At 38.9% G+C, this 72089-nt stretch overlaps 1 protein-coding gene across 1 annotated transcript; it reads left to right on the top strand.

Moving 5' to 3' along the window:
- The first annotated feature begins 38635 nt into the window (after positions 1-38635).
- Positions 38636-64828, top strand: LOC141440034 (protein fem-1 homolog CG6966). Its single transcript, XM_074104492.1, has 11 exons — positions 38636-38812; positions 43046-43261; positions 50921-51083; positions 54834-55034; positions 56067-56285; positions 57329-57521; positions 58213-58379; positions 58791-59009; positions 59719-59984; positions 60548-60739; positions 61197-64828. Exons 2-11 carry the CDS (start codon positions 43145-43147, stop codon positions 61443-61445), a joined length of 1986 nt encoding a protein of 661 aa, XP_073960593.1. The 5' UTR covers positions 38636-38812; positions 43046-43144; the 3' UTR covers positions 61446-64828.
- Positions 64829-72089: the final 7261 nt, after the last annotated feature.

Raw genomic sequence — 72089 nt, 5'->3', positions numbered from 1 at the left:
ACTAGACTAGCATAATTAGCTTAAAGAAGGAAAGAAAGAAATTTATTCACAACACAATAATAAACAACACTACACAAGACACAACAATATTATTAAGTAGGATACTATAGATAGGTTGTAAGATAGTATGTGTCATTGCGGTTGTGAATCGGACACTGGCTCAGCATAATGCGCGTGATTTTCAGCCAGCACCGTCGGTGACCCTCTGACCGCTATAAAAATATACTACACACTATTAACTACATATAAAACTACATGAAAACATTAAGTTAGTACATAAACATAATTATTAAGCGATTGCTCTCTTGTCCTTTCCAACGCTCGTTCAAGTGCCTATCGCTATCTGTGTGTTCCTAGTGTGATAGCAAGAATAGTTTGAAATCTGGTAATCTTGACCTGATAGCGCAGCAAGGTCGGACGGAACTCCTTCAGTAAAACGACGATCGTGTTTCCTTTCGTACCTATTACAATAATAATAATAAATTCATTTATTTCAGGCAACTTGGGCCATCCAATAAGTACCTTACAGACTAACATACATATTTATAATTAAAAACATTTAAAACTAATTTGGTGACAAAACGGCGTGACCCCGTTGAGTCACCGTCCCCGACGTCGCATTCAACTGTCGTCTTTCGGCGAGAAGGCAGCACTCGCGATGGTCCCCATCAGCAGCCGCGGCACGCGCACCACAAACGAGCTGAAGTGAACGTAGTGACGCGACTGCAGCTGGAACACCCTCAGCGTGTATTCGCTTTCTATTATATTTGTTCATTTTTTGCAGAAGCTCTAGACTGGCCTAGACAAGTGGTTTTACTTATTACTTTTATTTTACTGGAAAGAGATGAATAAAATAAGTTTCTGTGCACATACCCCTCATGTCCGATTTGTAGGGTTCCGTACCCGAAGGGTGCCAACAAAACCCTATTACTGAGACTCCGCTGTCTGTCTGTCTGTCCGTCCGTCTGTCACAGGGCTCTATCTCTTGAGCCGTAAAAGCTAGACACTTGAAATTTTCACAGATTATGTATTACTGTGGCCGCTATAATAACAAATACTAAAAACAGAATAAAATAAATATTTAAGGGGGCTCCCATACAACAAACGTGATTTATTTGTTTTTGCTCAATATTAATAACGGCAACAGGTAGACGCTTGAAATGTTCACAGAATATTTCATTGCATAATCACTTTAAAAATAAATAATTAAATAAAAATAAAATCTATATTGTAGGGAGGGCTCCCATCCACTCCTATACACCACTTTTTTTTTCTTTTTTTTTTGCCTTTTTTTGCTCATGTCTAATGTTGTATAGATAATGGTACGGAACCCTTCGTGCGCGAGTCCGACTCGCACTTGGCCGGTTTTTAAGTCATTCTTGTCCGATCATCCCAGCACCTCCACCTGGGTCCAGCAACTTGGCTTTCTTTTTGTTTTACCTACCTACATCTTGCGGGTAGAAGGTGTCAATTACATAACCCTTTTAGTGGCATACTAACCTAGATTTACTGACGTGGGTATATTTAACCGTAACTGTTGTATTGTAAAAAATACGCATTCGCGCGGTTTAGTTTAATTGAAACGTGTTATCTAGACACGCGGCAGCATGTCAACTTGTCAAGCCAAGTTCAAGTTAACAGAACTGGCGAGCAGCTCCGTGTGTAATTTTACCCGAACCATTTGGAGCCTATAACTATTTCATATAAACGTGTCAAATTTGGCTCATTTATTGAGACTTGTGAGATACATATGTTCTCCATTTATATATTTCATAAACATCGTCATTTTTGTCACTGACTCACCAATAGATCAAAATACTAACCCAGTTCCAGATGAAAGTTCAAATTTGGCATCCAGATAGGTAGTTGAGTAACTATAACGGAAATAAATAAATATTTTTTTATCATTTTATTATAATTTTTAAATTTAATTATTCCTGTTCAAAAAGTAATGATATCCCATCACAACATAAATGTGAAATGGGAGCCAAGTTCAATATTATGATATATGCCTTTATTGTTGACTTTAACGACAACAGAAGTGAGATCTAAATGGGTGCCAAGTGCCAAGGTGCCAAGTTCAATGGCCAGTCCTGAAATTATTTTATAACAACTTAAAATATCATTTCTTCTTATAAAGGAAGCGTATGTTGTCTTATCATTATCACTATTATCAGGCTTACTTTGATCGACCTCGATCCGATTTAGTTTACTGTCATATCTTTAGTCATGGTTTTTTTTCTAAGCTGTCTTGACTCGAGCGACTCTCGGGTTTAAGAAGATAGTATTGTGCAAACGTCTCTATTAAAAACTGAGAAACTTCTTTTTTTGAAGTCGGCTAAAAATGTATTTGTAACCTTAGTAATCCATACTATATAATATTATAAATGTGAAAGTGTGTGTGTTTGTATGTTTGTCCGTCTTTCACGTCGAAACGGAGCGACGGATCGACGTGATTTTTGGCATAGAGATAGTTTATGGGCCTGAGAGTGACATAGGCTACTTTTTATCCGTATTATATATGCGAAAGTAACTCCGTTTGTCTGTCAACCTGTTACGTCTTCACGCTTTAGATGAGAAGGAGCAATTTAGATGAAATTTGGTATGGAGTTTGTTGAATGTTGCTGTTGCCCGCGACTTCAGCTGCGCAGAATTCTCATATCACAGGAATCCGAGAATCGGTCATCCGTGTGCAAAATTTCATCTTAATCTGTGCATCCGTTTGAGTTATTGAACCACAAACAAGCCAAAAATCTTTTCACAAAAGGTTTCCAGGGACTAATATCGTGATCTTTATTAATATTCGTATAAGTTCTGCTATGGTATACCTTGTCGCTAAATATGGTATATCGTTATAAGAACCTCTCGACCTTTAAATGCTAGTTGCTCTATTATGAGTTCGGTATCCTCCGCTAGACTAGACACTCGACAAGTTCGTATGTCACACAGTAGAACCCTGTCGTAGGGAGCCTCTGTTGCCTTTAACAAGTTTTTTTATAAGTGTCACATGAACTTGTCAAGATCGATTTGGGCGGCGTTTTTCTCTACATAATATCTAGTTACTACCATATTGTGTAGAAGATTGCTATATCTCTGTTGTTCAGTGGCTAATTTTAAGAGAACGTATTTGAGTAAACGAAAAGTGATCTAATTTTGTTAAAGTTGGCAATCCCTTTTATATCAATCCAATTCATGTTAGTCTAATTAGCGCAATGCATAACTCTTTAAATCTCGGAATGTAAATAAATCTCCTAAAGTATTAATTACAAATTAGATTAGATAATATTTGCTATATGACATGTAATTATGTACATAAATTATTTTCGGTACTAGGAAATATTAAGTATGTAAGTTTTAGAACTCAGTCAAGGTAGCTTGGAAATTTCCATTACGAATGTTGTTTTTTTAACACATCAGTCACTAAATTCCATTTTGTATGAATGTTTGATGGTAAGCAATGACTGCTGTCTACAGAAGATGCCAGCACCAGCTGCACCAAAGGACAAATTGTTTAACGCAATCAGGATTGTGGTTGCACTTTCTGTCGAACAGCGCATGATTATGATAGAAAGACTATCGCGGTTATTACTAATTTTATGTATTAAATTCGGGTTTTGTTCCGCATACCATTATTTAAAATTTATGACGGTGGAAGCATTCTACACTTCCACTGAACGTAGATATAGTTTAGATATAGTTAGTGTTTAGTATTGTAACTAAGGGACCCCATACATCCCTGTATTATTATTATTATTTTTTTTTTTTCTTTAATTGTATAATATAGTTTTTAAGTATTTTATTTGTAATTATATTATTATGAAAAAATGACTTTCTGCCAAGTTTCTTGCGGCGCATTCTTCTTGGCAATGATGGTCTTTCCGAAAGCGCTGGTAGTTTAAAAAAAATGACGTGTAAACGTGCCCATTGCGGCCTATTTACTGAATAAATCATTTGAATTTTGAATTTGAATACCTTGATTTTAGAGAAGCGCAATATTTCAGCACAGTTGCAGTTGTTGTTCTCCTGATCATGGCGCATGCAACTGTGCCGAAATATCGAGCTTCTCTAAAATCAAGGTATGCGGAACAAAACCCGAATTTAAATCATAAAATGATAGAAAGCAATGATAAATGCGTTCACGGGCATCCATCCGCGTGTTGAATAAATGTAGCCTCTGTATAGTTAGTGGCCGTACACGTGAAGCTAGAAATAGAAGATGCCAGCAGCAATAGATAGAGATTCAAACAGAGCAACTAATTGATCCTGACGTGAGATTGGGCAGCAGCGCTCTCTATTATACGTTTACGGACTCCAACACTGCAGTGTGGAAGGTATGGGGAAACCACCACACTATTTTCCCAAGAAAGTCATGAAGGTTCACTGCTGATTGTCCCCGCGACCACTCCGTCAAGACTGAAGCGACTTATACTCCATTTATTTTAACATTTGAAACTTAACGGTAAAATTTGCACACGTTTCTAAAAGAAACAACGAATCTATTTAAAATTATGTTAACTTCTTTCGTAAAAACATAATAATTACCGCTAATAAATGTGTATGTAGGTATTTTTAGTCCATTTGTGTTCGAAATACCGAGAAACGTGTGTTACAATTTGACCGTTAATTCAAACCTTAAAATAAACTAAGTATAGAAGAAGAATAACATTCAAAGTAAAAAAAGAAGAAAGGAATAGGCTCTTATTTAAAATTGTTTGATAGAGTGCAAGTGTAGAAGAGAGAATTGATCAGGAAAAACCAGTTGTGGGAAAAACATTCCCTATGTGATCTGGCAACTACAACAAACACAACTTTTAAGAACATACGATGGTAGATTAGATCTCCTTAGTTTAAGGTATAATAAAAATATCTTCAAGATCAAGAGTTGGCCAAAAGTAGAGACGAGTGAAAGAAAGAAGGGGAGGCTTTTGCTCAACAGTTGGACGCAATACAAGCTAAATTAATAATAAAAATATATATCTTCTGTATAATGTTTACAGGAAATCGGAAATCTAAGTTTCTAGGTCAACTGGAACTCATTATCTGCTGTTACATTTTTCTCGCTTTATCGCCATCGCTCGTTTGCAAATACAGGTTGAAGAGATTGACCTTAATGTGTTACGGTACAATAAAATTGTTATCGTTGAGACTGTTTATAACAATCTTTAATTTTGCTAATCGTGATTTACTGTCCATGAAGTAAAAAGAGGAACTGGAGTATTATTATTTATATTAGCTTTAAAATACCTACCGTTCATCCATCAATTATTCATCCAAGATCAACAACTTTAAATCAAGTTAACAGTCTATCTTCGAGAAAAGCTTTCAACGCTACGTTTTCAAGTGCGGTCACCACCACCACTCTTCCTTTTCGTTTCGTTTACATTTGGTATTAGTTATATGTATAAGACAACTTTCGTGTCCAAATTATTTGATTTAACTAACTCATTAAGATGTTTACTTGTAAGATTAATTGCTGCATAGACCACTTGTAAATGTTTACATTGTTAAATCATTACTAAACCATAAAGCTACCGTTCGTCACGAAACGCCCCCTATAAACTTTGTCGATTACGACGGTTTGTCAATCGATAACGCAATAGTTGCTGGTTCTTATATCAGCCGATTAAAGGGCTCCGTTATATTTGCCAGCTCAAGTAAAAAAGTAGCTATCATGATTTTACCACCGAATTTGTTGATGTTGAAGCTACTTTTGTACTTTGTCGTTTTACAGCAACGTACTTAACACCATACAAATTTGACAAATGTGCTAATACGACAAAGTAAAAAATGATCCGCTACTTTTGATGCTGACTGTACTTCGTACTTTTGCTGTTGTTTTTGATATCGTGAATGTCCGCAATGGTTTTATCAGTTCTATATTTAATGCATTTGACCACTTAATGTTTATTATGGATAAACACGATAGTATCGAGAGCTCGAGAACTACATATGATACCTACTACCTACCCGTACATAAGTTAATATCACATGTCAATATTTGCTATAGAATTCTCTTCAGGTATAACTGGATAGGACAGCGACTTCAGGGACCTATTTCATTGCATTTCGTGTCATCTTTCTGAAACACTAGACTGAATTGATACCTCGTATTTTTTTCTGCGAGTAAACTATTTTTACCATAGTTATGCTTTCTCGAAATCCTTGAATAGAATTCAAGGATCAAGATGTAGAATTAGAGAAAGGGCGAGATTACTTGTGCAAGGTCCGCCCGGATTGCTACCACCATGCTGCTCGCTAAGCCTGCCGTGAAGCAGCAGTGCTTGCACTGTTGTGTTTCGGCGTGGAGAGTAAGACAGCCGGTGAAATTAACACTTCAGGTATCCCATCTTAGGCCTCTAGGTTGGCATCTGCTATACCCCTGGTGTTGCAGATGTTTATGGGCGGCATTTGCTCGTTTGCCATCCAGTCGAATAAAAAAAACATACTACTTTTTCTCTCTAGCCTAGCTGATCTCATAGTGAAAGACGACCGTAACTAACTTTTAATTTTGACTCAGAAACTTCTGAAATTTAATTTGTGTATTACTTCTGTTGCAGGTAAGTTTCCGATCTGTTAAAGCCCTTACAATCTAAATGCGTCTCTATCAAGGTAAGTGCGCCTGTAATTATAGATCGATTGTTGATATTCTAATCTAACGCGATAAAAACTAACCGGTTGTACTTTACACCAGTAATTACTGAAAATTGCTACTCATCTTAACGATGTTATTCGTCGTAATCTGTATGATTATCGTTGATCAAATTTATAGTAAGCACTTGTTTTTGATGTTAATAAATCTAATAAAGTTATTGAACCGAGTTGGATCGTTTCAATCTCAATCTTGGTCACTGCGAAACTGAAAAATAATAAATACTTATATGAATAGCAAACTTACAACCCTACACGTGTTGAGTTTGCCGGTCAAGAAGACTAGTCTAAGGATTATTTTTATCTGGCACCGTAATGTTTTGTATTGTCAAACAATACTACTTAATTACTGACAACTCGATGTGTCCGCTACATCTATCAATCAATCGATCCCGTACAATCGCGTGCGCGTAATTAAACTTTCCTCATTTGTGAGCCAAATCAATTCGAGTTATTTCAAACAAAGCGATCTGTTGTGATCGAATTCTCTTGAATCATGTTCATGACTGACTTCAAGGATTGCTTTTGTGTCACACACACCAGCTCACATGTATCTATGTATGTACGGAGAAAAAGATTGAAGTACATATTATCATTTATAGAACCTTTAAGCATTAGACGATGTACGTAGTATATTATTTTCTAAAACAAAACAGGATTTAGACGCGATAAAATTTAAGATTGGTTTTTTGGAATCTTTTTGTATTTTTTATTTCAATTCCAAATTTTTACTTTTACGGTCATCCCGTAAAACCTAAATTGAAAATACAAACTGAAATATAGATGCACAGAAAAACCAGAAAAACAAAAAAATAAAATCGCGATAAAATTTGACATTAATGAACTGTAAAATTTTAACAAGTGATATTTTCTTCATGTTTCCGTAATAAGAAAGGCTTTTTTTTTGTGATAAACTGGTTAATTCTTCCTAGCCTCATACCTCTCTAACTGCCTCTGTATAAAGTGCTAGAATGCCATAAGATCTCAAGTTAACAGTAAATAACAAAACTTCCTAATGGCTCGTTTTAACAGGACAAGTGCCTGCCACTATCTTTCTAAAAATCTCGTGCGAGATTCACGCGACTGGTCAGGAGGTCATCGAGCTTTGTGGGCCACGGAAGCGCCGGCGGCCGCGCGTGCCATGACCGAATCGGGACATACATCCAACCTCCAACATTGACACCGCTTTATAAAGAAACTGAACGGTCGATATATGAATTCAATTTATTAACGATCGCTGCAATTAATAGGGGAACAAGCAGCCGGCATGTTGTCGCCTTGTTGCCTTTAATATCTTATTGATGTCCAACTACCTTTTAATTTTATGGGGGAGCAGGTAGCGGCGAATTAAGTCCGCTTCAGGGCGAGTACATTAATCGATTTGACTTGGTTGAAGGTTGAATGTAATGACTTGGTGATGACATTCGTCTTACTTAAGTAATAAGGATCGTATGGCTTCTTGTAGTAGTCTTGCAAACTTTGTAGATGTTGATGAGAATCGCTTAATAATCTTAAAGGCCATAATCAATGCGGATGCACGCTACAAACTCCATTAGACACCAGACGAAGATTTATAACATACAAAGCCACACGCTTCTATTTCCTGAAATGCTTGAATCACATACGAGTTACGACTCAGGGTCACTCACGGACACCGTAATTGGATTTGCCTTAAATGGTAAAGCCGTGACGTCTTGTTAGCCGTGTGAACTCCTTAGACGTCAGCAGTTTTCTCTTTTATATCATTCATCACTATTGGTTTTTCGTATTTACTATGATTGATTGCACCATTGTTCATTTCAGCAGATTACCAAGTATCGCTAATATTTATATGCGTATGTTAAGTCACTTGTTGGAAATATATGACAAACACCTATGATTCTGACTCACATTATTATCAGATATCGCTGTCATAATTACTATTCCTTTGTTTCAATCTAGATATTTCTGTTTTGTTTTATCCATTGTAAGAATTTAAGCGCACAATTGCATGCGTATTAATAGAGCTGATCTAAACTACGCCTTGTCCATCCTGTATTACGTTCGCATCTCTGTCTTATTTGAAAATTATGTACTATGTTTTAAAATGTTACTTTCCTGCTTGATCTAAAAAGATTCTTATTCTTTGAGAGATTTTAGGTGAGAACTTGAACCGCGCAAAGCGTCCCAATCGATTATCTTCGCTTCTAGCCTTCTAGGTACTTGCGTTGCTCCGCTGGCTGGTGAAAGTTATTAAAACGGTTATATCTAACTATCAATACGTAACGTCGAAGGGTTAAATTTAATACAAACACAGCGACCAGCAGCAGGTTTTTTAGATGTTTTGATTAACACCGACATTTGATTCTGAGATTAGGTTGTTTACTCAGGTGCTAATGTTTTGAGTAGTTTAACAAGTGCACAAAACCATAATTCATAACGAAAGCATAGTCAGCTCAATTTTTTTGAATAACTAGCTGTTGTCCGCGGCTTCGCCCCCGTTGTATTTTTTCGTATTTTCTTCCATAAAAACCTTCTCCTGACAATAACGAACGTACAAAAAAATAATTAGCGAAATCGAACCACTCGTTCCCGAGTTTTGTGCTTAGCAACACGATTCATTTTTATTTAAGTATATAGATTTTATTATGGTTGTAAAATGAAATCTTATAAAACGCAAAAAAAAAAATCCAATGGCGGGTCTCAGGATATAAGAAATCAACTTATTTGTTCAATATATTTTCATGTTTGTTTCTTGCCTCGTGAGCAAGCTTAATTCAAATTATTCCGTGAGTGTGTTCATTTATTTTCATTGTATCGACTGCGAGTAGATTTATAGACTTGTTGATAGTTTTACTAGTATTTAGATAGGTAGGTAGTACATTAAGTTTTGTTAATATAAATTTATATTTGTATTTATACCTTTACGGTCGTGTTTCCTTTATCATCATTGGCATCATTTGACAAATTTGCATGTTAATTAGTCCTTTGCCATTTGAAGCAATGACGTTCGGCAGCAAAAAAATGTTTTGGTAAATATGTTTTTCTTAGAGTGTTATCCTTGTTTACGGTTGTTTTGTTATCATACAGAAAAAAAAACGTATGTAATTTGATGCAATACTTTTTGTTCCTGCGTCTGTTTACAGTCTGTTTGAATTGGAATACTTCTCAAAATATCTTCAATGCATGCGTCACGCTTGTATCTCGTTGTATCATGTGACAATGGTCTTATATCGTTAACCGAAGGCCGTCGACAATGGTCTTCCGTCTGCCAGAAAAGGTCAAGATGATATTTCGTCCTATTCTCACGGACGATTAATTGAGGTTAATTATTATCCTTATAGGTAGCTTATTTTTGTTATTGTTACTCATTACATTCATGGAACAGTATCATCAGATCAGCGATAATCTAGATTATTATTTTGGACTTTAATGTTAATAATTTGTGAGTCACTTTAAGCAAAATAAACTTAAAACAATTACTTTACTCGCGAAAGTAAAGTCTGAATCAATAAATTATTCTTGTAAATTTATTCATGCACTAAGATTGACGCGGTTGCTGTAAATTTTTAGCACTGCGGGGAAATTTGAGGTTGGTCATGTGGGGTTTGAGTCAACGGTAAGATTAACGCACTGTTTAGTAAATCCACTTTTTCATATTTTACTAGGAGTCGTGACCAGGTAAAAACAACACGGCATCAAACTTGGAGAAAGATATGGAACCCAGAAGTGATGGTATAGTGAAGGATAATAGAACGGGCGACACGACAACACAAAGGTTATTCGTTAATGCGTCTCTCTCGTATCGTTAAGAATAGTAATAGACCCATTAATGGCGATAAGGAGAATCATATTTTATAAATAAGGCGAAATAAAAACATTAAAAGCTGCGTAGGCGAGTACGAAGCAGATGTGCAAACAATAATAAACAGATTTTCTGACACTGGAGGCACAAATAAATTTCATCTCATCGAAATAATATTCTACTTATCTATGTTCGCAAGCACTGCGGGGAAGGAGATAGGGATCGCGAGACAGTTGAAATGTCGTGACCTTAGTTGGATGGAACCACTGGCACTTGCGCGTCAATGAACTAAACATTACTAGGCAACATTGTCTGTAACATAGATATGGAATATAGTAATTGATGGACATTGCATGAGAAAGGGCGATATAATACGCGTGTGTTACGGCGAGATAGACGAGACCATTTTTCTTACTTCGTCAACTATGTTTTAGTCAAGTTGTTTATTCTCCTCGTTCTATTTTAGTCACTTGTTCTTCGTCATTTTTGGTAATCAATCACTGTCATCTCCGGTGTTATTTGGGCTACTTCTGTATTCATTCTTTATTTACTATCTCATATTTTCTTTGGCTGATCCCTATCAATATTACTGTCATCATTATCTCCAACTTGTATATATTTATTTCATACCTCTTATGGCTGATTGCTATCTGATTCTGTTCTCAAATAGGTTCTTAGTGATTCTAGTTTTGTGATCGCATCTCTTGATTACATTACCAAGTTATTTTATTGATTGACTTTAGTCATATAGCCTAGAAAAGTTCTCGACTGGAGACCACGGATCGGCAAGCGCAGCGTAGGACGTCCACCAACGAGATGGACGGATGACCTAGTTAAAGTCGCGGGTTCACGGTGGATGCGAGCCGCTTCCAACCGCGGCAACTGGAGGGCTATGGGGGAGGCCTGTGTCCATCAGTGGATTTCCTACGGCTGATATGATGATGATGAATAAGGGGATGTCCCCCAGGTGTTTTAACTTATCAAGCATTTTCCTTGTTTTAAGCGGAATCCATCCTAAAACTCTAACGCGGATTAATAGAATTAGTAAATCTGGTCCACTTGACATTTTATAAACACGCTGCAGCCGGAATTAGACGTCGGTCGTTCGTGCGGAGGTCGAATGTGCCGTCCATCCACACTTTAAAGTATTACGCGCTGTTTACGATAAGGCAGAGGCATTAGATCCTGATTTGTTGGATTCTTGTTTCGTCGGATTCCTGGGTCACTGTTCAAATGGTTTGTTGTTTTATTTTTTTATTTGGTTAGTCTGCTTTTTGTACTGGCATGGCAGTTAGTTATATACAAATTACAAATATGCGTTTGCACACATTCTTTTAGACAAAGATACAGTGAGATAAAAGAAGATATTGACTAGTTACAATTAAATAGTATCATCGCTTACAGCAATCTGTACCAGGTCTTTTTCTAAATTCTTACGTTCCAGCCGGGTCTAGACGTCTACTTACTATCATTAATACTCGTATCGTAAGAAGGTATTATTATACTATTATAAGCACATACTATACCAGTCATTTTTTTCTCAGGCCTATTCGACCCACATTTTTAGTACCGTTTCCCGTTAGAAACGCGATATCAAACTCTACCGCCAACATAATAAAAGCTATAGTAAGTAAGTGGAACTACTCGGTGTTTTTTTCCTTAGTGTTTAAATAAAAACTTCACATGACTAAGCATATTATGAGACCTGTTATGATTGATCTGTAGTCAGTTACCATGTTTGGTGGTAATTAGAATTTATAATGCCTGATTTGTGACGTCAGCATTAGTGATATGCATTGGGACGAGGAGACAAAGGCTAATCGGTTCTGACCATTCTTTTCCCCTTTTTCTCTTGTGTTGGGTGTGTCTCGCTCAAGGCTCAGCGGCGGCGGTAGATACGGTCCGTCAAAAACTTTGTCTTTCACGTCATTGCGTCTAGTCTAGAGTAGCGATTGCTCGTTCACTGAATGGATCGTTTACAACTATTACAACCGTAAAAAATGTACTAGTTTTGTCTTCGTTTATTTAGTAGTCACCAGCAATTAATATTTGCCATAACGGAGTGCACAAAAATATCCAACACGTTCTACCGGCCCTGGAAATAGAGTCGAACATATCAAGTATTTATGCACGCTTTCTTGTGTTGATGCTCGTTTACTGTACACGAGTACGTAATAGAGTCACAGGATGGTTCGCTCCCGTTCCAATAACCGTTCGGTTTCTTGTTGCTAGCTCGTTCACACTCAAACTAGTACATTCAAAGATCTGATCTTTTAACGATCTGTTAACTTTACATCAAAATGGAAGATGTTTTTGGATAGCCCCAAGCCATAATCTCAAACAGCAGGAAATCATATTACTCCCTTTCCCATGCAAAGTGAATAGTCGAAAAACACCTTTTGCTGTCTTTAGTCTTTTGTTTATTTTTCAGGATTAATGTTTCTATTTTCTATCAGTAAAATTAAATAGTACATATGCGATGTTTAAACCCCTGATTTTTATCAACTGTTAAACTGGTATAGTTCTTGATAATTCCCATGGGGATTTGGTAAAATCCCGGAGTTTGAATGCAACTGCCGGATCAAACGGTTCACGCGTGAATACTCGTTACGAAACTTACCCGTTCCTTTTGTTACTCTAAGAGCGCCGCACAATGAAGCCTATAAAACAAAGTTCATCCAAAGCATTAGAGAGCCCTTGCTGACCTTGGATCGTTTGAACTCAAGGGCCATCAGAGATTACACGTAGTTCAAGGGTAAGAGTTACCTACAGCCTATTAGTAGGATTAAGTCGAAAAGGGACAAATCCAATGACGCTGGTTCAATAAGATTATAGGTTAAGGTTTCTTCACTATTTTATCTTTGGCGATCGCTGATGCAACGGCGCCGCAACATCAGCAGCGTCTTTCGAACGTCAGCGTCTTAATACTACTTAACAAGACTAGTCACCATTTCTAAAATCTGACACTCAGGACAAGAATCATCAACAGTTTTTTAAACCGACGAAAAAAAACTGACGAGGTTCTTAAGTGGACGCGTATATATTTTTTTATGTTTGACCACGCATTACTTTTTTCAGAGTAGTCCGATTATGATAATTCTTCTTTTATTGGAAAGGTGTTGCAGGTGTCTATGGGCGGTGGTGATCCCTTACCATCAGGAGACCCACTTGCTCGTTTGCCATCCAGTCAATTTAAAAAAAAGGGTATGTACATATACCCCCAAGGTGGTCCCATATAAATTTGGAAAAAAAACCAACCCTAAGTGTAGGAAAACAGGGGATGATTGATTGTTCACTCACTGATTGTAATGTATGACCACGCATAACTTTTTACATAGAGATTCCGAATTTTTTAATTATTTTTTTATTGGATAGGGTATACCTCTAACTTGGTCCTATATGGGGATGGCTGGCTACTTGACTGGTTACTGCTGATTTACGAGTATGTTCTTCGAAACCGGTCCAAGCTATAGACATTAATACACATGAAACTTGACTTTGAAAACTACATTAAAAAGCTTGGTTAGGCGCGGTAACAACTTCTATTCCCAACTGGATTGCCTAAATGTTTTACGTGACAGTGACGACAATTATGGAAAAGACTGTACAAACGGCGAGATGTTTCATTTAAAAACATAGCTAACCCACACGTTTCTCACAGACTGAAGGTTGACTAACTAAGACGTACCTCTACATACTCGTACATACCACTTTTAGACATGGGGAAAAGCGTTACATTTTGATATCAGTGACTGACGATCCCGTTCCAAAAAAGTCACAGTGAAAAGTCATCGTGACTTTGTCACGCCTGTTACTCGTGTCACTGCATGATATTTGTGACACGTCACGGTCCTGTAATGAACGTTTTTTTGTCACACTGGTATTTCAACGTGACTATGTCACGCGTGTTACTCATATCACCATATGATATTGTGGCGGTGCTATTATTGCTGTATTTTTGTTTTTGTCACACCGTTAATCCAAAATAACCTTCGCACTTTTACAGGCTTAGGACTGTCACAGCACTCCACAGCGTCGTGATTTGAGTAACAGAGACTGCGCTAGGCGCTAGGAACAGTAGGAACGTATGTGATTTTGTAACGTTGTTCTTTTGTGAAAAGTCACAGTGACACCTTTTGACGGCGAGTCAGGGTGACTTGTCACCGTGACGTTATTTATCCCCCATGTCTAACAACTTTTGCATGCATCCACTAAACTGTTTAGTCGATGCAAAAGTTGAGTGTACCTAACCTATGCGTTAGTCCGGTCTAGCAAATAACCCCTAAGAGCTACCACCACGGACCAGCACGACTATCTTGACTTTGTGGTCGGTCTATGTAAAACTTTTCACGAAATCGCTTTTGGTTTGTATTGGAAAAGGGCGCATTCTGGCGTTAATCTTATTTGACCAAATGGCAAGTGCCGACCCCACGTTCCACTAGCATTTTCATCCTTCGCTCATTTTTCAATCGATTGTTCACCAAAAAAATATCCAATGCCTTTTTTTGCCAGCAAAATTCAATGATAATGCGATAATGCGGCTTGCCGTGGCATTATGCTGAGTGGGGACCTATTTAGCGTCATGTATGTCTTTGTTTGTTCTATGTTTGTTCCTATGTTTGTTTTTTATGGCGTTAAATAAATGTATTTTCTTTCTTTCACCATATAGCGTAGCCTCAATATACCGAGTCACGAAGTTATGATACGATTTCCGCTACACAGCTGTTCTAGTTTTTACAGACATTAATGACATTGTCATAAGAACCACGCACGGCACGCGTCATCGTGAATGACTCTACCTATACGAGTCTACTGTCTTCTATTGGAGTAGGTAGATGAGATAGCTTCTCAGGCCCTCTTTACATTATTCCATTACATCTTTCTACTTGATGGGTGACATTGTGACATGATTGACACTGCGGACACTGCGGTGCCTGTTCGATCTTTTGCTTCTGGAATTATATTACTGGAATAATGTAAACATGGCCTCAAGGATTGATCTAATTAGTGGTTTATCGAGTCCTTTTATTTCTTATCATTAAGCATCATCTCATGAAACTATTGAAGTATTATCAAGTTACTACAAGACAGGTGCCACGCCGACTTTCCTTCCTCCCTCAACGACTTCTAGTTCTTTTAGGTTTTTTATATCCTTGATCAAGTAGCACGTCTACATATACATGCTTCTACGTGAGGACCACAATTGAACGTATGTATGACCAGCGCGGCAGCGCAATATTATATCAGTTTGTTGCTGCGTCCTCTTTCCTTCCAGGCTATTAAGAAAAGGACACGTAACAACAAAAGAAATCAAATACACGATCATAGTACGAGTATTATCAAATTGTTATCTGTTTTGTATAAATATTTACGTTCTCCGAGATATATGTTGACTCAGTAACTAATAAATACCGCATAAACGTATTAACTGCCACGGTATGTTAATTCAAGGAAGAAAATCAAAACAGGGTTTTCCCAGTAAGAATAACTACATAAAATAACCATATGAGGTTCCGCAATTTTGCGTTTGCCGTCAACAATAATTAACTCTTGTGGTCTCTCCACACTCGCGCGCGATTAACGCCCGAAGCCGCGATGAATATGCGAATCGAATCCACGCTTATGATGGATCGCGGATTTCATGCATGCGTGTTAATCTAATTGCATTACATATTCGCGCCTTATAATTTCAACTAGCTGTTGCTCGCAAATTCGTCTTCGAAGAATTGGTTTATCGCGCTCCCGCGGGAATTATACAATTTTTTGGGATAAAAACTATCCTACGTACGTCCTTCTCAGGGTCTCAAACTATCTCTAGTCTATAACAAATTCAATTTTTGACGATATAGCGATGAAGCGGTTTGCTTCATCTTTCATAATGCGAACTGCTATACCTTCCGCCGCCTATATAACTTTGCCTAAAAGTTCATTGCACGACTAGTACTACAAAAACTATAAAGGTATAATTCCAATAATTGAATAGGCACTATATCGTTAAGCGATTCGAACACAATCCGGGAGTAAAGACGTCGCATAAAAAATGTATCTCAAAAATGCGTCAAAACTGAGTATTAAGTAATGAACTTTTAGGCAGATTTATATGGCGCGTGGTATAAGGAATGGAATTCGCTCCCGTCGTCGTCTGTATTTCCTTCCGGATAAATACAATCTAGGGCTCTTCAAGGCTAGAGTGAATAGGCTGTTACTGAACCAGTGAGATACAACTTTGGCCTCATCTGCACTTAACATCAGGTGAGATAGGGGCCAATGACGGTCAGTTTTATTTAAAAAAAAATTGCACGATGGACAGTTTTCCTTTATGATTGGTTTTTTGGAGTCTTTTTGTATTTTTTATTTCAACTCCAAATTTGTTACTTTTACGGGTATCCCGTGAAACCATATCGAAAATACAAACTGAGACATGGATGCACAGAAAAACCAGTAAAAGAGACCAGCGCTGGGAATCGAACCCAGGTCCTCAGCAATCCGTGCTGCGTGCTATAACCCCTACACCACCGCTGGACAGAAATCTAGACACGAATTTTTCCTTTCGAAGTTTTCCTTTGCTTGCACTGCACATATAATTTCGAGTTGTCAATTTTCAATGAGGGTGTTTCGTTTCGACAGGCGAAATATCGCTAGATGGCGTTAGTAGCGTGAGGTCGGTTTGACGTTTCAGTCTTGCTTGCGATTGGCTCATTTAGATATTTAACCAATCATAAGCGTGACAGAAATGTCAAATGGACCTCACGTCACGATACTAACGCCATCTAGCGATATTTCGCCTGTCGAAAACCCTCATTTTGCTCAATGATATGGCAGATTTGCCGTTATTCGTAAATTTCGTAATAGTTGGAGGAGTGTGGAGTGGGTATAATAGGTGCCTGCCTGAGTAATCAGTTTGGTTCAGTAATGAACGCAGTATTGTTGGTTAATCGCATTGTTTATATGTAGGTTAGCATAACTAAATGCGTTGCCTTGCGGTTATGGTATTCAAATAGCTTTGTGAATAAGATTTATTCTAAATATTTAGTGGCATTGGCACACGGTTCGTTGACATGAAGAGCTTTATCGCGGAGCGGCCAGGAGGGCGTCATGGTGAAACACAGACATGGGAAAAAATTTAATGGTGTCTGTGCAGTTCCTAATCGGCATTGGGCCCGCGTGGGAACTACGGCTCAAGTCCTCTTATTCCGAGAGGTGTCCTGCAGCAGCCCGAGACGGAGAAATAGCTTAGGCTTTTTGTAAACCCCCGACGCAAAAAGAAGGGTGCTATAAGTTTGACCGCTATGTGTGTCTGTGTGTGTGTCTGTCTGTCTGTGGCACCGTAGCTCTTAAACGGGTGGACGCAGTTTTAACCTAACCTAACCTACTTTTCTGGTAGCAGTTCGTTTCTGTGGGGGACGCAGTCTAATCTCATCTACTTTTCTGATAGCAGTTGGTTTCTGTGGTTGGTTTGTGCTAAATGTCATTTTGAACAAACATTTATTTGAATACAATATTAGCCAAAAAAAAAAGTTTGCTTAATAAACGTTTGTCGTAATAAAATTTGACAAATTAAAATTATACCAAATGATAATTTGACCAAATGAATAAAATGCTAAATGTAAATATGCTAAACATTCGTTTGGGAAATGAAACTACTGCGATAAGTTTTTTGGGAAGTGAAATTTGGCGAAAAATATTTTGCCACCACCATTACCACCATTTTGTTCACCATTAGGATGCTTATAATTAGGTTTGGTTAAAATAAAATGTAACGGAAAAAACAATAACAAGTTTCTATTTCTCATACATAACTTAAAATCAATGTGATTTTATTTTGTTACATTGAATATGAACGAAAACTAATTATAAGCATCAGATGCTCCCTTTATAGTCGCAGTTTTATTTTGTTTCAGTGTGTTGTTTGTAAATTAGAAATAAACTACATTTGTATGAAAATGCGATCAGCGGCGAGCGTAGGTACTGGCGACTCTTAATTCTTAATCCCAAGATCCAGGTATCTGCCTATAGGTACAATACCAGATCAAACTAGTATTAAGAACTATCATTCGCAGTCTTGTGTGGTCTTGTCGTCACATTGGCTATCTTCTACCTCAAGAGTTTTTCAATCTGGGGGTCGCGGATGCCCGTTAGGGGGGTCGCAGTCGCATCGTTATTGTGTATGATTATTCCATGTTTATATTATTAACGTAAGATTAATACAAATAATTGTAAGTGGAGGTAAGCAGGGGGTCCCTCGTCAAATATTTTTCAGCGTTTACCTTTACTTGCTCGATTTTCATTTGCCCGAATTTCACTTGCCATACCAACGTTTGCCATAAAATATAAAGAACCGTGCTGTTTTCTGGATTTTTCTAAATGTCATCATTTAGAATGCAGTAGGTTAGGTTACGTTAGTTTAATATCAACTCTGAAGAAATTACTATATCAGAAATAAATTACTTTATGGCAAATGAAAATTCTAGAAATTCGGGAAAACGATAGAGAACCATTTTTCAGACCTGGGGGGATCGCGTCCTGAAACGTTTGAAAAGCACTGTTCTACCTCAATGTAGAGCTCGAGACAAGGAAATAGTGAATGCGATTGCGATTATGCGCGCGTTAGATAAGGGCGTTTATAACGTCAAGAAAATCCACCACCGGTTCAGAAAAACCTCTGTTTAGAAGAATCCGGAGAAAAATTCAACAAGGTATATATTTTTTTCAAAACAGTAAGATTCTTCATAGGTTATTATATTAATTTTGGACTAAACTATTTGCAAGAAAAATACTGCCGCCATTCAAGCGAATGGGTGTGGCGCCATGATAGATACGAGTACGCTTGTATAAATTGTAATCATTACCTAAACAATGGCTTACTCAGTATAGTTAACTATCGGCGTTGATTGTTTAAGTTTATGGAGCGTAACTCGATGAGCGACGCTTTTTGTTGCGGGATAATTAGAAAATCTAGAGCGACAGTTGGACAAAGGTGTACCGTTGCATGTATTTTAGCACCGGGATCCGCAGGAACCTCTTGACGCCCAAGTCAAATTTTTGATTTATGAACATCAAACTTTATATCGAAAATACAAACTGAAACATAGATGCACAGAAAGACCAGAAAAAGAGACCAGCGCTGGGTATCGAACCCAGGTCCTCAGCATTCCGTGCTGCGTGCTATACCGCTACACCACCACTGGACAGGAGTACAGACACGAATTTCTCCTATGCACCACATATCTCAGCTTGATTGTTTCTTATTTAGTCACTTAAGCAGCGACACTAGCGACATCTATGCTATAGCCCTAATCAAGAAACTTTCAGCACTCCATTGGAACTAACCGCTCACCCGGACAAGAGATGTCGCTATTAAGCAATCAAATTAAGATTGTTTTTTTGGAACCATAAAAGTAACAAAATTTGGAGTAGAAATAAAAAATACAAAAAGACTCCAAAAAAACAATCTTAATCAAACTTTATGTCATTTATTTTACAGTAAGTCCTTTATAAAGGACTCTGGGCGTTATTAGGAGGGTAAACCGAGGAGGAATACATTGAGGGCTCTGTTAATCTTTAAAAACAAGCCTATCAGTGTCTCAAAGGGCCGGCAATGCACCTGTGATACCCCTTGTGTTCCAGTGTCATGGGCGGCGGTGACTGCTTCCCATCAGGTATCCGCATACTCGTGCCTTTTGCATATAAAAAACAATGTCATTTTATGGGAATTCTCACAGGACCTTAGTAAAATTTCAATTCAACAGCCATATCTAGTGATTTACGCATGCGAAGACGGGGTAGTGTATTTTTTGTTACTTTATCACGTGTCAACCGCTGACCCAATTCAGATGAAACTCGGTATACAGATAGTTTATATCCCGGTAAATTGCATAGTTCCCGCGGGATAGCGATTACCGAATTCTTCGCGGACGGAGTCGCGGTTAACGGCTAGTCAGCTTACGTCAGTGGCGACCACAAATCGGAAGACGAAGCGTTGGCAGGCCTCCCACCAGGTGGACTGACGCCATCGTGAGAGTTGCGAGAAACCGGTGGATGCAAGTGGCGAGTTGTCGTTCATTGTGGCGTTCTAAGGGGAGGCCTTTGTTCAGCGGTGGACGTCTTCCTGCTGATGCGTGATGATGAATGACCTGACCTCTAGATTGCAACAGTGATGCTTGCCATTAAATGTTCTTTCAAGCACTAAATTAAACCTTGTTCGTACAGAAATAGAGACTGGAAATCACGGTCACGATTAACGGGCCACAGTACTGTTGCTACGGTACCTCGTGGCATTTCGCTACCTTTGACACTTGTTTTCTGGTTTTTTCAATGGATTCAAATGATTCAATTGTCCAATTCTGCAGTTTGATTCTATTATCGAATAGCTTGTTATGTTCAAACGTTTACCTTTAATTGTCTTTTAATTGTGTAGGTACCTAATAAAATAACATTATTTTTACGACAGTGTATTGTTTTAATCAAGATCTCAAGACAAGTGATGAAATCATACGGAAATGACTTTTAATTTAAGTGAGTACTAGTTATCGTCAACATATTTTTCATTTCATTCCACCCAAAAAATATGTGCGCTTACGTAGCTTAAGCTTAATTTCGGAAATGAGTCAGCAAAAAACCCGGGTGCGTAATGGAAAAAGGTAGCTTAGTTCCACGATCCATCACTTTACCCTTACACGTACATCAACGTACCTATTAATTAAAAACCTTGATGTATTGTTTAACTTTCGCGATTTTCACTCATAACTAGCCCTCCTGGATGGAACTATACACGTGATAATCTTTTCGTAAACACGGCCGCTGCAATGTGGCTGAAACATCGAGGTCATTTAAAAAAAAATATTCATAACATTATTTAAATTCCGGAAGTGATAGTAAGTAGTATACGAAATTCAATTTTGATGATCGAAAAAACTAATGATATTTTACTGACTATTAGACTATTTCTCAAAAAGTTGTCCATTTTCAGTTGTCTACTTATAAAAATAAAAATAAGTAAGTAATATTGTGTTTAAATACATATATACAAAGCCTTTTGGTAAAGGTGATAAAAAGTCTGATAATCTTTGTTGTTGGATCCAATAGAAAGTTTCGATGTATTTAGTTACAAAAATTACGATTTTTTACTCACAAGATTTCGTGACGTTTTCCTGACGTTTTATTTTTATTCCACTGGTTGGCAAACGAGCAAGTGGGTCTCTTGATGGTAAAGGGCAACACACACAGAGAGCGGGCGCGGGTCGGGTCGTGTCCGCCGCGGGAGCCGCGCGGTTCGTTGTATTCACACAGAGCGCGGGTCGGACCCGCGACGGGCCCGCAGCGGCTATCAATGTTGCCAGTTTAGTGACTTTATCCCTAGAAGTGACGGCTTTTGCTTACATCTTAGCGACCAAAAAAAAGTTTTGATTAAAAAAATGGTTTATCGGGCGACTTTTGGAGTACAAATGAAAACAGTTCTAGAACCAATAATAAGAATAAGAATAATTTTATTTTCTCAAACATGTTCGGAAATGTATGCGTTAATGTCACGAAATGGAGACATGAAGTTTCTCATTTATGGCTCCCTACACCTCCCTACACAACTTCTTGGCCTAGGCCATGAAGTAGGTAAGTATGAAAATCCATTATTGTCCGCTGCTCTGACTTTTTAAATTTGCTTACTAACATTAAACTGACAAAGGAAAAATTACGAACAGCCAACCACCACTACTCTATAAGCATTTGCGATACTGCGATGCGATACGATGCGATGCGATGCGATGCGAAGCGATGCGAAGCGATGCGAGGCGATGCGAGGCGATGCGAGGCGATGCGAGGCGATGCGAGGCGATGCGAGGCGATGCGAGGCGATGCGAAGCGATGCGAAGCGATGCCAAGCGGTGCGAAGCGATGCGATGCGATGCGATATGATGCGATGCGATGCGATGCGAAGCGACGCGATGGATGGATGGATGGATGGATGGATGAAATATTTCCTCACATTGTTTGAGAAAAGCACTATACAAGCCTCGGCCAGAACAGGGATTGCTGAACTCGTTTTATCCGGCCTCGTCTACGACTCGGCCGTCTACCCCGAACTCGTCCCTTACTTCATGGCTTCAGGCAATTATACAGTGCCGCGAGATATATGTGGTTAACAAAAAAGTAAAACCGACTCCAAAAAAATAAAAAAAAATATCAATAGATGGAACCGACTACAAAACCCTTCAAAATATTTTCCTAGGTGTACCTACTAGCTCGAAGTCGGTGCCTCAGCACGAGCCAGCATAAATAATTGAAATAAAAAAACCGACACCCTCTTGGCCGGTTCTTGTTTATTACTTCATCACGTCTAAACCACTGAACCGATTTAGATGAAATTTGGTATACATAAAGTTGTAGTCACAGAGATGGACATAGGATAGTTTTATCCCGGAAAATTTGTATAGTTTTTGCGGATACATTGTATACCGAATTTCATCTAAATCGGTTCAGCGATTTTGACGTGATGATGATGGCTGATGAAGTAATAAAGAAACAGACTTACAAACTTTCGCATTCATAATATTAGTGGGATGGGATTAAAAGTAAGTGTTTTGTATATTATGTATGTAGTTCGACAGTCAACGTCATAAATAAGTGATCACCTTATAGGTATAGGTACCTTGTCGCTTTCAGTCGTTACACAATTTCGTATGGCTTATCAAACATGACGTTGAAGTGCCAAGGTACAAAAGTGATCACTTATTTATTACGTTGAATGTACCTACACGATATGTCATTAATTAATTATAATATTTATCTAATTAGTTATCAACATTTTTTTTCACGTAACCCAACCTTTCAGACCGCCAGTGCCCTGTCACTACCAGATTATTGTATTGTTACACAATTTACATAAGTATTCCAAATTTCAAGTCAATCTGACTACTGGAAGTGGTCAAAATATACTTGCAGAATTTGACTACAGACGGACAGACAAACAACGGGACATGTGAAACTAAATAAAAGGTTGTAAAAAGTAGCCTTTATGTTATCCAGCTATCTACGTACCAAATTTCATTCAAATGCCGTTTTAGTGTGAAGAAGTAAGAACAAACACACACACGCACACAAACTTTCGCATTATAATATTTATTCATATATAGTACTTGTCAATTTAATTAGCTGTACATGGCTGACAATTATATTTTTATTAGAAAGTTAACAGTGTGGATTTTACTTTATTATTTAAATTTATGTAATGGTTAAGTTACAGAAATAGCGTATCTTTAAACTTCCCTTAAAAAAAAGCCTGGGTGCCGGTAGCCCAGTAACACACTGTAGATAGGCAATGCTGATATATCAATACTGTGGAGTCAAAGTTATCGATACTATCAAAAATTCGATATATCGTTGCAACCCTACCTGTCAAAGGACGCCGCGTGCGAAGGTACAGCAAGGCTACTACGAAACTCGTAACTCAAAGTTCGTGTCGTGCGGTCCCTCTCGCTCTCGTATCAAACAGTGTAAGTGTCAGAGGGACCGTACGACACGAACTTCGAGTTTCGAGTTTCGGAGTAGCCCAGCAGCCATAAATCGCACGCGGCATCCTTTGACAGAGGCGGCGCGTGTCAAAGCGGCGGTGCGATACAAACACCGGCATTTGCCGCTCGGCACGACGGCCAAATTAGGGGTTTTCCCTCAAATTTAGGGGGTAAATAACTGGGATGGGGTATTTTAAGGATTGTTGGGAAGTTTTGCTTTTATATTTATTTAGTATTTCTTATATTTCACATTATTTCTTGATAAAAAAAAAAAAAATACAAAATTATTGGGCCTGGGGTAACCCGATCTAGCCAGTCAAATTTGATGAATCAGCATGACCCCAGCAGGATCGTGAGGTAGACGACTATTGTTCCATACCTGCTGGCTCGTGCTGAGACTTCGAGCTTTCAAGGGTTTTGCGGTCGTTTCCATTTTTTGTTATTTTTTTTGGAGTCGGTTTTACTTTCTTCTTAAAAAAAAATATTTTTATACGTATTAACCTGTTGAACCTAATAAGATTTTGCATTACCTGCAGCAACGCATGCTAAAATGTGGTATAGTAGTTAGGTTATATTAACATATATATGTTTTATCCAATATAGCTTCCATCGAAAATAGCCTAGTGTGTATTTCTTTTCAGTCGGTTCCATATGGGTATCAAATGAAAGGGCTCGAAAAATAGAATCTTCACACGAAAAAAATCAAATCCAATGTCGCTGCCATCACAAAAGCAAATGTAATCGTCTGGACCATAGTACAAAAACGGAACCCGTATAGTTTCGCCATGTCTGTCTGTCTGTCTGTCCGTCCGCGGCTTTGCTCAGGGACTATCAATGCTAGAAAGCTGTAATTTTGCACGGATATATAATGAAACTATCCCGACAAAATGATACTTGTACAATGAAAAATTAAAAAAAAAAACATTTTATGGGTACCTCCATAGACGTAAAGTAGAGATTTTTTGTATGTAGTAAGCCGGTGGTGGAAAATTGAAAAAAAAATCTGGATGGTAAGTATATCAAACTTACAATCCTGCCTGATGTCATTATACGACATGTTGCTGTGTGTGTAATCATTCACTTTAATTCTTGTGCACTACCTATACTAACATGTTTAGGGGGATTTCCAATTAATTATAGCAATTTTAGGGGTTTTTAACTTAAGTTTTAGGGATAAATATTTTTGAGAGTTGGTAACTCTGCGCTCGGCCCGCGCGCTGTTTGTGACGACGGGCGACGGGCGCGGCCCGCGCACGACCCGCGCCCGCGCCCGCGTTCTGTGTGAAGGCTTCCATATACTGCCATGCAAATACGCCCGTCGCGGGCCGCGCACGACCCGCGCCCGCTCTCTGTGTGTGTTGCCCTTAAGAGATCACCACCGCCCAAAAACATCTGCAACACCAGGGGTATTGCAAATGCGTAGCCAACCTAGAGGCCTAAGATGGGATACCTCAAGTGCCAGTAATTTCACCGGCTGTCTTACTCTCCACGCCGAAACAACAGTGCAAGCACTGCTGCTTCACGGCAGGATTAGCGAGCAAGATGGTGGTAGCAATCCGGGCGGATCTTGTACACCACCAAACGCCAAGAAAGTTTGGATGTTTTATGCAGGTTATGTTTTATGACCTCGCCCTTAGTGTTAATAATTTATTGTCAATATACTCTATAATATACTACACAAAATGAAATAGGAGACACGTCAATGTCATGGGCAAAGTGAATATACCTACCGATAAATATAATTCTTTGTAACATGTTGATGAAACTCAAATGGCCCATTTTCTTTTGACTGGTAAGTATGTACACTCATACTTTTAATAACTTAGGTTTCCATTATATCAATCCATAGAGAAAACTAGACTTTCGGCTCTTACAGCATTTATTTATGACTGACCTTACTCCAAAATGTGAGACGTCTCGATTTTACATTTACTCCGGAATTCTTAATTGGCATTATTTATTGAATCTCTTATTCTTGGAACAGATAGGGTCGTCCCAGAACTTCGTGGCATTCGCCTCTACCCTGCAAACTTTGACAGTGACAAAGGTGAGCAACTTTGAGACAAATTATAGTTAACATAATTCTAATTTAATAACAAATTAGGATTATGGCCTATACGTAGCCTCAGGGGTCAGGTACCTAACACTGAGAATTAGGCAGATCTAAATTTGAATATGAAGCCTAGCTTAACATGAGACTTGTCAAGTTGGCAATGTATCTCAAATTGTTATAGTCCCTTTTATATGAAACTAGCTTTGCCCGCGGCTTCGCCCGCGTGGAATTCGGTTATCACGCCTGTTCCTTCGGGAACTGTGCATTTTTCCGGAATAAAAAGTAGCCTATTTCACTCTCTGGCCCATAAACTATCTCTATGCCAAAAATCATGTCGATTCGTCGCTCCGTTTCGACGTGAAAGACGGACAAACATACAAACACAACTTTCGAATTTATAATATTAGTATGGATGCCTGGCATGGATGGAGGCATGGCAGTCCAAAAATAGCATAACAGCTTATTGGACTTGCACCATAGTTCATTTCACGTACGTAGGGACCTCCAGTCGCTACAGCTGGGAGTTCAGTTGTATGTCTTCAATATGTAATTAATTTCTCAGCGTGTTGGCCAGACGGCTCAATGAACTAATTAAAGTCATGCTATAGCATCTATGAAAAGCCAAGCAATACTTTTTTAAATCTAGTTGCAGGATTAGTAGTCAGTTTGTAACTTGGCTTTTCCTGTGATTTGATACCTAACTTTTTTTACAGCGAAAGCGTTATGAGCTCGTGAGGGTTGGCCCCCAATTTCGTCTCTTTTTGTAAGGTGCCTTATTTTAGCTCTATCTTTGTTGAAGTTTTTCAACCGACTTAAAAAAAGGAGGTTCTCAATTCGTCTGTATGTTGTTTTTTTCCTTTTGTGTGTTTGTTACGCGATAACTCCGCCAATTGTGGGCCGAATTTCAAAATATTTTTTTGTTCTAAAGGACATACTTCCGAGGTGGTGGTCCCATTGTCACCAAGTTAGGATCTGATGATGGAATCTTAGAGAAATCGAGGGCAATCCTCAAATTTTAAAAGCTCACCTATAGCAATTTTGGCATTTTTAACACCAAGTCAAGTACCTATATTCAAAAAGTATCATTTGGTGAACTGTACCTGATAAAGAAGACCGTAGGTACCGGTCGGTACTACTCTGTTATAATATAAAATAATATGACTATGCCGTGTTTGAGCTTAATGAAATCGTTGTGATATGAGATGCACTTTGGCTACAAATCACTAAAAAAGAATGAAAAAAAAAAAAATGAAAAAATCCAACCAACTTCAATCAAAAACCTTGAAAATAATTTTCTACTAGTTTGAAGTCGGTGCCTCAGTACGAGCCAGCAGAAGTGATTGAAGGTGAGGTAGACGACTATAGTTCCACTCCTGCTGGCTCGTGCTGAGCCTACTTCAAAACTAGTAGAAAAATATTTTCAAGGTTTTTGATTGAAGTCGGTTCCATTATTTTGTTAAAAAGTTTTTGCTATTTGTGTTTTTGTATTTTTGTAAAAAACCCTTGCTCGCGTAGAAAATTATCCAGGAATATGTTTAGCCTGGAATCCATCCTTAATCCTTCATTTATGTTAGTCTTGGGGGCTCTACCGTACTCCCACAGGCAATACAATCATACACCTGTCGACAAATGTAAGAAATCCGAATATTAAATAAGGATAAGGAAATGACCCTCTACTAGCTTTTTGTATTGATTGATTTCATATTCCGTCCCATTTGCATTTCCTGCCACTGGAAATAGAAGTGAAATGACGCATCCGCAGACCATACCACAATAAAAGGTTCTTAACTCCACCAAGGCCAATCGATACCTTCTTTTTTTTTTATATCGATTGCGCTGCATATTTATGGTATCGAGTGATTATTCATATTGTGTAGTCGTTACTACGGCCCTCTGACCTGTGGCGATGTGGTGATATGGTGAAATCACATGGCGTGTGTTACCAAGTGCCTACCTGATATTGTTATGTTACGTACGATTAAAATTGAATAGCTAAAGGTGCTACAGAAATTGCAATCAGCTTTAAGAGGCTGGTCACTGTTTAAAAGAAGTAATGACTATTTTGTCTACTTCCTGGCCTGGCGTTCTTGGCCACTCTGTGCCAGGTGTTTCCAGGAAATGTTGAGTAAAGTGAAAGCCAGGCGACTCTGGACAAGGAAATAAAACTGACTATCGACCCGTGGCAATGAAGACGCGGTTGATCGCTTGAAGAAGAAGCCTGGTGACATTGCACCTAGCGCAACAGAGACAAAACTAATCCCCCTGTTACTCGTTCATAACCAAGTTACACTACCAGCACCAGTAGAGGAATATTGCAGACCGCAGGTTTCATTGTAGAAAGCACTACAGTTAAGGAATGTCGTGTTGCCATCTTGCCATGCGTCTTGGACTGACCCTTGACCGCTCCGAGCGTTCTATTCTATCGAAGGAACCAAGTATTCAACAATGCGAATGTGTCATGGAACCGTTTCCGACGCCGCGTGGGAAATGACTTTGACCCCCATTCAATTATCTTTTGTGCTTTATAAACATTAGCATAGCGTCCACTTCTTTGTTTATTGTTATACAAACTCTGGTTGTTCTATAGCTGGTTTGACCCCAATCTCACCTGATAACATGATGACGTCGCAATGCCAACACATGAGAACATGTGAAATATTTGTTAATAGGCCAGTGCTTACGTTCGTGTCTGAAAAATTACTGTTATTTGCATTGCTGGTACTGTCAAGATTAGGGTTGTAACGGAGGCCTTCTTATCGGAGGCGGAGGCGGATGCGGTGGCGACGAGTTTCGCCTCCGCGGATGCGGAGGTTAACGGAGGCGGATGCGGAGGTGAAAGTGGACGTGGAAAAAATAGTAGTTTATTCATCTCAAAAATCTCTAAAATTTAAAAAAAACTGCCAAATCTCACTTGTTTTCGGCGTCATCGTGCATGTGACTTAAATAAACAATTACTTTGTACAAAATCACTTTAAAAAATCGCGGTTCAATCAAACATTACAATTTCGTACGTTCAAGCAACGAGACAGGTTGATTCCTGTCGTGTGTTATTTGACATACGCCCGCCCCCACCCTGACCGCGTTCCCGCTGCGCGCCGAGATAATGAAATGAGAAATAAACCTCAGTCAAAAAAATTGCGGAGGCGGAGGCGAAGATACGATTTCTTGCGGAACTTCCGCAGTAACGGAGGCGGAGGTGAAGTTCCGTTACATTACATACAACCCTAGTCAAGATATAGGGGTAATTCTATTCCTAAGGCCTCTTTTCAGCCTTTTATGATCATCAGCTAGTTTCAAGGGTTCTCTATCGTTTGCCCGAATTTCATATGCCCGAATGTATCGTTTTCTAGAATTTTCATTTGCCATAAAGTAATTTATTTCTAAAGTAGTAATTTCTTCAGAGTTGATATTAAACTAACCTAACCTAACCTTCTGCATTCTATATGATGACATTTAAAAAAAACCTGAAAACAGCACGGTTCTATATATTTTATGGCAAACGTTGGTATGGCAAATGAAATTCGGGCAAATAAAATTTGAGCAAGTAAAGGTAAACGAGTTTCAAGTTCCAGTGCAATCAGATCAACTGACAACAGGCGTCGAAAAAAAAACAGCCTGTTGTATATAATTGAGGACTAAATTTCACTCACTACATTTTCGTTTTCTTTTGTGCGTGCGCTCGCGCAGGACCCTAGTGGACGCGAAGCCCCTATGCAGTTGCTTACCTGCTAATGGTTAAACCTTTTCCGGCCCTGGGTATTGTGCTGATTTCATGAAAATAAAGAATAAACTAGGTACTATATGATTCATTTTAGCATTGATTATTTTTTGTATTTTGTTCTAAAAATTCTCTATGTCCTTGCTTTGTTTACAATCGTCTTCGAGTTGCTCAAATGCCTGTTCTTTTCCACCGAACTTGTGACTTATGAATTATATTCTTGGATAATCGTGTCAACATGCTTACTGCTCATCCGTCTGTTATATTTTTAGATTCATCATTTTTTTTTGTCGTGACGCTTTGCCTAATAATAGTTATCTAATTGGCATAAAGTTATTCAAAGATTGGGTATTCCCTTTAAATACCAGTTTTACTGCATAAGATCCGTTTGGTTTTTATTCGATAACTTGGCTCTGAAAGTGTAAACAAAAGTGAGCATCCAATTGTTTGCGAAGATTCACGATGAAAGCTGCTACTGCTAATGGCGTTAGCCCAGAGAACTTATCTTCCCGATTGATATACGATTGGTTAGGGTGTATACTTGGCAAGTAAGTGCATAATAATAATAGTTGTAAAATTAATTATATCTACGTACCTAATACATTTATTTTTATGTTTTTAAAGTCACACAATAAATTAGTTTTATAGTTTACAAATTATCTATTTATTTATGTAGTCTTATGTAGTTAATGGTGTGTAGTATGTCTTTATAACGGTCCGAGGGTTGCCGACGGTGCTGGCTGAAAATCAGCGCTGGGGTGTTTTTAACGCTTCAGCATTATGCTGAGCCAGTGTCCGATTCACAACCGCAATGACACATACCTTTGTTGTTTTTTTTTTGTACCTAATAATATTGTTGTCTTGTGTTGTGAATAAATGTATTTTCTTTCTTTCTTTCTTTTTATATCTTATCTTATCCTGAACGGTCACCAAACACTACAGTTTATTTATCAACTTACGTTTTGCTTTTAACTTGTACCAGACAGAACTCACTATAATATGCTTTTTTTATAAAATTTCTGTGAATGCCTTTGATGAGTCCAATTACCAATGAAGCGTATGAAATCTATTCCATGCTCGTATCCTTGAAGATCGCAAATGAATTCGATCCACGTTATCGATAATACTAAGAATAACCTTTCCTTTTCTGCGAATGTGTAGGACACAACAAAAAGTCGTGGAGGCGGCAGGCTCGGAACCCATACATCAACTTATTGTCTTCAACTTTCTCCATGGACGCGTACCAGCTAGGAAGTGAAATCGGTACAATTACTTAAGTTTTGCCAAACTGATATACCAATGACCTCGTATTGGGTGTGCATGATTCACGAGGTCACGCCTTAGTCGAATTTTTGGCTGTTACTAATGTTAAGTATGATTAATAACGACCTAATACGCTTGGAGTGGCAAATTGAAATGTAGGATGGCATGATTCAGAGGAGTGATGCCGTTATGAAGAAGGGGAACCACAGCACCATGGACATGTCAGCTGTAGGACGTTGGCCTGGCCTTTTAGACCTTCAGTTGCTTCGGTTGGAAGCGGCCTGCATCCACCGTAAACCCGCGACTTTAACCTTACTAACCTTTTTGTACCTTTTAATTCCTTACCCTTTCTTTTCGGTACATGTTCTTTCTCTATCCATTTAGAGGATACTTGTGAAAATTTAAGTGGAACAGAATTTTGGCCTTAGATCTACAATGAACAGTTAATGACAGGCTGAAAATCTTCTATTGTTAAAATTATGGCTTTGCTATTGTACCCCAACCTGGACATTACCGTTCGCTTATGTCAGACGTGCGACAAACGATTGCAGTGAAATCGCAGCGAAAGTGTTTGCGCAATGCACCAGTCAGTCGTCGATGCTAATCGCGAACTAAATTGGTGCAATTCGCTATTCCAATGTCAGTGTTAACGGTCGGATACCCATATTTGTGAGTCAATTGAATAATAACACAGAAATTAATATAATTTTACATGCGATTCGGTTTATTTATTTATTCCGTCACGAGGCTTCGTGTTCCTTGTAGAGGCTATTATGACATTATTGCCTTTAGTAAATTATCGTGTCTTAATTAAAAGTCAATGTCCGTTTAAGAATAGCTTTTGTTACTTTGTGCTATTAAATACGAGTCTTATACTGAAGCACTGGATATAAAGTTCAATTAATTAACAAGTGATGTGGGAAATGCTAGTCAGTGACAAATTTTTGCGTCGAACTTATCTCAGGATCAGGATGCTCTGTTTGCATAAGATAGATTAGATCCTCGATCATTGGCTTGACCTGTGACAAACTTTTGCTTTGTCTGGTAACAATAATGCGGAACCTGACGCTAAGAAGGCGCAGAAGTTACAGTTAAACGAGGAAATCAGTTAACCAAAGAACGTGCAGTAGATTTCTAATTCACATTTCGTTCAACGGATTTTCCAAAGACGAGACTTATTATTTTTATCGACGCTGATCAACAATTGACTCATGTCGATTCCTAAGGGCCATTGCAGACGGACTGCCGTACCGACCGCTATTAACCGCAACTGCCGACCGCCCAAACATTTCAATCACCTGTAATGGAAAATGTTTGGGTAAACAGTCGGCAGTTAGGTTGCAGTTGGAATGCAGTCGGTCTGTTATGAAGGGTTTGTTACAGGCTTACAGACTGACTGCATTGCAATGTAATGAAAATTATACCCTGACTGGACAAGAACAGACTAAACGGTGAGTGCGTGCTACGTGCCGCTGTTACTATTTCCTAGTCGGCAGTAATCTCACTGAACATAGCAGCTATGCTATGATTACTTAGAATGCAATTTACATAGGTCACTATGACATTGCAGACACGTCGTTAATCAGCATCGTTTTCCGCTCGTTGCGTAATCGTTTCGGCTTCGTGTCGGACGCGATCCGATTTCAAGAGTGCGCGAAAGTCGGCCGCGCATGGATCTAGGCTACTGGGTAAGATGACCAACCGGCCATCTAGGTAATCTCCTAGTTTAGTCTAAATTTCGGTATACATGGAACTAAGTACCTATCTAATATCTCGATTATGTAGAAGTAAGTGTGGGTCTAGTCTAAGCCACTTAAAATTCGCTTGTCTTTAACTTTATCTTAGCATCGGCGAGATACGAGCGAGAGTTATACTATATGTATTTAGATCTGTATGGGGGCGATGCAATAAATCTTCTAATATAGACAATATCTCACCATAACATATGTAACTTAATTAAACAAGGGTCTTAGACAATACTCGCTTATCCTCTGTAAATGAGGAGTTGAGAGCGCCAGATCTGAGTTTCTTAATTACAACTTTTGCGCTCACAACGAATATGTTACAAAATAACAATTGATCCAAAAAACATCAATGGCAGCTTAGGAAACGTAAAAATAATTTGACTGCCCAAATATCTACGATAAGAAGAAACCACTTCTAAAAAAAATGGTGGAAATTATAGATTACGCAGGGCGAATGTGTTGTTAGTGTGTCATACTTTAATGACGGGTCATCAACCGAGCAATTTTGGAACGTGGGTGTTCTGATGAATAGTATTCATTGTTATTTCTAAAACTATTTAGATCGTAGGTTCCCATAACATTTTATGCCGATATTTACTGCAGTTCCAATTGAAGACTTAATAAAAAAAAAATGAATGTTGATGATGATGAAGATAGTAATGTGCTTGCTAGAAGAAATTAAGATCTCAAAGTAGTTAACTTTCCAGTGTATAATGAAATCAAGATAGTTTAATTTTCGTCCAAGATTACGGATTTATTTCTTCAACGTCTTGGTGAACATTTTCAAGGAGAGGTTAAATCAGTTCAATTTTAGCTTTTTTCTGGGTTTCATGTTGCACTGCAACTGCAAGTTGCAGACTTTTAACATCACGATCGAGATCAGTGTTACGGCCAGAGAGCTACTGCTGTTGAACGTCATTTAACGATTACGGTTATGTGATGATATTAATGTACGATCAAACGATCATGTACAATTTCATCGCTCGTTCGATTGCATCGCGGTTGCCTAAACATTGCGTTTAAGTGTGTCGCGGCTTGAACTGGTTCAGTAATGTGGTTTTTGGGATCACCACTATCACCAGTACCTTTTTTTATCGTTTTTTTTTCTCTGCTCACTCACTTTGTTAATACTTACTTCAGTCGTTTTGATGCCTCTTTTAGGGGCCAATAAGCAAACACTTATTGACCCCTTCTTTCTTTTCTTTCTTTTGATTGCTTGTTAATCTTCAGCGTTTTACAGTAGTATTCGTGAATTACAATGTTTGGCACTGATTATATTTGGTAAAATATTTCAACTAAGACCGGTGTTAATAGAAATGATCACTGTATCGCTTACTATTCCTGGTGTACAATAAAGACTCCTTGTATTGTATTGTAAAACACCCTATCTATCAGCCACTTTTTAAGCTCCGCTTTTAATTTTGTCCCTTCAAGAATGGAAGTACCTAATAATGCGCTTTTTTATACATGGAGTTTTGGGCAATTATACCTGCTGTACTGAGATCGTAAGTTACTTCGCAGAGCAGATTTACCTGACAATAAAAAAATCGGCATGGTTTCTTTAAATATGGAATCTCTTCTGTGTTTTAACACACCCTTATGATGCACAATAGGCCACTTTAATGTGACTGCAGTTTAATGTTAGATAATCCATCAGAAGATTCCTATACTTTATGTGTAGACCTCTTCTAGGCAGTGTTTTGTTTTCCACTATTGTATTTTTTTAATGATTTGCTTTATTATTTACTGTGTATGGTGTTCTTTCTAGTGTAAAAGTTGCCTGGAAGAGATCGCCCTGAAGCGATAAGGCCGCCTATTGCTTACCTTGGACAATTTTCTCTATGTTTTATGTACTACTTACTATAGTATGGTGTTCAATAAAGATTAATTGTATTGTATTGTAATTTTTACTTATACAGTACAATACAATACAATAACTCTTTATTGCACACCAATACAGTAAACAGTACAGAGAACACAAGTATATACATAGAGATTTTCTAAGGTAAGCAATAGGCGGCCTTATCGCTTCAGAGCGATTCCAGGCAACCTTTACAATGGACAGAAATAAGGAATACATTTTAGCAGGTGGTGCAATTTACAGTAGATTAGAGCTGTATCAAGAATACATAAAACTAACTCATACAATACACATACACAACAAATCTAAACAGATAGATAGGTAGGTAGATAGATACCATAACAACACATAAATAAGCTAACTTATGTCTGACGCGTCCTGAAATATTTTGGTTAAATTAACCAGAATTACAGATTTACCATTCAAGTTAAACATGATTACAATTCTAACTTTTTAACGAGCCAACCGTTCCAGTCTCGCGGGACCCTCCTGAAATCGGGGTCGTCATAATTATGACGGACACATGTCCGCTCGCAACTTGGCAACGCAACCGATCTTGATTAACTGCCTGTAATTGGTCAATCTCTTGTATGTGCGTGTGTGTGCGTTTGTTTATTTACGATGCCCTAAGGCGTGTTCGTGATTCGTGTGGTTGAACCAATTTCTGTCGAATTATGGTTTGCTGTGAAACTCGATACAGTTACGCTTTCGACCTAGTGTAGGATGTTGTTCGGCGAAAATACGTTGATCAAATCGAAATAACTTGCTATCGTTGAGGTAGTAAAGGAGACTTGAACTGTCTTTTTAGGGTTCAATACCCTAACACAAATGGGTGACAAATGAGAATATTGTCCATTATAAATTAGGAGCGATATTTTCTTCTTGTTGTTCATGAGTATGAAAATCACAGATCATTGAAACAACTGAATGAGGGCTATCGTTTTTTGTCTCACTAGATGGTGCACTGTTGCGTGAGGTTTTTAAGTAGGTATGGCTTTCAAAGTCTGTTATTACGGGCGTGAAAACAAAGTTTAGATTAAGATCATATTTAATACTCCTAAAAACCGTACCATAAAAATATCGAGCATGCCACAGTGTTGCATAGTCCCCGTTTTGTTCGGAAAAAAGGGAGGACAAAGGTTTCCGAAAGACAAAACTGTCTCAAAACACAGACATGCATTGCCCCGGAACGCATATTTGCCATAATTAATTTCAGATATTGCAAAATATTCACAAAATTATTCTAATTATAAATAAACCCGCGTAGCTCACCCAAACAAAACCTATGAGCACGCTACACTAGCGCCTCTAGTGGCGAATTCATATGCGATAGCCCTCATTGCGACTCACCGTGGTTTTTTTTCACAGAAAAAATTTATAGGTAGTGACAGCGCATATTGCTTGACGAGGGAATGCATTATGAATTATGATACTCGCTGTGAGAACATTCTGCGATGGGTATACTTACCCATAAATAGTTCGATAGTAGATACCTACCTATATTCTTAAGGTTGCTTACCATGCATACCAAACATACCCTGTCATTTAATAGTAGCTGTCCCATGATCACTCTCTAAGATAAGTAGATATTAACGCAAGAAGAAATGCATTGAAAATAGAAGATAAAGAAAAAGTGATAGTCATTTATTGCAATTAAACATACTCAATGCAATTAAAAAAACAATTTTTGCAGGTGGTAGGACGTTGTGCAAGGTCCGCCCGGATTGCTACCACCATCTTGCTCGCTAATCCTGCCGTGAAGCAGCAGTGCTTGCACTGTTGTTTCGGCGTGGAGAGTAAGACAGCCGGTGAAATTACTGGCACTTGAGGTATCCCATCTTAGGCCTCTAGGTTGGCAACGCATCTGCAATAAGCCCTGGTGTTGCAGATGTTTATGGGCGGTGGTGATCTCTTACCATCAGGAGACCCACTTGCTCGTTTGCCATCCAGTCGAATAAAAATAATCATAATGAGCAACGTTTTGTTTTGTTTATTTATTTATTTTCAGGTTGTATCCATATTAATATATACGCATAAGAGTAATGACATAATAGCTCACCCTTTCCTAGCTCTGCTGATAACTGAGGCTCTGCTTTCTATTAGGTTGTCACAGATCACAGGGATGTATCTTTAGTATTAAGATAGGTACATATGTAGATTGAAATTAGATTAACAACAATGACAGGAAGAAGATTATCCTACTAATATTATAAATGCGAAAAGGATGTTGCTCTATCACGCAAAAACGGTTATTGGATTTGGATGAAATTTGGGGGTGCGGACGGACCGAGCGGTTAATAAACGATCTGTAATTGTTGATTCGGAATGAAAGACAATAATGTACTACCTGTTAATTCAAAGTCAAAATATCTTTATTCAATTTAGGTATAATAAAAAAAATTACCACCAATTCGTGCTGGCACCAATGGCAAATTACTTGGGAGCATTAGAAGCCTTAAGAAATATTCCTGTCGACACCTGCGCCAGAGAAGTGACGGACAGGGACAACACTGACGTAGGATTGTTTGACGTGCTAAGTGACCAGACCACGAATGCTGTGCCAAGAGTATCAGACAAAGAGAGACATTACCCGCATCCAAATTTGGCACACTGATAGTGTGAAACCTGCATTGACGTATAAGGATTTTTTTATCCCGGAAAAGTGTATAGTTTCCTTGGAATACCGGTAAACGATGAACAAATTCTTCACAGACGTCAATTGCAAAAGCTAGTAAAAAAATAAACTTAACTTACTTCACATGTAATAAAAGCGCCATAATGTATATCATCTTCGTCACGACTTAATGCGGCGCCTGGCGTTTCAAGTATAGCTAAGTTACTTCACGTTAACTTGTAAGCTAAGATTAAGTTAGGAGCTGGGGTGATCATGAATATTTATTTTATTAGTGGTACAAATAAATTTAGTACAAATCTTTATTGTACATAAAACATATGAAAATAACAGTTACAAAGGCAAAGGGATGTAGAAAGGTGATCTGTATCCCTTAAAGGAACTGTTTTATAGTCTTAAGTATTTATTCTATTAGATTGATTGTGTCGTTAATTAAACTGATATTGGAAACATCGGTTTTTACTATCGCTATGCAATTTTTAAATTTGTACATGTTATTATTATGTACTAGAGTTTACCCGCGGCTTCGCACGCGTACTCGTAAACTATTCGATCTGGTAGTTACAATTGAAATTCCGGGATTTTACAAAATTCCCGTGGGAAATCCCAAAATTTATATCGTAATCTTCATGGAGGTGTTGTGTTAAGAACAACTATCCGTGGAAATATTGGAATAAAAGTAGCCCATGTGTTATTTCAGACATCCAGCTATCTACATACCAAATGTCATGACTCTAAGCTCAGCGTAATCTGGCGCGCGGCAATGAATGGGTAAAGAGCTTTACAGACTGCAATGAATAGATTTCTTTTTCCCTGAATGGCAACACAGGCATAGATAATAGATCGCTGGTTTTTGGCTCAAAATTCGAACTTGTGATTTTATTTTGCTTAATATACAAAATTTACACACCCAATATCATATTTTCTCAAGTTTTTCGCGATTCCCAAGGTCAAAGAATCGAAATGCGTTGTTTGGGAGAAACGTGTCAAAATGGTGTTGTAGAGCGGCATCCTGCTCTGTCTCGTTTTTTTTCCGTTCTGGCGGTTCACTTTAATATTATAGATTTGGTATCAATTACAAATTCGTTACATGGATTTAAAGCCTTAACAATGTCTCACGAGTCTGACGATTTACTTTACCACATAAGTATGTATTCCTATAATCCTATGTTGCACTACACATTTTAATGATTTAATTAAAATAGACTCGTTGGAATAATAAATAAGCTTGAACAACCAACAATAAGTACCTACCATTTATCCATGCTGCAACTTTTAAAAAACTCGTAAGACCACCGCTCGGCGGCACGTCAAATCGATTGTGCACCAAACAGTAATTGCTACACGTTGGAAAGGCAAAAGCTTTATTGCGCAACCGCAGCTTTCTTGTGTAACCTGGTGAAAGACGTCCCACCACTGCAGTTTTGCAACGCGCTCCGACCGGCCAGTTCACTCCGCGCCTACCAACCCGAAGCATCGTCGCTGTCGCTTCACTCTGCTATTAAACTGTGCTATTGTGCTTCGTTGTGTTTTGTTGTGTGCATCCTAATAATATTTTCATGTGGTACGCTAAAGGATTTATTGATTGGATCGCTTGATGTGGGTAAATGGGAAAACCTTTCACCCGACGCCAAACTCTGTTTTTGCGTCGGTTGAGAAACAGTTTTTCTTTAGATTTGTTACATTGTAGGCTGTAAATACTGCCTATTCTGCAGTTAACAAAGGCCCGAAGGCCTCCGTCGTAGAAAATCTATTTCCTGCACGTTTTGTTATCGGTTCATTTTAATTCTGTATCATCCTATTGTTTTAGAAATATTCTTGACCGTGAGTCCGTGACCCTATTAAGGTGGCCTTGGAGTTAAACTAACGACAAATTGGTGTTTACTCTTTTGAACACACACGGTGACATAACTATTCTTACGACAATAAAGTCGTATGTGAAAGTACCGTAACTCAATTGCATAAAAGTCAAAATGTTACGACGGTTGCTCCAGACAATCGCTATGATGTAATTATTATAATAGACACCGGATTATTTTGTAATGTAGTAACATTAATGCGGTCTCGGCATAAATTTTGCAATAATTTTCTGAAAACCAAAATCTGAACCAAACGTAAATAAGCGTGTTAAAATTAATCAGAATTTGTATAAAAATCTACGTAGTTATCGGAATTCGACGTATATAGCGCTATCTTCAAAGATGACATACACTTTCCAGGATTTAACTCTCAACATAATTTACCAATTTTTATTGATGTGATAGTGTGTTTATCAGATCAAGATCGAAACCGGAACGATTTCTATATTTGTCAATCAAATATCCTCATAGACGACAAATGACCATTGAATTCTGTATAAATTTCCTGCACGTTATAGTCAACACATCATTGTTGACACAGTTTATTTACGCGACGACAGAAGATGTGCTCTCGAAACTTGACGGTCAATTATTGACGCAATCCGAATATATTATAATGTCACAGTCATTAGCAGAGTTACCATCACCAGGAAATATGTTAGATAATACTTAGATTCAGGCGTGGAGTTATGACATATCCGTCTTTTGATATTAATATTAATAAAGTAAAATCAAGACGATAAAATGAAACCTCAAAAAGTCCATGAGCTGCTGTTAAGCAGAAGTATGAGTCGTCTGAAATACCCAGAAAAATCTTTATTGAACCCAAAAATGCAGCTCAGCCGTGTAACAAAGTTTTACGAAATGTGTTCCAATAATATAGCAATAACCAGTTCTTCGTGAAGGCTTAGGCAACTCATAAATATAAATTGGAATTTCTGTTGTAAGTAAATAATCTTGAAAGAAATAAGGGTTAGAAAACGATTCTCAGAATAAACATGGTCTCTTCGTAACACGTGTGTATATTCCCCGAGGAAACTGATATTCTTTTAAAAAACTGTCTCACCTTACCTCTTCAATAATGTTATCATAGTAAATACTTATTTGGCACGTATGCGTATTGCGCGATACTTTCTGAAATTCTTCTTTTGTATGCTTATTCAAGCATTTCTGCGCACGCAATCTGAATTTTGCTAAACTACGTACGATTCTAAAACCTACCTTAGTACGGCAGCTACAAGTCGCCTTTTCGTATCAGCAACGGTTTTTGTTTATGAAACTGCTTCTTATTAACCACGTTCTGTAATAACTGTTGAGGTTACGTTTTCAGCGTTCAGTGCATAACAATCAGCGTCAAATAAATCTGCTGATATAGCAAACAATCGCGAACTCTGGTTATCCCGTGTAGTAAATGTCCTGACTGCAATAAATTTCTCTCTAATTGCAAAATTGCAAGCGTAGAGGTTAGCGATTTAATTTATTTACAATAACAGGAAAATGTTATTGGCGTTGTCAGCGTCATTAATGATGCCGGAAGAAAATAAACTTTTTCATTGTCTGTAGAGATAAAAAGTAGGGATTCTATAAAGTGTACCGAATAATTAAATTAGTTCAATTAACTTCAATGTACTGTCAGTCTATTTGAGTTATCGCAGGACTAACAAATATACGTTGTTAGGACTTATTTCTGTCGTGGTAAGATATTTATTATCCTTTTTTTAAAAACATGATAGACCAATTTTTTTGTCGTTTCTCCAGGGCATCCAGGTTGGAATCTCGTTGCACTTACCTTGATTCCCTAATATGATTATCTTTTAAACGTGTGTACATTGTCTAGGAGAATTTAACTGCATTTGACCTGTTATATTCCCTTAATCTTAAAGAAAAAAAACAGGTTTAGATGTTTGAAACTTAGGCTTCTCAAAACAAATTGTTCCTGATTCGTCGTATTCCTGATTCGTCGGATTTTCAATATCAAATGAAACTATGCATTTACCGTGACTACTTTTGTATTTAATATTTCAAACGAATCTTCCTTGCTGATAAACCAAAATAACATGGGACACTCATCGTGGGACACTTCACACCAATTGACCTTGTCCCAAACTAAGCAAAGCTTGTTCTATGGATACTAGACAACGGATACATACTTAAATACATTGATGTACACATTTGTTGGAATCTGATTGTGACTTAAGTATTCAAGTCTATTTCTTACTCAACAATAAATTCATGCGTCGCCTATACTTTCCATGACGTGCTGCAGAACTTCTAAGAATTCCAGTTCTGATTGAAGTATCAACATTTAAAACAGATCAATCTTTGCTCTCGACGATTCTCGAAAACGTGACGCCAATGAAGAGCGACCTCTTTCAATTGAACGCAACGCAACTGATACAATATTGACAGTGCCGCTTAACGCTTTTTTACGATGGTCTTAGTTTTATTTTTTAATTCAGTGATAAATTGTTTTCAAAATCTTCGTTGACAATATGTTTGATTGATGTGAGACACGTGAGGTTGCGTAGTAAGTAACTACTTTTACTTCTAGTATTGACTATCAGTGTTGTCAATATTATGATCTATAATATGATCCTGATGAATATTAATAATTATGTGAACGTGACATGGGTGATCTGCTGAGCTACTCCGAAACTCGAAGTTCGTGTCGTGCGGTCCCTCTGACACTTACACTGTTTGATACGAGAGCGAGAGGGACCGCACGACACGAACTTCGCGTTTCTAGTTTCGGAGTAGCCCTGCTGGGTCGACTGAACCGTAATCTTTTCCTTAAACGTAAATTGTGCTATTGATCACAGATAACAAATATAAATCAAGCTTCTTTTTTGCAAAAGTTTTGGGGATTAACCCATGGCCTGATCGTTTTTTTTTCGCTTGATGTTTTATTCTTTCTACTGCGTCATGCAAGCGGTACTTTTCAGAATCTCCCTTATCATGCTTACTTTATTGAAGGCTGTTGATTAGTGGATCGAGTACTACATCGCACGTGACGGATGTCTCACGTTTACAACCAATAAACAGTCTAATTCACGCTCAAGGTAGTACTCGCTTGCTTTGGTCAAATCCTATTTGTTGATCCCTTACCTATGTATTAATAGGGCTGAAATGTACCTACTTATTTGATATTTAATAAAGGCCATAGTCGAGTTTCCAGGGTAAGTCACACTTACATTAAATGGGCTCGAGTTTTTTTTTGTTAGTACCTCTCATAGTGAAGTGAACAATATTTATGCTGAGTATGAACATCCTACTTGTAACAGTTTTTGACTTATGATTTTTCAAGTTTTTTTTTAATGTATTTTTTTTCGGGATGTATTCAAGAGATTTGCTTAAAATTTTGAAATAATGTTTTTTATATAGATTTGCATCGCCACCCAAAAAACTAATACGTACTAGTTATCATATAAAAAAAAAAAAAAAGATTTTTTTTATGTGGTTGTGAAGTACTGTTAATGCCAAATACCATCTTTAAGTGCCATTTAATAATCAGATATCATTCCTAGAATTTTTTTAGCCACATCATGCTCAATTAGCTGCTAATATTGTGGTTTTCTCTAATTTGCGGTTAAGCGGATGATTGCTTAGATTTGCTTTAGTATTTTGCTTGCGCTATTGTTTGACCTAACATTTTATCATGTAATTAAAACTATTTCCCGACCAATGTCATTGTCATTGTAAAGGATTAATGAAACAATACAATTATTGACCTTATCAATCAAGGGAAATTGTATACAGCCAATTCATCCATTATTTTGACATTAATTACGGCAAGTAATAATCCTCTCGCTACTGGGCGTAAAAGGATGATTTTCACAATAAACCTAATTAGCAATTACTAATTGGTTCATTATCGTAAACCGTTAATTATTTGAATCGCACTAATAACTATTTCATTCTCACTTAGTTTTCTGCTTCACGTTGTACCGGGATGCACACATTCAATAATCTCATTGCAGATTTCTTTTCCACGTTCTAAGTATCTTCAATTTTCAAATACTAGTGCTTGGACTATTGGATGTTCTAAAAGTGAGTGAATAGTGAGTGATGTGGTGAGCATGTCGTCAGCTGTATGGGACCTGGTGCCGGTTCGGTGCCGCTGGATTGAGACCCTGAGGCACTGCGGCAAGACGCTCCTGCGCCGCCAACGGAGACTCCTTAGACGTATCAAAAAGGTAAATGATTACATACCCCTCTAGTTGAAAAATTGTAACATGATATCTGGATTCGAAGATCAGGACGAATTTATCGATATTTCTTACACCGAAGTCCATTCTTTAGTCACAGCCAAAGAAAGTCTTTATTTAACTGGCCAGTCTTAACTCTTAACCTAGTTTAGAAACCATGGAAATACTTCTTTGTAAATGTTTTGCAAGTGACGAATTCTATACAGAGCAGCTTCATATTGCATTGCTCTCTTTACAAGGAATGTGCCCTCATGGCCGAAACGAAATTTGCTAAATAAAATATTGTCGTTATTTTCTTTTGCGGTTAATGTAACTTACGTGTAACTAGCCGCAAACTGAAAAATATTTTTTACTTAGATGTAGTTTTTTTTACGTCGATTGTTAGGAACTAATTATTATTAATGTAAATATTCAAGGTTCTATAGTTTTAGTTGAGAAGCACCTATAGATACAATTGTGTCATTGTCAATGTGTGATGAAACTTCTTACGCGTTTGTTTTATCACTATTGTTTTTGCTTGCTTGACGTGTACTGGTCAAAAGATCATGGTGTATATCATTTTGTTCATGTTTAAATTTACTGTATCTTCCATTTTATCTCCAATATTGTTTTCTGCACAGGCCTAAAGCTAGTTTGAATCATTGTCAAATTACGTGCCACAAAGACACTTAAAATTTAAAATTTTATGTCCACATCCTGAGTTTGAGACCGAGTTGATATTTATTTACATTTAATACACTATTTTTACTAAAGAGACGGACTGCTTGTATGTGTAGTGGGGGTTAATTTTTGAGATTATAATTTAAGGGAAGTATGAAGTGTTGAACGTGTGCGAAGTCGCGGGTGACAGTTAGCATTTCATATATTGCTTTGTGTTGTTTCGTTATAGTTAAGTTGAAGTTACATTATGACTATCTAGACTATCAGATCCAAACACTGCATGATTTTATGATTTGCGAACTAGCGTTATTGTACTCAGATTCTACTATATTTGTGTGTACGTATTTACCATTTAGACATGAGCACGCCAGGCTGACGCGGCGAGGCCCTGGCACGCCGGATGCAATCAAGCAGCGTCTAGATTCATTGGCTGTTTGTTATCGATGCACAGTTCAATGACTTCGGCATTGATGTTTCTATTGATTTCGTAGTGTTCTGTTATGCGGGGAAGGCGATTTGGATCGACTTTTCTTATCTGTATTTGCGACATCGTTTACTTTGCTGGAAAGTTCGTCATCATTATCGTTGACAAGAATTTAATTTGCCACGTTAAGGAAATCCTGGATATTCCTAAACCCTCCTCCTAGTAAAGTATTCTCATCCACATATCCTTTCCCACCTGCCTTACAAAAGTTACAAATACAAGATTCATTAGAACGGTGCTAAAACTTTGTTTTATTTGATTGAAAGGTAATATTCCTGTGGCACGATTAGTTCTTGTCAAATTTTTTGGCTCGTAAGCAAACGCTGACAGTGGCTCACGTGAGCGACACTTCAGCGCTTTTTTTGCAACTTATACTCGTTCTGTAGTCTCACTTGTCTCCATTAATCCATAGTGCCTTGACTTGCGTAGCTGCATCGTTTTCGGCATTGAACCCGTGCTTGCGCCATCCACATCCATGTTATTACACTTATTCATCAGGGAACAATGCGTTGTGAAACACCAGGGCCGAAATGCAGCAAACGTTCATTGTCTCACTCGTACTATTTAATTGCGGATGGCGACGCGCGGCGTCAGTCCTCTCAGTGCTGCGTGGCAGTAGTGTGAAAACGTGATGTGTCCATAGGTGGGTGCGTTTCTGAGTTTATGTGGATGATTTATTAAACGTGATGTGGTGGATGGAAGATGGCTTAAAACTATCTATTGCGAAAAACGGTTCTTGCTGGAGTTGGTATGTTTAAGGATGTAGTTTATTTTTTGGTGGTGCCCAGGGTCTATTGTGCTATTGTATTTTTTTCTTTCTTCTCATGCGTGATCTCCTGATAGCACTTTTTTCGCGTGTTCTTTTTCATTCGCATTAAACGATTTATGATATCGTATACATCAACTTCATTTTGGATTTTGGTTAAAAAATAACATAGAGGGAAACTGATATACAGGCTTGTATTGTCAGTGTGCATCCGGTCTGAAGGACCAAATCACACCAAAACTCCAAAATAGGAGCTAAAATATGACATACACCGGTAGAAGATGGATAAAATTAAACCAAAATTTTGCATACGAAATTGTTATACCATGTTCAAACATCATCCCAGTAAATTTTTATTATGTTACTTTACAATTGTTTGTTATTTACTAAGCCGTGTATGTGTTGTGGAAATAAAGTTTTTTATCTATCTATCTATCTCCCAGTCTATATACGTGCCAATGCTGGGTACAGGCCTCCTCTCAGATGAGAGGACTTGGGCTTTACCTACCTAGTTCCCACACGGGCCCAGTGCGGATTGGGAACTTCACATACACCATGGAATTTCTTCTCAGGTTCGTCAAGTTTTCCTTTACCGTAAATAGGAAAGCGTTTACGTAAAAAAGTTACTTTTATGAAGAAAGCTACTGTTTGACGCGCAGTGCAGTGATGCGCTCTATGTGTGAAAATTTGCTAAAAAAACGATTTTGTTGCGATACAAAGTAGTACCTGGCCGATCGAGCTTCGCTCGGGCTAAAACTCGACAATAAGCGTTTTCCGAAATAAGATCGCAAGCTAGATCGCTTTGTCATCCCCGAAAACCCCCACGTACCAAATTTCATCGAAATCGTTGGAGCAATTCGTACAAATACAAATACAAATACAAATAATTTATTTGTCAAACATAGGTTAAAATGTTGGTACACTGATCATAGATTTGTATCACTATGCTGCGCCCGAGGGCATACAAATATAAATGTCTTGTAGGTAGGCACATTCAGTCATGCAGTAAACTAAATAAAGTCTAAAAAGTTGCAGAACTATCACGCATATACTCCTCCATTGAATATATACGAGAATTGTGTATAAGAATTGCTCGTTTAAAGGTATTAGATAATCGGAGTGACCAATAGTCCTAATGGTCATGTAGCGTGGTTTTAATCGTGTTATTAAAAGTGAAAGCAAGGCGAACTCTGTATCGGTTTTGTAACAGTAATTTACAGAAAATTTACTACCAGCCGTGAGCTAATATAACGAAATACAGGTTAAACCGACTACTTTCCTTTTTTTCCCTTAAGTGAGTTGTTTTGTTCCGCAAATAGCTGCCTGAAATGTGTGTATGCAAATATGCAGAAATTACCGTTCTTTAATTTAACTGTTTCTAAATCTACGTATACGTAGATAGTGCTGACTGAAAAAAAACTGTCTGCATGAAAGAAGAATGAATGAAATTAAGGAGTAAATGTCAAAATCCTGATGTCATGGCACGACACGTTGTAGCTGTGTGTGTAATCATTCACTTCAACTCTCGTGGCACTATCTATATCAAATTACTTGGTTGGAGTTTGAAAAGAATTATGTTGTATGAAATACACAGTAGTAATTTGATATAGGTACCATCTTGGTGCAATTTTCTCAGAAATGTCAACTTTACAGGAAACATTAAATAAACCTGACCTAAACTAAAGTTATCTGAAGATAACACGATTAAAAAAATCCATTTCAAATTATGTCAAATGATCATTATGCATCATTATTTTTTAACTTACTAGCTTTTGCCCGCGGCTTCGCCCGCGTGGAATTCGGTTATCGCGCGCTGTTCCCTCGGGAACTGTGCATTTTTCCGGGATAAAAGTAGTTTATGTCACTCTCGGGCCCATAAACTATCTCTATGCCAAAAATCAGGTCGATCCGTCGCTCCGTTTCGACGTGAAAGACGGACAAACATACAAACACACACACTTTCGCATTTATAATAATTAGTATGGATGTATTTTGACACGTCTCTCTTCTAGATTGTCTAGATACCTATTTTTTGTTATGGATGGGTAAAGCAATATTCTTCCAAATAACCCTCCTTTGGACAGTCGGGTAAAAATAACATAAATACGATCACACAGTAATAAGCGGCGTGCAGTGGTTTCCTTTAGCGTAATGTATAGCACTGCAAGGTCAATGACCTCAACATGCATCCAGCTCGTCGAGTAAATTGGAACAAGTGGACTTGCAGTTAGCGAACAAAGCTAAAAAGGCCTTAATTTACACTACTACCACAGAATAAGTAATAGTACTATGGCAATTAGTGGCATTTTACTTTGTATTTGAGTCTTAATTCGATTGGCAACTGCTAACGACTTGTGTTGTGGCCTAACAGGATAGCAGGTGCAAAAGTTTCCAAGGTAGAACTAGTGCTAGCTATTAAATCTGGTTTGGTTAACCTTTACATGCAAGTAAAAAATAAAACAAACAAATGATAATTACTGTCGATAGAGGCTTAGTCTGTATTGTCTGATGCACTTAGAATCACTTGAACTACTTCTTTCTGTCACGTGATATAGGCTTAGGGAAGAGAGAGAGGGTGCGAGCGTCCGCGCGTTAGGCAATATGACCTCTGAGCTTCAGGTTTTGCCAGTCTCATTTCTATCAGGTAAGACAGCCAGAACCTGCTTTAGGGAGATTTGTATAGTCAACCAATTTTCCTAGGCCACCACAGAACCGTGTCGTAATGACACTCAACGTTATTCGATAATAATGTTATTGAAAAACAAAATTATTTACTATGATAAGGTTCGATGGTGGCTCAGGAATCAAATTGGTTGACTGTACTTGCACAGTCAACGTAGTATAAAACAGTTCCACGTCACTTCTACTTCAGTATAGATAAAATCAGCGTTATCTTTTGTTTTATTAGATTAGATTAAGCGGTGATAAGAGGAGTATGTGATTCACGTTTCCTAGTTTAGTCACGTTTCAGTCGGCGAAAGTCGGTATTTTCACTCTTGTGACTTTAAAATCTGCCCCCTGGTCTAGCAAATCAACCAACTATTGTAATGTATTTTTGCTCTAAAACTACCGTAAAGCAACTAACCGGATATAATAAATTTACAAATCGTGTTTGCCAATGGGTTTAGATTGTTCAACCGTGGTTGCGTTGGTTGCATTCGGTAGAAGAAGTAGTGTCGTTTTGTAAACAATTAAGAAAGTTGTGGCATCAAAAACTATTACCTCACGTATTGTTTCATGGATCGTCGTCGTCAGCCAAAGATCATCTACTGTTGGACATAGGTACCCAAAGAACGCTACATTAACTAGAATAAACCAGTCCTTCACCGCCCCATCATTCGGATATCCTATGGCCTTCACCTGTCCATCAGTTCACTTTGTCGAGGGTCTATCGCACTGCGGATAATTCGATGTTATTACGATACAATCCAATTCCCTACTTATAAAATATAAACAATTCCTTTGCTCAGATAGCTACTTTTATGCAACAAATGTGTTTTCATGCAGATCTTCCACCTCCACTTTATATAGTAAGAACACAAACACAACAATATCCTAACTTACACCACCACCGCAACATCATCTTGAGTTGCTCTGAGGATGAACTCAGATTGAGTTCGAAATGCTTCCGTATAGTTTGGGGTGGTGATGGTTGGGTTTGTGTGATTTGTGCGTTTTACAGTGTTGAGGCGGAGAAGCTGTATGAACACATTTTGTTGCATAGACGTTGCTATCATGTAGGCAAATTACCAACCTAATTGATTTGTGTATACATTGATTATAGACCTCCGCAAAGTAACGCGTGATTCAATAAATATTCCCCATTACATAATGGGCCACGCGACTTAAGTTCACGTTCCTTATAGCCAAGTGCTAGTTCGTCAGTGCTCGTGTTGCAACCGCCGCCGGTTGCGCCATGCACCGGGACGCTTGCCAAACTCTTCGCTGTTATGTGCCTTTAAGATTTCACTTCGCGAATCTTTATTGGTGAAGTGTTGACATGATGCACTTCAGTTGCTTGCATCGCTATTGCTTTTTCGTAATTGTTTAGCTTATGTCTGTGTTTGTCTGTTTGAGTAACGAGATTTGTCTGTGAAATTACAATATTGACTTCTATGCCAGTTACCAGTTTTCACACTTTTAATGGTTCCACTTTCAATTTACTTGATCGTCAATTTGAAAGTGTTGGATGCATGGCGTTCTTTTTTTACTTATTTTGTGTGTTGTCTGTGGTTTCTCGCTGCGGCCAATCTGTACGATATGGTGTTTGTAATTTATTTACGCACGGGGATAACTAACAATGTTAACTCTATAACAAAGTAACTAAAATAAAGTAATAAATAATGTAATTTTTTGTACCTACTGATTTATGGTGTGCAATAAAGAATATTGTATTGTATTGTAACTACTTTGGCACTGAGAATTTGTAAATGATTTGAAGAGAATCGCTGGGATTTCAGTGGTATCCGTTCTGGAAACCACTGATGATGGGCTGACTCGACACAATTTTATTGAACCTCTAACGACATGAGAGTTTTTTAGTACATAAAATGTAATTAAACGGGAAGTTTTGCATAATCCGTAGTCGGACACTTGCCAAGTTTACGCGAGGCTGTTCACCGTTAGAGAAAAACACGTAACTATGATTAGGTACCAAACGGAAGAGAGCGATCGTTAAGTCGTTGATGACGCCGCTTCTATGACTGACCGGTCTTCCGTGAATCCGTGCATGTGATGTTGTTCCGAGATCTTTTTCTGGAAATAAATATTCTCACATTTTATACTCAATATTCTACTTGAGAGCAACGTCCTCATCTCATAATACATAAACCACTAAAATACTTGTCATGCTAAATAAGTGTTATGCTTTTTATTATTATGTTATGTGAATTCATATTATGACATTTAATGTTATGCCAAAATAAAGGCATGTTAACGAAACTTTCCTCTTTACTTTGTGTCTTTGAATCAATGTTTTTCAAAAATGTGTACTAACTTCAGTAGTCTTTTAATTTTTAATTGATCGCCAATCAAAAATAATCATTCTTGGCATTAAAGTAGGTAACTATCGAGATATGTCGGTATGTCCGGCATGTTCCGAACCTGTAGGATTCTTTCTGGGATGAGATACTATTAAAACATGAGAGACCAGAAGCGGTATAATGTATAATGTGCTGCCGCTCGTAATCGCTTCACCCTCGTCTTGTGAAGTGTGAGAGAAAGAAGTGATGAAACCGATTGCGATTGTGTATATTTCAGAATTAAATTATTATTATTTTTTAAATTTATGACGGTGGAAGCATTCTACACTTCCACTGAACGTAGATATAGTTAGTGTTTAGTTTTGTAACTAAGGGACCCCATACATCCCTGTATTATTATTGTTATTTTGTATTTTTTTCTTTAATTGTATACTCTAGTTTTTAAGTATTTTATTTGTAATTATTTTATTAAAAAAAAATGACTGCCAAGTTTCTTGCGGCGCATTCTTCTTGGCAATGATGGTCTTTCCGAAAGCGCTGGTAGTTTAAAAAAGGACGTGTAAAAGTGCCCGTTGCGGCATATTTACTGCAATGAGTAAATGATTTGAATTTGAATTTGTGATCCAAGTGTCTTAGAGTCTAGACAATAAGGTTTCCGTGTACCTATTTCGATAAAGACAGTCAAGTCTATTATAATAAGGAACTGTTAACTTGGTTTCTGTCAGCTGTTCTGACGTTCGCGTCCTCTGTTCCAGGTGTACCTACACAGTTGGCGCTCCGTAGACGAGCTGAACATGTTGGTGGGTGCGAAGGTGGGCGGCGCGACGCCGCTGGTGATCGCCTGCCGGAACGGGCACTATGACGTCGCCGAGTACCTCATTGAACGGTGCAAGGCTGACATCGAGCAGGCTGGCTCCGGTGAGTGGAACATTGTCCGGTTCTATCTACCTTTTTTAGCATAATTTGGTACTTGAGTTTTCTGGGTTGGCCCATATTATATTATTATCGATAGTAGACTTATAATGTAGCTCACTCCTGTATGTTTTTTTTCGCTTTCCGTTTTTTTGTAAAAATAAATTGAAACTTTATTTCGGCAAAACAGACGTTTGGTGAGATTTTGTGCCTTGATCTGTTTGATTAAAAAAAAGAGGTTGTATTGACAGCTGTCAGTTGTCAAATGTCGCGGTACGTATTCTATTTATTAAACCAAGATACTAAAGTGACAGTATCGGCCTAATATGTTTGTAACCTCGCAAAAAGTCCTATATTGATAGGTCAAGAGTTACCTTGTATTGTAGGCTTGGAGCTAATTAGCTGTAACAGACGGACAAACAGACAGGTCAGACACAAGCATGATAAGGCTTCTATTTCTTCCATCGAACCTACAGAATGCTAAAATTATAATGAAATTGTAGGTCGCAAAGTTAAAGAACTCTTATTATTCAGCGGGTTTTGGTCGTTTTGTGGGTTCCGTAATTCCGAGTGATTTTGGGTTTTGACTTTTGTGATTATTCTCCGTACTTGTAGTGTAAGACGATATTACTTGACGGAACTAGGGCAAATTTCCCTTCACAGTTCTATAGGTCAACAGAAAGTAGGTACCCTTGATTCCCTTGAGAGTGTTGAGTGTGTTTTTGGCGGCGTAAAGGGCCGTAGGTATCTTTTTTTTACGTTAACTTAGAAGTTTGAGCTTTCACAGCTTCAAGAGATTGTAGACCTGTGCCCTTAGTGTAAGTTTTTGGTTACAAAATACGTCTCGATCGCGTTCGCGTTAAAATCTCAATTTGTATGGAAACACGAACAGCGCCTCTAGCGGAACGTTTGCGATGTTCGTGTTTCCATACAAATTGAGATTTTACGCGAACGCGATCGAGACGTATTTTGTAACCGAAAACTTACACTAGGGGTACTGAGTATGGTTTCCAACTCTATACCTCCACGCGTTTCCGAGATAATAGGTCTTGACAGACACTACAGACAGACGGACAGCAAAATGATCCTATGAAGGTTCCGTTTTTACCTTTTGAGGTAGCTACAGTACAGAACCCCAATAACACAATTATTTAAACGTTTTATCGTACGGAACTCTCCACGCGAGTGGGACATGCGCTTCTCCGATTTTTTACTTCTATTGTATTTTACTAGCTCCACGTTTTTAGTGTTAATATATTTCATTAATCTGTTGGTGATACGTTTTACCTACGCTTTCGGCTGATCCTAGAAGTAAAGATACAGTTAGTTTTTTTGAAGTCATATTTGTGGAAGGTCATACGCAATACTGTTGAAATATATGTTTATGTAAATTTCTAGCCTGTAAAATTTAGACATGTAGCCCACGTAATTTATGTTTTTTTATCTATATATTACTAACTAGCTTTTGCCCGCGGCTTCGCCCGCGTTGAATTCGGTTATCGCGCACTGTTCCCTCGGGAACTGTGTTTTTTCGGGATAAAAAGTAGCCTATGCCACTCTCTGGCCCATAACCTATCTCCATGCCAAAAATCACGTCGATCCGTCGCTCCGCTTCGACGTGAAAAACGGACAAACATACAAACACACACACTTTTGCATTTATAATATTAGTACCTATGGATTTACTTTATTTTGCGAGCTATAATAGTTTAGAGAATATGTTAAGTATCTTGCGGCGTATTTTCCTTGGCATGATGGTCTTTCTGAAAGCGCTGGTAGTATAATAAAAAGTATCATACGAAACAAAATAAACTTAGGTAGGTAGGTATCTGCTCTGAGTTATGTCGGTATACTGTAGACTACTTTAGGTACAGTCGACATCAGACATTTCAGAGCGGCCATGGTGATCAAATATATCGAAACATGAACTCTAAAACCTTGTTAATAGAGTGAATGTTCCGATATTTTTCCCCGCCTTGGCCGCTCCGAAATTTCTAATGGCGACTGCAGGTACTATCAGCCAAATATGTGGTCTACCACCCTAAAGTTGATAATCGTTCGCATGTCACAAAACAATAATGCCAATAGACGTGTCTGTCAACTTGAAAGTTCGACTTTAGCGACATATTCATTTGATAGGAACTTGTTTAAAAATTGATAGACCACTTATTTGGCCGATGGTATCTACTTCTATTGCGGAAGCAAATTTTTTACTGAATAACTCTCTTCTACGTGTTTTCGGTTGAACATTGGTGCAAACCTTCATTACGACTTTCTTAGGAAAATAGTGTGGTCGTGTGGTGCTGCGGTTTCTCCCTTGCCTTCCACAAAGCAGTTCTAAAGAGTCCGGTGTTCCTTGTTGGAAATGGAGAGCTTCCCTCTCTCACGTCAGAGCGCCTACTCCAAAGTTCAAAAATCGAAGTTCGTATCGTACCGTCTCTCTCGCTCTCGTATTAAATAGTATAAGTGTCAGAGGGACCGAACGACACGAACTTCGATTTTCGAATTTCGTAGCATCCCTGCAGATGCCTTATTGTCTAACGCACTTGGAATCACTTCTTTCTGTCACACACACGGTGCAAGATGGATGAGATGGTGAATGAGATCGCGAACGTCGGAAAGATAACACGGGCACAGGTCCCTTAGTCGCTTTTTGCGACACTCACGGGAGGTGTCCGTATATTCTAAAACCGGAAACGGCACGGCATGAATAGCTAGCAGCTAGCTAGCTAGTGTAACAATAAAGCGGCGTTTAAATTAAATAAAAAACATCCACGTACAACCGCTTACGTACCTTTGTCTATTAATCATTGTTCTCGGTAATGAATGACTTTAGTTACGCACTTTCCCTCCTTTCTCAGTGCGTCAGCCGCTTGGCGCGGCGCCATTGTGGCTAAACGACAGCACTTTTACAGCGACAGAAATATCTTTTGTTCGATTCAGAACGTTTTCGATTCGCTCAATGTAGGGTACGTTGTGAGTAAACAAATATTGTTTGCTTTTGGTTATCGCCTAGTTATCGCAAAGCAGCTTGAAGAACCTATTCGTCCATTTCTCCGCGCTTTTCCGCATTCGCCTTTTTGTATAGTTTTGTTTTCGTAATTTGGACAAGTTGGTTTTATGCGTGTTTTGGTCCTTATTACATACGGATGGGAAAGCTTTTAACTCCGAAACTACACCGTTCAACGCTCTCTACTTTCTTTTGTTAGTGTTGTTAAGATTTCTAGATGGCTAAATGCATGCTGCCATTGACGCGTCAGGTCAAGAGTAATTTTGGTCATTTGGCATCTGGCACACGTAAATGCCAGCACTCGTATCTCACGAATACGGTAACTTATCCCCACTTCCTTATTGCATTAGTTCACTTTTGTTGAGTTAGTTCTGTACTTAAATCGTTAACTAAATAAGTTAATTAAATCGGACTCGATGCGGAAACCACTTTTATTTTTAATTTTAAAATGCCATCCTAGACAAAAAAAAAGTATTTTTATGTCAATATGCAGGGCTACGTTCACTAAAAAAATTCGATAACACGCGTTGGCAAGCATCGATTACAAAAAAATAGATAATAGTTAAATTAAGATGTTATCTTCACCATGCTGCAGGGCTACGTTCACTAAAGAAATTCGATAACACGCGTTGGCAAGCTTCGATTCAAAAAATAAATAGATAATAGTTAAATACCCTAAGATACCTTACTTTGTTATCTTCACCATGCGCTGCTCCCACTATAATTGTCATGATCGTCCATTCCAGTGACATTCGACGGCGAGACGATAGAGGGCGCGCCGCCGCTGTGGTGCGCGGCCGCAGCGGGCCACCTGCCGCTGGTGCGGCTGCTGGTCCGCGCCGGAGCCAACGTCAACTCGACCACGCGCACGCACAGCACGCCGCTCCGCGCCGCCTGCTTCGACGGCCATTACGATATTGTTAAGTTCCTAGTCGAGAATGGAGCCGGTGAGTTCGATTGAAGCGTCTTTAGTTTATACACTGTATGGATTCAGGAAGGCATTTATTTGCGGAAGCACATGTTTAAAATCTTGGATAATCTTGTGAAGAAGTGCGGTCAAGCTACGAATATGCAAAAAGCCGAGCTTGCGTTGAATATTTGAAAGCCTGTAGTTAATTTTCCCGCCTTCCCTCCGCTGGGAACGTGTTTATTTATTATTTATTTTATTTTCACCTCTCTCCGAAGCATCATCAGCATATGTTGACACTCCGACGGTTGGTCGAAGAATTGTTTGCGTTTGAGTACCTAGTTAATTTTTGGTTACCAATTGGAGGAAGGGCGGGAAAATTAAGTGCACGATTACAAGCTCTTAACTTACCCTAGACCTTATCCTAGGGGTCTGCCACGAACTGAAAGCGGGAAGCGTTTTCTCTCTTCATTGCGTGTGCTGCCAGGGAAGAACTGGGTGGCGAACGTTTCAGCTTCGCAATGGACAGAGAACATGCTCGCCGTTCAGTTGGCCGCTGGCGTCTAGTTCGCGACCTATGGATACTCGTAAATTTCAACCCAAGGGGTCTTTTTTCTGTTCACCCCTCCTTCGCACTTAATCCGAGCAATATGGATTCACCACAAATGGATGGGTGATCTGGCGTAGCGGAAGTGCCTTGAAGTCTATTGGTACGGGCCATTACATTCTCACATAATGTGTTCCATTGTTTCAACCTCCTCCTCTTCGTCATATGTTATATAAACTTCATTGTCGTGTAATCATATTTGCCGATATGTACGAACTAAGCGACCCGTAGACGCCATCGTTCGTGTCTTTGTCTTAGTGAGAAGACCACTATGCTTACTCCACTTTGTATGCCGACTGTCGCTGTTTCTTATAAGGAGCACTAGCTGTCATCACTTGCTCGTTCTCTTCCCTCAAGACTTAACTGATTGGAGATTGGGTTTCGACCTTGACCAGTCCGCCGCTTTATTTACCAACCCTCAGGCAAAAGAATGACCGATTATTAATTTGCACCATCATATTCCAGACATAGAGATAGCGAATCGGCACGGACACACATGCCTCATGATAGCATGCTACAAGGGTCACATCCGAATAGCCAAGTATCTGCTGTCTCTCAACGCTGATGTCAACAGAAAAAGTGTCAAGGGTAACACCGCACTACATGACTGCGCGGAGAGTGGCTCACTACACATACTCAAGATGCTGCTAGGACACGGTGCCACAATGGATGTCGATTCATACGGTGAGTTTTATCCATGTTTGGTTAATTTCCGACAAGGCTTGAGTTTCAAGCTCTGGGTGAAGATAGCTCTGAGATCTTGAACATTAATGATATTGGGAGGTCGTTCTTCGTTTGTATAGAAAAGTTGCAAGACTTCCACAGGCAATTCGAATGTCCAAAGTATCGCAAATCTCCATTTAATTGTAATCAAGTTTCAATTAACATAACATTACATCGAGGATTAGTCGAGGAAGTTAATATACAGTCGAGTTCATAAACTTCTGAGCAAAAATTTCATCAAAAATATCTGAACAAGACTATTGTTAACGTGTAGAAACGTGTTCAGATATTTTTGATCACAAGTTTATGAACTCGACTGTACGTAATAAAAATAGCAACAAAATCGGTTCACCTGTAATAAAGAGTCGACTAGAGTGGACTAGATAATATCCTCTGTTTTTTGAAGTTTGTTAAAGCAAGGAAAACATGAGTTTGCTGTTCGGATTTAAACATTTACAATGCCTTAAAATATTACAGCTTATTTGTTAGGTACTTAAGTTATAAATAACTGACAGGTGTCAAATAAAAAAATGACAATGTTTGTAAATAAGCAAAGGACAATAAAATTAGCCGACGAATCATTTGCCTTAACCTTACGATTGTCTTGTAGATTTTCGGTGTCAATTTACGATGGACTTTGCAGCCATGCCGTTATTGTATTTCTTTACAATTTTAACCTCGTGAGTCGTCGCATGCTTTATAAAGAACAAATTAACACTAAATAAAAATAACAGCCGAATTTACTTTATAAATCACAAATTTTTCATTGAAAAGAGAATTTTAAGAATGTTGAAAATGTTGTTACGACTCTGGAGCGTTAGGTCATAAATATTTAGTGCTTTATTGATTTTATTGTATAAATAAGAACCTAGAAAAGTTCTATCTAGCCGTTCTTTTGAAACCTCACAGCTATGCTGCGTGATTCTGTTTTCGGCCAAATATACTGTCACATTTTCAGTTCTATAATCATCCGCATCAATGAAATCGTCAACGTACATTTCCAGGCATGACCCCCCTCCTAGCGGCGTCTGTGACCGGCCACACACACATAGTAGAGCACCTGATCAGTGCAGAGAATGGACTGGTGACGCGGCAGCAGCGGATCGATGCGTTGGAACTGCTCGGGGCCACGTATGTGGACAAGAGACGGGACATGGTTGGAGCGTTGGCGCTGTGGAAGAGAGCGATGGACGACCGGTGAGTTTTATTTAGTGATGAGACTATCTTTTTCGATTTGGGTATTGTCTGTTCAATGCTAATCGTTAAAATCAGTCAAAATAGGCTGACGCAGCGTAAACACGGTGACGACTCATGTATTAACTTTTTTTTCTCGTAACTTGCAAACCTGTCATCTCAAAAGATTGACTGTTAATCAAAGTTAGGTAAAGGATTAATTTAACAGAGATGAACGTGAAGCAGATTATATATGTCTAGAAAACACTTAATCGCAAATATACGAAAACATGAACAGTATGAAACTCCTGTAAATTATTACAGCATGATTTTGTTCGTTTGTCAACGATAAATCTCAGTAGGAAGAAATCCTACGCCATAACCCAAAGTTCTTGGCAGCTTGTGGACAAGGATTTGCTAAGGTTCTTTTCTTTTTGTGGCGATAATGAGTGTATATTCCACAAGATACATTTATTGCAATTTTTCTGCAGTTCCCAACAGTTTCCTAGATGTATCCGACTATTATTATATTAAGCTTTTCATGTCCCTTGCTGAGCAAAAGACTCCCAACACTTCCTCTGCTTCCATGTGAACTGCAAGCAATGTGATGACCAATCCTTCAAGAATAAGTACGAATAGATACCTAATCGTAGGCCTCCACTGGACAGTTATTCCGATCCATGTATCATGCTTATTTGTTAATTTTCCGCTTCAGATTCCCAACAGACGGCAGTCCTCCAATTCCGAAGCCCAAAGACATACCCCGCATAGAGGCGTACGAGTGGGCGGCTGAGCCCTGCGACGCGGCGGCATTGCGCGAACTGCTGGCGGACCCCGATGCCATGCGGATGCAGGCGCTCGTGTTGAGGGAACGGATCTTAGGTGAGTTCCGCAGTATGTCAATTACCGCCCTCTTGGTAAACCGCAGCGAGTCGTTTACGTAGACGATGTTATACTGTCATCACATCATTCAGAGCTGATTATACCGCTAGTCTAAGTACAGGGACCGATCCGACCCGTCCTAGATAAAAATGCCTTTGAACAGCTTAGCCGTTCATGATGAGTCGTTCGCAATAGTCTACTTGTTTACACTATTACAGCCAAAGAAGTGGTGAAAACGATTGGGATTTCAAGTGCGTTAGTCAAAAACGCTTCCGGTTTTGATAAGCATTGTATTTGAGAAGCAGGTTTTGGTGAGAAAAACTCCTTCAAAAACTGGAAGAAGTTGGCTGAATATTGGATCGGTCCTTGCGTAGGAAACCTGAGGTTTATGATCTTGTTTTTTGCGGGCAGGTCCGGCGCACCCGGACACGTCGTACTACGTGCGCTACCGCGGCGCCGTGTACGCGGACGCGGGACGCTACGGGCGGTGCCGCGCGCTGTGGCACCACGCGCTCGACATGCAGCGCGCCGTGCTGCCGCCGCTGTCGCCGCTCACGCAGTCCAGCCTCTACTCCTTCGCGGAGCTGTTCGCGTACATGCGGGCCGAGCGCGCCCGCCCGCCCCACAGAGGTCAGTGCCCCCCCCCCCACATGCAGCGCGCCGTGCTGCCGCCGCTGTCGCCGCTCACGCAGTCCAGCCTCTACTCCTTCGCGGAGCTGTTCGCGTACATGCGGGCCGAGCGCGCCCGCCCGCCCCACAGAGGTCAGTGCCCCCCCCCCACATGCAGCGCGCCGTGCTGCCGCCGCTGTCGCCGCTCACGCAGTCCAGCCTCTACTCCTTCGCGGAGCTGTTCGCGTACATGCGGGCCGAGCGCGCCCGCCCGCCCCACAGAGGTCAGTGCCCCCCCCCCCACATGCAGCGCGCCGTGCTGCCGCCGCTGTCGCCGCTCACGCAGTCCAGCCTCTACTCCTTCGCGGAGCTGTTCGCGTACATGCGGGCCGAGCGCGCCCGCCCGCCCCACAGAGGTCAGTGCCCCCCCCCCCCACATGCAGCGCGCCGTGCTGCCGCCGCTGTCGCCGCTCACGCAGTCCAGCCTCTACTCCTTCGCGGAGCTGTTCGCGTACATGCGGGCCGAGCGCGCCCGCCCGCCCCACAGAGGTCAGTGCCCCCCCCCCCACATGCAGCGCGCCGTGCTGCCGCCGCTGTCGCCGCTCACGCAGTCCAGCCTCTACTCCTTCGCGGAGCCTTTACGTATCTCCTGATTTGATTCGACCCCGATTATAGCCCTCTCAGCCTTATTCCTTTCTGCCTACCGTAATCAAGCAAATTCCATTTGCAGGTCGCATAGTCCCCCCCGTGACCTTCGAGGACATAGACCCGGTGTTCAAGAAGGCCCTGTCGGAGATCCACCGCGGCATGGAGCTGCTGCAGTGCAAGCTGCAGGTGGACCGCGAGCAGACGCTGACGACCCTCCAGCGCGTGCTGGTGATCGCGCTGCACCTGGCCGCGCTGCTGGCGCGCCTGCTGGACGAGCCCGACTGCGGCGACCAGGACCGCACCGCCATACACCAGGCGGTCTACTCGCTCGTCAAGCTGGATATCAAGGTCAGTGGGGGGTGCATGGACGCTGGCTCGCTGCACTGTTAGATTCACTATCGGCACTGTCAAACTAGTTGAACGTGCTATGGTCAATTCTTGGTGATAGAATGATATCCGCCATGTTGAATCCAGAAAACAATGTCAAATTATTGTCTTCATCGTCGTCAGTTGAATTCAAATACGTTTGGCGTTAAGTTGTAATCGATGCCGAGCGTCCATATAGTTTTTGTGACAGTTTTTTTTTATTCGACTGGATGGCTAACGAGCAAGTGGGTCTCCTGATGGTAAGAGATCACCACCGCCCATAAACATCTGCAACACCAGGGGTAATTACACCGGCTGTCTTACTTCGCACGCCAAAACACAACAGTGCAAGCACTGTTGCTTCACGGCAGGATTTAGCGAGCAAGATGGTGGTAGCAATCCGGGCGGACCTTGCACAAGGTCCTACCACCTGCAAAAGTTGTATAAGAAGGGTCAAAAAAGGCGAGTGCCGTGGGTTAGGATGTGAGCGTAGCGAGGTCTCTTTTGCCGTGTTAGTGATTTGCGTTTATTGTGTATGTGTTCAGGTGCGGTCGGGTCGCGGCGCGCTGCACGTGGCGTGCTCTGCGGAGGCGGCGCGCGCGCGCGGGGCGTGGCTCGCCGCGCCGGGGGACGCCGCGCCCTGCGCCGGCGCGCTGCTCGCGCTCATGCTGCGGCTGGGGGCCGCGCCGCACGCGCGCGACGCACGGGGCGACACGCCGCTACACCTCGTGTGCAAGGTACGGCCGCCCGTAGGGGGGGGCGAGCGGCGATCGCGATCATGCGAGCCCGGATAAAACCCATGATCATGATTTTTCTCAGTTTATTTTCTTATACTTTTATAGAACACAGTAGATTAGGTTAGGTTAGGTTTGTTTTATTAAAGTTTCGAAAAAAGTATAGTTTCAGAGAAAATCTTGAGTTGAATAATGAAACAGTTTGGCAAATGAAACATTTGGGAATCGGGAGTTGGGAAACTGAGAACCGTTTTGACCATTTCTTTCCCTTACACAGTATAGGATGAGAGTGTAAAGAGCGCAGATCTTCAGACAATACAGCAACTGGTTAAAGCCGCGGGTTCACGGTGAATGCAAGCCGCTGCCAGCCGAGCCAACTGGAGGTCTACGGGGGAGGCCTATGTCCAACAGTGGCCGTCCTACGGCTGAGCTGATGTGTTAATGAGCCCGTTTGTTCCAGCTGAACCCGTGCCCGCCGGACGTGGTCCGCGAGCTCCTCGCGCACGGCGCCCACATCGACACAGTCAACTACGACGGAGAGACCCCCGAGGAGATACTAAAAGCCTCCAACCAATCCCTCTCCTCCATAGTCAACCCCCTCAAATACACCACGCTGAAATGTCTCGCCGCGCGCACCGTCAAAAACTACAAGCTACCTTACAGACATGTCGTGCCACAGTGTCTCCATGCTACTATTATAAACCATTGAGCTGTTAAGGGATGCGTGGGATGCGATGTTGGGTTTGAAAAATTGAACTGTTATAGCGGTGTTAGAGTGACGATACTTGTAGCTGTTGCTCGGTCTACTTTCTGTTGCCAAGAGCGTGGAATAGAAGAGAGGTTGGAAGGGAACGCCGTCTTTGGCATAGATACCGACTGGGTAACCACCCCTTCACCCTCAGTTATTCATGATAATGGATCGTTCACAATCAAAGTGAAGTAAAACTTCCACATTTTTAATTGTAGAGTGGCCATGCGCTTAGAATAATTTTATAGTTTTTTTTTTCAACATGACGACCATATAGCCCAATGGTTAGAAAACCTATGATGGGTTCGATCCAATTTGCAGGTATTTGTATGAAAAATACGAATGTTTGTTCTCGAGTCTTGAGTGTTTAATAATACCCATAACGCAAGCTTTGCTTACTTTGGGACTAGGTCAATTGGTGTCAAGTGTCCCGTGACATTTATTTATGCCATGCTGCTTTGGTTTGACAGCTGATAATGTTACTTCATCTAACATAGATCTAATTATAAAGCTAACAGATGGCACAGGTTCTGTTCAATTGGACCCTTCTAACCTCTTTCTTCCACAACAACGGCGCTACCACTCTGTCAACTCCTGCTTGGTCTCTAAACTGTGACTGTCTTTACTCGTAAACTAGTAATAAAAGAACCTTGATGTATCAGAGCCGGCGTCGCACCCTTACGTACTGTGGCGTACATAAGTATATTAGTCATTCTTATCGTCCGCTATTAGTGACCAGGAATTGATCGGTTCGTTGACGGACCGGTTTTAAAATAGCTTCTCTACTTTGCCCGTAACGTTGCCGGTATCTGCAGTAAATTAGGAATTTTGCCATTTTTAAACAATAAAACATTGAAATATCAATAATAACTAGTTAGTATTCGGAATGACCTCGGGTCTTTTAGCCTGATTTTTAGTGTCGGAGTCCTTTTGGGCGCTGGGTGGAAAGGCTTGCACAGAACTAAGTATCGTTTTAAAAAAGCTTTTTTTCAAGATCTGTCCTGTTTTAGGCTCAAGCCTTTTTTAACGCCAAAAGGCTATACTTTAGTAGCTCTAAATGCTTTTTGAGAGTCATTTTGAGAGCATTTTTGAAAAGGACTTTCTTACAATTAGCCGAATAGGTTTTATAGTCACTACTTTTGAACCTACCAGGCTCCTTAGGCTAACCTAGTTGGGATTCTGCTCTTAATTACGATGTTTAGGCTTTTAGCCTTGTACGCGTCAAGAGTAAAGGCTTGAAAGGGCTAAAAGTGTCTAGTCTATTGCAATAGTACCAGTAATGCTTGAGCGTAATAGAAAGGGCGATTGTAGAGAAGTTAACAATGTAATGTAACTAAAGTAATTTTAACTCGACGATTTTGATTGTGATTTATTTGAAGTAAGGCGTACGCGCGAGTGTTTGTACATAATATGTTTCTGAGGCTACTCGATTTTCGTACACTTTCAAATACCCGTTGCACAACGGACGATTTATTAGTCCCCTGTGTAACGATACTTTGGAACTGACTGTGTCACACTGCGAAACTGCACTGATGTTTTTTTTTTTATTAACACTGTATTATCGATTTTGAAATTATTCGGTTCGTATTTTTTTATTATAATTTGTATAATATTTTTCACAGCGGGAACATGGTTCACATAGTAGTTTTATCAATCGGATTATTTATTTATGATTTTGCGCTGCAATATTAGTTGATTTATACGAAATTACGTAACAGTATCTGGTAATATAATGTGATTTATGTAATATTTTTAACTTGTGTCTAATATCGCCATAGGTCGATGTCTAGATATTTTTAAGATCATTTGTACATATATTAACTAGTATCTGTCTTTATATAGTCCACAAGACATCGCATTTCTAAAAAAACTTATCAGATATAAAATTACGGAATGTATTCGATACAAGAAGCTACCATTGTTACCTGAAATTATGGGCTTGTACACAATATGCGATTTGTTTTGAATTGAGACAACAGAAGCTCATTTCCTATCAAAATATTGCTCAATACTCTCGTACTAAACAGTTATTGGAAATAATCATCTTTAGTTCAATCTTGCCGTAATTCTAAAGCACGTATGACATCTTCTTTACTTTTGGTCCAATAATCTTATGTATGCTTTTCAGTTTCGATTATAATATTGATGATAACTTCTTCTAAAACAAATCGTACGTATTGAATTCAATTCGCGGCAGCTAATTTATTATAGCTCCGTGAATAAAGTCATAAATTATTTTTAATCCAGTTAAAATCTTATTCTATGTTTTTTTTTAATATCCGAAAGGCTAAGGACTAATTTAGAGGTAACGCATTTAAAAAGAATTGTACTTTCACTTCAAAATGGCATGTTACAAGTGTTAATGTACTAGTCTACGGACATTAGTTTTTTTATTCAATAATGGTTCTTTGACGCGTGCTCCGTCTCTTTCATACCCGGTAAATTGGGGAGGGATGCTTGCCTCTGGACGTGTAATTCGGCGTCGACTAGTCCTCAATTTAGTACATTATTAGTCATCTGTGTCGATGTCAGCTTGAGTGAAACGGCTAGCACGAGTTAATGCTGCCTTCTTTTTCCGGTGCACTCCCAAAGTTCAGTAACACTAAGAAATAAGCGAGAAATTTAAATGGTTACGTCGGGAATAGTGCAAATTTGCGTAACTACAAACTATGGTGTTAAAAACGCCGTAAAACAACCCGTAGTGCAGATACGCGGTATTTATAGCGATAGGGTAGATAGGCGAATTTCCACTGTCACCAACGATAAATATATTTTTGTGAATTGTAGCGACTTCTAGCGCCATCTAGTTATTAAATAAAGAAACTGCTACATTCTACTCAAGCGTGATGCATACAAAGTTCAATATTTTTCCTTCGGACTTCGGTCCCCAGGCATAACATCTGTCTGGGGAGAGATCCCTTATAGCCTATCCCCCCCCCCCCCCCTAATGATTGTTTCCTCTCATCTAAAAGGTTCTGTCACTAGAGCGAGCTCGTTTCATCGTTGGCTGTGGACAGACATACTATACTCATTTCGGAATAGCCGTTAAGTGTACGCAATCATCGAATCATTAAAATTATATATAAATTCTAAAAACAAATTAGAATAAGTAGATGATTAGAAATTAATGATGTTAAAATTGGTAATTATATTTAGATGGATACCGCGACCATTGGAACTGAATGTAGATACAAATTAATGGATATAATAATAGTTATTGTGCTGCAGACAACTGTTTATGTTATTGCGTGTTTCTCATAGTATATTTTGAACTTAGTATACATACTGCGTGATTACGTACTAGTTATTTTTTGATGATATTAATAAAAATGCTTTAAAGTGAACGTTGTTTTCTTTAATGTTTTGCCTAGTCACTTAACCCTTTTTCAGGCGTAGTGCATATTATATCGAAATGTATATTATATTTCGCTATATTCATAATATTGTACAAAAATATTTTATTGTATGTTTAACTTTTCTTTCTTTTTCTTTGTAATTGTTCATTCCTCTCTTGTGCAATTTTGTCTTATTGAATAAATATTTATTATTATTATTATTATGTCGTTAAAAAGTTTAGTTTAGTTATGTATTCGTTTTTAAATTAATCTCTTATGAGAGATACCCGTCCATGAAGTACGGTATTCTCTGTAGTACATACATAGTACCGAAAATTATTATAAAACTTCACGTGCGTGATCTGTCAAAAGTTAAATAAACAATTGGAACGACTATAACAGCTAGGTGTCTTCACAAGTACCATCTAGCGGTACTTAGTATGAACTAACAAGTAGAGTAACGCCATCTAGTAAACAACTAAATAAGTCATGACTGCCTCGCTAGATGGCTGTAGTGGTACTAAGGTATTTCAGTGAAAAGTAAGAACTTGTAAGAAGGAGAAGAAAAAACGTTACCGCATTTGTGTTTGTATGTAAAACCACACACACGTCATAAGAGAAGAAACAAACACATTTATTGACAAACGTTGAGATACGTGTTAAATGTACAAAAGCGAATTAACATCATCAAGGACTAGTCAATTTTTGAGTGGATGAGAGGATGCATTTTCATTTGGAGTTTATAAATTTCATTCCAAATCAATGTCGCCATATTTCCGCCTCTCTGGAAATGGATGAGCTATTTTTGTTTTCACTGATTTTACTGTAATCGCCAATTAAGTTAAATTTTAGTCAGGGAGATAAGTATCATCAAAATGTAACCAGCTTAGAAAAGTTGAAGAAAACCCCGACATTATCATTTCAAATTACCTACTCACAACTCACAAGCAAATGACGCGATTTTAAGAGTCCCCAGCACGCTCGCGTCCCCAAACAAACGTACTTAGTTTCGTTCTAATTTCCAAGCAGCACTAGGTACAGATCAAAACGCAACTTTGCAACTATAATGGGAGCAGCCATTACGATGCTCATAATTAGGTTTGATTAAAATAAAATGTAACGGAAAAAAACAATAACGAATTTCCATTTCTCATACAAAATTTCAAATTAATGTGATTTTATTGTGGTACATTGAATATCAACGAAAACTAATTATAAGCATCAAAATAGCTGCTCCTATTATAGTCGCAAAGTTTCATTAAGTTTCAGTGTTTGTAAATTAGAACGAAACCACTTTTGTATGAATATGCGATCAGCGGCGACTCTTAATGAAACTTCTTAATTCTTAATGAACCACGCAAGAAAACTCGCTTTTAACATAAAAGCCCATCCGTTTAAGAGCTACGACGCCACATACATTGGCGTTAAACTTAGAACTCCCCACCTTTTGCGTCGGGGGTTAAAGACAGCGAATTCGTGCGGGTCCCCACACGCCCGCCCATTTGTAAGTATAACAGCTCGTTCATTTGTCACAATTACCGGCCAGGCGGAATAACTAGCCGACCTGCTATACCCTCTTGTTAGCTGCCCATTCTCTCGCTCATACATTTTTATGAGGACTTATTTTATCTACCCATGTCTTGCGGTTTAACACATCTATATAAATAAAAAACCGGCCAAGAGCGTGTCGGAGACGCCCGGAATAGGGTTCCGTAGCTATTACGAAAAAAATAAGTAATATTTTTCTAAGGATTTCGTATTTTATATGGAATCTTCCAAGTTTTGGTATATTTTATACCTTAGGCTGCTATTTACTCTTAAACTACTAATAAATCTCAAGCAAACTTAACCGTTATAGTTTTCCTTGAAAGTTTGATATACTTACTACCATTCTGAATTTTTTAAAATTTTTCCACCCACCGGTTTAGATTTTAGAGGGGGGGGGGGGGACGATCGATTTTAATAAAAATTTGCACTTTAAAGTTGAATATTTTGCAAACCAACCACTGAATCGAAACATCGTTATAGCAAACCCCTAATGCTTTTAAAAGACCTTTCCAACGATACCCCAAACTACAAGGTTGGATGAGAAAAAAAAATCACCCCCACTTTACGTCTATGGGAGGCACTCTAAAAAAAATTTTTTTTAATTTTTAATTGTACTATTTTGTCGGCATTACTTACATATATATTCGTGCAAAATAACAGCTTACTAGCATTGATAGTCCCTGAGCAAAGCCGCGGACGGACAGACAGACAGACATCTGTTTAAAAAAAATATTCCTCGTTGAGTTTCTTGCCGGATTCTTCTCAACAGAGGTTTTTCCGAACCGGTGGTAGATTTTTTTGACATTCATAAGTGCTTGTTATAGCCTAAATTGAATAAAAATATTTTGACTTTGACTTTGACATGGCGAAACTATAATGGGGTTCCGTTTTTGCCATTTTGGCTCCGGAACCCTAAAAATGAATCTTAAAATATGTTTCTAAGCGCAAAACTCGCGCACGGTTGGACCGATTGCACTATTCAGTATTCATTTATTTGGAAAAAACATAAGACTTCTTTTATTTGTATTTGTTTTGTATTTGTTATATAGTACCTATCAGGTGTAGGTTTTTATGGGAGAAAATTTAGAAAAAATACAACGGGGGCGAAGCCGCGGGCAACAGCTAGTAGCTAAATAAATTTATAGTTTGATTGTCTGTCGAAGTGATTGTGCTGCGGGTTGAAGGAGTCAGGTAGAGGCACCCTTAAAACCAGTTTGATGATGGTGTTGAAACTGTTACTACTCGAGTTCAAAATTAAGCAAGCAGCAGCAAGCAAGCACGCAGAGTTAATACGCCAGTGGTGGTAGTGAAAATCAGTTCATCATGATCATCATCAGCTACAGGCCTCCTGTCATCATCAAACTCAGAAAATCAGTTATATACTTTCAATTTGTATTTATTTTAGCTATTGCCTGCGACACCACGCAGAATTCGTTTATCACCATCCCGCCAGAACTATGCTTTTTTCCGGGATAAAAACTATCACATGTCCTTCCCCGGGACTTAAGCTATCTGTATACAGAATTTCATCTAACTCGGATCAGTAGATTCAGAGATTCATCATCATCAGCCGGAAGACGTCCACTGCTGAACAAAGGCCACAATGAACGACAATTCGCCACTTGCATCCACCGCGGTTTCCCGCAACTCTCACGATGTCGTCAGTCCACCTGGTGGATTACCCCCTACAAACTCACAAACTCCTCTTTATAATATTAGTATAGAAAAACGATAACTCCACTGATTCAAATCAAAATATTTACGAAACAACTGTACATATTATTATGTCTCTCTCCAGATTTAACGCGAAGCCAACATTACATACACAGGTTTAACAAGGTTTGTGGAAACGTAAGCCCAACATTTTTCTGCAACCCTTAGCATTAAAGTCAACGGAACCCATTACAATTGTAAACCGATTACGAGACATAGTAACCCGGAGGGCGAGCGAATACGTAAGGCCGCGCGCACAATGTTACATCTCGGTGAATAGACATGAAGGGGTGTAATGCACCTTTAGCGTGAGCTTAGTGAGTATTTCTGTGACTGGGCCATGTATTTACTATAACTTAAAGGAGAAGTGAGTCCACTCTTATCAATGGGTCGACAACGCAACCTTGGCATTGTTCTAAAAAAAACAATGTTTATTTTGATATATATATATTTTTGTCGTTTTATATTTTATAATTGGGAACTAATAACCTGTGGCTACTTTGTTGGTCAATGTTAGATGTAATTGTTTATAATGTAAGTTTTATTGTACCGTTTGTGCCCGAATACATAAATAAATAAATAAAATAGTAGAGTAGCAGTAGTTTTTTTATTTTTTTATTTTATTTTTTGTTATTTTTTTTCGTTTAGGTTTTTTAATATTTTGTATTTTTTTATTCTATGATTTTTTATATATTAGGTATTGATTTATTTTGTTTTGTACTGTGTAACGTTGTATTAATAAATAGAAATGTAATAAAATAGGACTTTTATTTGTAGGATTTTAGTTGGGTTTTAATTTTTTTATCCCATTTAAAGGTTACCGGAATTATAGCTAACCGTAGTTGCCATGGCGTTAAAAGCTACGATTGGTTTTTTGGAGTCTTTTTGTATTTTTTATTTCAACTCCAAATTTGTTACTTTTACGGGTATCCCATGAAACCAGATATGAGATATGTATGCATAGGAAAAATTCGTGTCTAGATTCCTGTCCAGCGGTGGTGTAGGGGTTATAGCACGCAGCACGGATTGCTGAGGACCTGGGTTCGATTCCCAGCGCTGGTCTCTTTTTCTGGTTTTTCTGTGCATCCATGTCTCAGTTTGTATTTTCGATATGGTTAAAAGCTACGTTTATCTTTGCCCGTCACAATTATTTAAAAAACGTAGTGTTATCGATTCTGCTCGTTTTCTCTTTCTACCATAAAAAATGCATACAAGTTCCCCAAGTGCCCATACAAGGAATGTATTAAGTATTTTCATTTTCGTTCTAATCTCTATGACGTTTAAGTATACAAACCTCTAACTCAGAATGATAAGTGATAATTTGATAAATCGCTGGGTGAATGCAATGGCAGCATAATTAAAAATATTAAAATAACTATTAATTATTAATGGAATATTATTATTATTACTAGTATTGGACAGTCCAATCATTGCAGTCCATTACCTACTAGTTATTTTAATATTTTGACTTGTGTCACGTTTGCATTCACAAAGTGAAATACGAGTACTTTTAGACATAGATAGGTAAAGCATAATCAACAAATTATATAGCCGGTTAAGCGTGTGTCAATCTTAGAAAAAAAAAACATTGTAACGATGCATGTGTTATGTAAAGTTTCAGACAGTTTTAGTTCCTTCTTCATCTCTTTCATGTTTTGTTTGGAATCTAAAAATTGTATCAGTGTCTCTTTGCCTATTCTGTGACTTTAATAAAACAATAATAATAATAATTTAACGTTTATTTCAGGCTCTAGTCCCTTAGCCCCATATGCTTCATTGTGTTTTCAGTTCCCAAAGAAAGATCAGCGCCGTTCGCAAGACCGGCAGTTTGCTAATTTGCGACCTCAGGAATACTTAGTAGAAGGAGTGAGTTCAACGCTTTGTATGGAGGGAGACCACGTTCGGGACCATTGCGAGACATTGCATATTTTTTATTTTAGTCTCGTCATTTTTAACCCCCGACGCAAAAAGAGGGGTGTTAGGTATGTTTGACCGCTGTGTATCTGTCTGTCTGTCTGTGTGTCTGTTTGTGGCACCGTAGCTCTTAAACGGGTGAACCGATTTGAATGCGGTTTTTTTATTTGAAACCAGGTTTTCTATCGATGGTTCTTAGACATGTTTTATCGAAATCGGTTCAGCCTTATTTGAGATATTGAACTTTGAAGTGACAGTGTCGGGGGTTTTCCAACTTTTTGTTGGTAAGGTTAGTCATGTCATCACGAACAAATGCTTCTTTCTTTCTATTTGTCCAGTTGCTTGAAACAGTGAAGTACCAAAGTAAAGTAAAAAAAAAAAACAGAATACAAAGACCTAACTAAACCTTGCTTACCTCTCTTGCTTTATTTCTTACCTTGGAAAATCCCTATGTACCTGTATTTTCTGTAGTGCATTGTAAAGATCTCCCAAATCCTCACACACCGTATCACCCCGCAGGTGTATGACAACCTTTACCCCCCAAGCAAACTCTCGGCAATAGAAAGATGTCGTTAAACAAAGAGGCTATTGTACCCCTAGGGTTATTGTACCGGCGAATTGCAGACGCTTAAAATTTGCGGAAAAAACCCGACCCGACGGCGATCGGGTTAGGGTTGCCACAATACCTTAGTTGGCCACCCACTGGCTGTAATGGATTTTGTGGTTAGTTGTCGAGTGTTTTGTGGTTAAGTGGATAAAAAGCATGGGTTGAATTGAGCCCTATAATTGATCAATTGTTGTAGCTACTGTAATATTTTTTAGCCGCTAGTGAGAAATTGACGATGATAAGATTGATAAGCGTCGAGTATATTTGGCAAATAATAGTCGCGTTGTTTAATAAAGAGATTAGAAGCTCTAGCACTACTGGTGTACTTACTGCCGTAAGGCTATTTTTTGTCCTCCACGAAATTATTTTATCAAATTTTTTTGACGATGGAATCATTTTACACCTACTGATCGAAGATTATAGTTTATCTAAATTTTATCATGATCTATAGATATCATCTACTAAAATGTTTAAAATAAGGTAACTAACCAAGGGATCCTCTACATCCCTGTAAAATTTAGACATGTACCATCAGCCGAATAAGTGGTCTATCAATTTTTAAACAAGTTCCTATCAAATGAATATGTTGCTAAAGAACTTTAAAGTTGACAGACACGTCTATTGGCATTATTGTTTACTGACATGTAAACGATTATAGGCTGGTGGTACCCCATGTAAATGACTACTAGTAATTTTGATGAGTGTAGTTAAATTATAACTAGAATTTAAGTACACTTTTAAATCCAATTCACAAATTAACACAGCACTTTAAAACTTCAACAAATCCAGCAGCGGGCAACCCTAGGTTTGTTATTAATAACGGTTCGCTATTACAATTCAATTTGAGGCCGGCACGAGCGCCCGTAATCCTCAGATAAACTGAACAATTATATTAAAAGCAAACATGAAAATTTGCCAAATCTCCGAACAGTCGGCATTTAACTTAATAGCTTTGTCAGCTAACGACGTATTAAGCTTGCGGTTGGATAAACACGATGGATAAATTTGTATTCTCAGTGTTGAGCGTCCCTGGCCTGTTGGTATATTGTTACAAATAAGTATTTACTTATTACTAGCATTTACCAGGGGCTTTGTCCGCGTAGACCGTTAGGTCTGGAAGTCGAATTAAAATGGATTTTACTACATTCTACAATTAACATTTTAGAAAATCTCGTATCTCAATTCTCAAATCAATACGTCAATAACATATTAACCCTTGAAATAATGTTCTAAGGTTACGTTTCAACCAGAGATGTGTTCCGAGGAATGTGATTTCATGAACCAATAGAACGCTTCATTTACCTCGCCTCGCTTCGCTCAGCTGTTTCCACCAGAGCGGTGCTGTGCGAGGATAGGTAAATTAAGAGTTTCTATTGGGTCACGAAAAACCCCGCAACACATTCTTGCACGTCTCTGGTGGAAATGTAGCCCTAAAGTTCACTGAAAAATTATCGATTTTGAGGTACGAGCTTTCTTTAAAGTAGCGAC

The sequence above is a fragment of the Choristoneura fumiferana genome, chromosome 21 (genome assembly GCF_025370935.1).
Source record: "Choristoneura fumiferana chromosome 21, NRCan_CFum_1, whole genome shotgun sequence".
Classification (NCBI taxonomy): domain Eukaryota; kingdom Metazoa; phylum Arthropoda; class Insecta; order Lepidoptera; family Tortricidae; genus Choristoneura; species Choristoneura fumiferana.
This window is presented reverse-complemented; position numbering and strand designations above follow the sequence as displayed.

Bases quoted from the DNA above. Each gene is read 5' to 3' on its own strand.
- LOC141440034 (XM_074104492.1), top strand. From the start codon at position 43,145: ATGTCGTCAGCTGTATGGGACCTGGTGCCGGTTCGGTGCCGCTGGATT. The intron at 51,084-54,833 runs GTGAGTGGAACA...CGTCCATTCCAG, and splicing joins CATCGAGCAGGCTGGCTCCG to TGACATTCGACGGCGAGACG. The intron at 59,985-60,547 runs GTCAGTGGGGGG...GTATGTGTTCAG, and splicing joins TCGTCAAGCTGGATATCAAG to GTGCGGTCGGGTCGCGGCGC.